Below are 68,808 nucleotides of genomic sequence, written 5' to 3'. Positions count from 1 at the left end.
ATGTAATATGAATTCAGATCAGTGACTGTTTTGACAGAGCTTTAACCTCTGACTGCAGGGGTTTACAATTTAAAAGACATCTGGTAACGGACAATTTTGCCAGGTAGACAATTTAAAAGACATCTGGTAACTGATGATTTTTTCAAAGCCAGAAGTCCATTACATAAATTCAAATGAGTTTGAAAAAAAGCACAGCTGGTGTGATGAGCAAGAGCTCGGAAAAATCCCCATTGTCAGTGTCAGTGCTGCTGGTTTGGGCAGCAGTGAAAAGCAGCAGAGCCCTGACCCAGGGGCTGCAGGGCCAGGATGGGCAGGTGCCCTCCTGGGCTGGATTTCTGATACTGCAGGTCTGTGCCTTGCTCCTCATCCTTCCTCTTAGAGCCAGCTCAGCAGTCTTGGCCACCTTTCCTCATCCTGAATGTCACCTTTCTTCTCCCACCCACAGAATTATTTACATCTTTCCTGTAGAAGGAAAATGGTCAAATTCAGCCCCGAGCCAAAAGATCCTCGTTTGGCCCTGGATGTGTTGAAAGCATGGGTCACACACCAGAGCTGGAGCACAGAAAACCTGGCTGTGTAAGTAGCAGGGAATTCTGCCAAAAAGACCAGGGATTTTGTCTGTAGTCAGCCTTTGGAGAATGCTTTCTTTGACCAAAAAAAAAAAAAAGAAAACTATATAGAAAAACTCCATCTCTTGCAGGCTTATGAAAGCATGGCCATGTGCCACAGAGGCTAATGGGCTCCCCAGCAATGTCCCCCACTATAATTCAAATGGCAGGAGCAGACTTTAAGAAGTTCCTCACTCTCTCTTCTCTCTCTTTTTTTGTTTTGTTGGTTTTAAATAAAACCATTAGACCCTTGAAGAAGCAGCCATTACAAAGTGTGGAAAGAGTTTTCCAAACAGCAGCTGAGGGTGCTGAGCAGCCCCCCACAGAACCAGAGGAGGGTTTTCCACAGAGAAGTTTTCCATGTTCTCCCCTGCACTCAAAAAAACACTGAGAGGGGAAAACTCTGCCTTTGGAAAGGGAAATAGTTCTGTTCCAGTCTCAACTGAGCAGGTGTGAGCTCCATCTTCCTCCCCAAAGGGGATAAACTGAAGATGCCACTTCCCTCAAACTTGACCAGAAGTTTTGCACAGCCCACCTGCCCAGAGATGCCCCCAGGGCCAGCTCAGCTGCTCTGAGCTCTCTGCACTACAAAAGTAACCTCAGTCTTTCCCCCTTCACAGGGACAAACCTTTCAGGCTGAAAATCCCCTTTCCTCTCCCAGTCCATTCCATCAGCTGGCCAAAACCTTCACCAGCATCAAGGCACTGGGACTTGTCTTTGCAGGCTTCACCAGGAGAATGACCTCAAGTCCCATTCTCCAGGGTCTGCTTTTCTTCTCTTGCATTTCATGGGAATTCTCTGTCTCCAGCAAGGGGAGGCTCAGCCCTGAGTTTCCCAACTGTCACTGTTCTCCAGGGTTCATCCTAGCTGGAGATTTTCCTGCAGCCAGCCTGGCTTAATTCCAACAAGTGGGAACGAGCTTCCATCGCCCCTCTTATCACTCCCTGCCTTAAACAAGTTTGACCTTTTGATTGATTTGAACTTTGGGCAGCACTAAAACACTTGTTCTGGCAGATGAGGTCAGTCCCTCAGCTTTCTGCTGCGTGTAATGGGGCACTTAATGGCACACTGGTTTTAAATCATGGCATATTCCCAGCTGTGAGGACAGGGAAGGAAAACAAACTCACAGAGGTTGTCCCCTGACAGCAGGCTGGGCCAGGCTTGTGAGCAGCTCCAGCAGATCCAGCTCATGGTTACTTCTGGCTGCACACTTTGCAAAGAAAAAGAAACCTTTGAAATAGTATAGAAAAAATTCCTGTCTCTATGTTCCTCTCCTCTCCATCACCCCCTCCTGAAGCTATCCATGCAAAATCCCTGAAAATGCCTCCTGCAAAGGATTGTTGTGTCACTGCTGACCTTGGGCAGAGGTTTTTAATAACCAACAATGACAAACAAAACCTTGGGAGTAAAACATTTCCATGGCATTTAAAATGGACTTGGAAGGGAAGATATTTTGTCCAAACATATAAATATTCCTCAAGCTGTCACAGGTCAGAATTTGTAACATCATGTTATATGTCAGATTGGAAAGGGGGGAAAAATCCCAACTGGAAATGATTCCAAAGAGCAAGTTGAAAGAAATGCAAAAAGCAACCACATGGGGAAAACCACACTGGAGCAAACCCAAATCTTTTCATCACTGCAGAAGCATTTTATGTTAACGTGAAGAGGAATTTATTCTTTTATTAATGCAGGATTTTTTTTCCTCTGCCATCTCTGCAGGGCTCAACACAGACAAATAAAAGCCCTGTCAGTGACTTCATTGCTCTCAGTTTCATATAAAGGGGTTGGACACACACTAATGGGCACTTCTTTGCAGCAAACAGGAGTTAATAATGGGCATTTTTTTCCCTGCTTGCAGAAGAATGCTGGTGAATTTAACACATTTTATAATGTTTGCTTATTTACAGTTATGGTTGTAAAAATTACAAGAGGAAATCTTGGTTGTAAGAGGGAAATTTATAGAAAACCCTAAGCAATGAGAAAGTTTTTTTTTTCAGAGGGTTGTCTCACAATAATCTGATTTCTCAGATTATTAGGACACACCCTAATATGTACATCATCACTTCTGAGGATGGCGTGGCCACCTCAAGTAGATGGGTTGCTGCATCCCCAGTCTATAGATTGATTTTTAGGTGCAATAAATTCCAGTCAAAATGCATGGAAACCTGGAATATGCTCATATTACAGCATTCCACTTCAGAAGTACAGCCCTGGGGCTAATTTCCTAATTACTCATTTCCTGCATTGCCCCAAAGCTCTGCAACTGCCATACTCCTTTACTTCCTGCCAGCTCTAGTGAGGAATCTGGAGTTACTTACCCAAAACATCATTTCTGCAGGGAAATAAGGCTGAACCTCAGGTCTGAGGGGTCTGATGGTCAGGGTGCACCATGGGGTCACAGCAGTCTCTGCTCAGGGTATCCCAAAGCACTTCCAGGAAGGACACAGCCCTGCCACGCTGACTGCATGGAATACAAAGGGAGGAGAGCAAGAACATCACTTTTCAGAGCCCATCATTCAACACTCACACTCAGAAAATCCCCTGGAGCCCTGCAGGGGCCTGAACATCCGCCAGCAGGGAGAGGAGAAAACAAACAATGCTTTTTAAATTTAATTTTTAAAACAAGCGCACAAATATGAGCGCCCATAAATTGTACATAGCAACATTCTGTCCTTCCCAACCCACTCACGTTTGAAAAGTTAAATAAAGTGAGTTATATTGTAAAATATTAATCAAAGTGAGCATTATATTGGGTCCCATGAATCACTTTGTGTTCAATATTTGCAGTGTCACCATGGTGAGGAGCTGTACCTATCAAGTGCTTTAGTTATAAAGAGCTCAGCCATTGCTACTGGTTTCCCAAACTATAAACCTGTCAGCTGCACTAGGACAGCTCAGAGAACATAAAATGAGACTTCAAAATCAGCATCACTGTTTGAAGTGAATCCATGGCTCATGCCAGCTGTAAAAGTTGAGGTTACAAACACTGGAATGTCTGCAACAGGAAAGCATTGACTGCTCAACACTGAGATAAAATCCAAGTGAAGATGGGGCCTTTCACTGAAACCTGAGCCAATGAATTAATGGGATAGAATATGAAGTGTGAGAGCTTTAATGATCACAAGAACAAGAAAATAAAGTCATTTGAAAGCTCGCTACTGTGCTGTCTCCAGAGATTTTGTACAGCCCAGTTTCAGGGCTCTAGGTCACTGGGGAAAGCCTCCCAGATTACATTTCCTGGGAGGGGCTCTGCAGAATGTGCTCCTACATCCCCACAGACCCAGGGGCTGGTACAAGTATTCAGTGTCCTATGAAAAGCTGTGCCTCATGCCTAGCAGAACTGTAATAATAGTTGTAATTTTAGCAAATTTAGATCCACACACAAGGTAGGTGTAGGTTACCAAACGTGAGTGAAGATGGGGAGATGAGCCGCTCACACTCTCTGCCGCCTGGCAGCCAAAGCATTGTGCACAAAGTGCCTCACGTGGCCGCTCAGACACTGGGTATTTCTAGATTAAATCAGTCACAAAAAGAACAATTTGGAATTGTTGAGCACGACATCTGGATCAGGCACTGCCAAGGCTGTTGTTTTAAAGGCTGGCTCTCCACTGGGGGAGTGTTTTTGGTCCCTCCCCTGCTCTGTGACAAGACTGAGCCCTTCCCTGGCACTCTGTGTCTGCCCAGACCAACCACAGGGCACAGCAAAGCCCATCCCTGCTCCTCCCCTGCTCCAGCCCCCGATTATCTCAGCTCATCAGTGCTTTGGGTGAGCGAATAAACAGGATTATGCTCTCCCAGTGCCTGTTAAGTCACAGCTGTGTGGAGATCCTGTCAGAGGATGGCAGGGCTGTGGGTATAGCCAGGCAGGAGATCAGCCTTTGCTGGCTCTGTGGGGCTGAAAACAGCACCGGGAAATTTTTAATCTCCGTGAAGGGGACACTAGAGCTCACAGAAAGAAAATCAAATTCATCTTTATTATCCTTCTCAATCAGCTGCCTTGCTAAAAAAAAAAAAAAAAAAAAATCCAGATTGACAAAATCACAACCTCCTTTCAGTGATAGGGCAGCAGATTTGGGATGCCAGTGAAAAACATCTTACATGCACTGCCTTTTTCATCCCAACTGATCCCAGGATGCTTTACTAGTGCTGCATGCAAATGGCACGTGGGATCAGCAGCCCTCTGCAGGGCTCTGCCTCTGTTCCCACTGAGCTAGAGGCAATAGAAGTGGGACTTGCTGCTGAGTAAAATGTGAACCAGGCTGGAAACCAGCCAGGACACTGAGATCAAGACTTGCATTCATTTGGAAGCTGCTGCCACAATGGCCCTATTGATCAGGACTTTGGGTTTAGGTCTTGTCCAAAACAATGCAGCAACCTACAGTGGGGCATGAAATGATGCTATTTTAAACCTGTTGGTAATTCATCATTATTTATTTTTCAAACACTCAAAGATAAAAATATTGAAAGAGCAGGCATCAGGCGAAATACCCATATCTAAATTAAAATCTTCTTACATAAACCATCCAGATTTTAACACAGCAGCATGCAAGCAAAGCCAGCCAGCTCCTAACCCTCTCATATACACGCACACAGAAAAATAAATTCCTTCAAAAGAAACTTTGAAGATCATAATTAAGCATGAAAGCTATCATATATTAAATTATACATCTAGTAAAAAAGAGACATTAGCCCAACAAATGGGCTGTTAATGATTTCAGGTTTGCCTAAGGCCACGAGCTAATAAACCAGTGATTAACCAGCATTTCTGGGCTGCTGCTGAAGGCTGCAGCCTGGTGTCTCAGCACTCGCCCTGGGCTTGGGAACTGCAGAAAAACCAAAACCAAAGAAAAAACCAAAACCGAAGGAAAAACCACACTGGATCTGGGCCACAGGAACTGCCAAGAGTTCCAGGGCCTGCTCTGAGGCACCGGGAGCTCCATCTCTCATCCACATTCCTCACTTCCACCCACTGGGATGGCAAAACCTGGGACTTCCCCCATCCAGGTGGGACCAGGGGGGGAAGCCATGGGTGCCCCTTCCATGGGACATTCTCCAGGATGTGTCCCAGCACAGACCATGCCCAGGAGAGGCTCTCTGCCACTGAAACCTCCCTGCTGCTCCTCACCTTCTCCATCTCTAAGGCCACACGTGGCTGACCCTGGCAGTCATTTATATGGAAAGCAGCCCCACCAGAGTGTGCTTGGCAGCTTCCTGCAGACATTTCTTAGCAACTGGCAATAAAAATTAAAAAAAACCCCAACCACCTCTCCCCAAAGCACCTGTACTTACCTTCCTCCCCACAGTTTGAAGAGCTGAGGGTGTGGGAACCAAAACCTGCACAAAATTGTCCTTTGCAAGGCTGGGAGCAGCAGGAGCAGGGAGGATGGTGCCCACTCACTGCTGTCAGGGTGGCACCAGAGCTCACAGAGGTGTTCCTTGCACAGGGCAATGGCTTTGAAATGAAGAGCTTCATGGAAGCAAAGGGACATTTGTCAACAAAATTCCAGACAAATAAAACACTTTTCCACCGACACAGAGCGCACCAGGTAACATTATAAGTCCAAAGAGGTAAATAAATGGAACACTTTTCAGAGGATGGAATTGCTCAGCAGTTTGAAGCAGAGAAAGGAAGCGCTAGCCATAAATAGAAGTTGTTCATCCCTTATCCACCACCCTCAGCAGGCTCCAAGCCCCTCTGTTTGCAGTTACTGGGGGTAAGGGACCACCTGCATGAGCTCCCAAACCTTGCAAGAGGAAATGCCCATCCATGTACCTAATCCAACCACAGAACAATCCAAACCTGGAGATTTGGATCTCCAGGGCCTGAGCCAGCCTGGGCTGCTGGTGCAGAATTCCCACAAAGCTTGGGGAGGTCAGGGACGCTCCCAGAGCCCAGCACAGCATCCCTGTCCAAGAACCACCCTGGCAGGCTCAGCTGCTCCTCTCAGTGCCAGGGCACCTCCTCTCTCCTCTCTTTTTAATGTTTTTAATGAACTAGCCATTTGATTACTTTTTTTTTTTTAATAAACAGAGAAAATGTTTTCCTCAAGTGTTCTTGCAATTAAGGTCCAAGATTTACACCTCCACAGAAGAAATAAAGAAATAAATTGGATCCTGTTTCAATAGAGACCGTGGCAAAAACTCCCACTGGCTGCAGCTACCAACAGCACAACACCCATGCACAAACTTTGGATATAAGTTTTTCTGAAACTAATTACCAAATACTGCAAAGAGTTCACAAATATCTTCTCATTTTCTATTTTCCTTTCAGTGACATCTACAGCACAACCTCAGACATGTTGTTGAACTGGTTTTTTGAAATCTACATGGCTATGTCATGTCAGTCACGTGCATTTCACCTGATTTTTCATATACATGCTGTATTTTTTTCCTTATTATTCCTACTAAAGGAATATAGATGAATTTCAGCAGCAGTTGCAGTGACTTCAGATTAAATATAGCAGTTATTGACTTTCCCTGAAATTCAGACACTTCTGAAAATAAGCTTTTTGGCACCCACTAAGGAACACACTGAACATCTCCTTTAGCTACAAGCCCTCAAAATAAAAAAATACTTATGAAGTTCTTACATTTATCCCTAAGAATTTGATCTGAGATGTTCTTTAACTCTCCTTGTAAATATTCAGGGCTGGCCCAGCTCTTGCTGACGTCAGAAGATTTTCAGTGCCATGTGCATGAGCATCACAGCACACAACTGGACAAGGTAGTAATTAAACTGAAGAAATTAATTATTCCTTTTAACAGCCTCACCTTTCCTTGCAGGGTTGTACAACTGAGGTCATTTACAGAGCACCTCCACAAGATGTGAGCTCTAAACCTCCCCAGCACACACAGCCCTGCCCTTCAGCCACAGCCCTCAGTATTTCAAAGGACCTTTCCAATTTTGTTTTGTTTCTAATATATTAAAAAGTCTTTCCCACTGAAGTGGGTAGATTTTCCAGTGAACTCCAGCACTTAACCCTGCAGCATTTTGCTATTTCAAGATTAGAGCACGGGTTTCAAAATTTGTCCTGCACAACAAATATCTGCATGAAGCTCTGGTGACGTTGGACTGAGACTCAGAGCCATCCTGGAATAGAAAACAATCCAGGCAACAATATTTGGCTCTGGATAGAAATTTTCCCAGAAGTTCAGCAGAAATTGCCTCCTTTCTCTTAAAGTTCCAAGTAATTCTGTCTGGGCTCCTGTGCATGGCTCCTGAGGCCAACATGCTGTATAATGTGTCACAATTAAATAATCCATCATGAATCATTAATATTATACCTTCCCAAAGTATTTTAGTTCTAAAGATGAAGGGGGATAGTCCTGAAGCAGTTTTACCTTCTGTACAAACAGACTTTGTGAGGTCTCCAGCATTTCCCTTCACAAGGAACTACAACAGATTTGCATTATTTCTGATTGAAACCAGTTTGGTTTGCTATGAAAAAAAGTCCAGCTGGAGTGTTTTACTACCACAGCTGACCACAAGATGGAAATCCTTTTCCACAAGATGTCTCCTGATTAGGAAAAGTACTAATGAGAAAAAAAAATAAAATACAGCCTCTTTCCAGGAAAATGTTTTAGAGGAAGCAAAGGAGGATTCTCATCCCACCAGCAACTTCTTTTGGAGGCTTCATCGATTTTAATTTGATCAAACCCAGGTTTTCCTGGGAAGTTTTCCCTTTCCTAGGAGGGCAGCTCCACTCAGAAATCATTCTGATGAAACCCCTCTCTGATCTGGGCACAGCAGGCACAGAAAGGCACCGTGGAAGTGTTCACTGTCACATTTGGAAATGTGCAGGATAAAGTAAACTCTTCCCTCATTCCACTGCAGGTTATTTTTAGAGTTAAAAAGCCCTCTGAGGAGCAGCTCCAGCAGCCCAAAGCCTGGCATGGCAGAGCTCAGGGAGCTCAGTGGGGTTTTACCCAACCTGCTGCCCTGCTCCCTGCACAGCCAAAACCACTGGCCACAATCTGAGCGCTAAATGTCATTTATTTTTGTGATTGCTTATTTCCAGGAGTGTGCAGAGGCTTGCACTGGGATGGCACAGGGCATAAACAGAACCAAAAGGCCATTCCTGTCCCCAGGGGCAGGGCTAGGGGAGGGGGCAGAGGGGGAGATGTGTCCCTTTCCCACCTCTGTGGGATCTTCTGCAGCTCAGGAGGGCAGAGATGCTGCAGGGACCCTCACAGCCCCAGCCAGGCTCGCTCCAGCTGCTTTCGAGCAAACTATTGCAGCCAAGAGATGAAAGAGGAGCTCCCATGATTTTCATTATCTGATGGTGCTTTCCACTCCAAATCTAATTGAGCAGCAAGCAGGGAGCTGCACTTGGAGACAGACAAGACATTTGCATCTGCTCTGCTGATTACAGGAGCTGCACATTTTGCTTTAAACATCAATGGGTTGCAACTGCTATCCAAATGATATGGAAATTGCTACTTTATACTGAAATGTCCCTTAAGCAACAAAGCAAAAGATTAGCACAGGGCTTTGGTTTTTATCTTTTCTCTTCTTTTCATTTTAATAAAACACTGTGGTGGCAGTGGAAAACTCTTTGATGGCTCAGGAACAACACCTGTATCTTTGAACATTTTATTTGTACCAAGCTGCAGAATACTTGAATCCTTTTGTGCAACTATTACGACAACAATTTCCAACTAAAATGTCATTCTTTATCTGAGACACTGAATTAACTTAATTTTCACAAGACTTCTTCCCCAGAAAAATAAACACACCCAGGCTATATGGATAATAGTTCAAGGCAATGAAGGTCCCACCACCAATTTATGATTATTTTCAGATTCAGATGAAGCTTATCAGCTGGATGCCTGTCCTGTTCCCACACACCCAAGAAATATTTCTCACATGGTCAAACTCACTCAAGATTGAATCCTATCTGTTTCTAGCAATATTTAGTAGAGTCATTGCATATAAGAACCAGACCACAGTGGGAATTTTTCCCACTGAAGCTCTCATAAGTAAAATCAGTTACATTCCAACAGTTTTCAGGACTGATCTTTTTATCCCTGCCCAGCTCTGCACCTTTTTATGCAATCCTAAAAGAGCAGCCTTTCAACAAATTTTAATAGTAAATTTCACTCTGGGCAGAGGGGGTAAGTGATGTATAAAGAGACAGCATTAGACTCCCCAGCCTTTTTATGCAATCCTAAAAGAGCAGCTTTTCAGTGAATTTTAACGGTAAACCTGGGCAGAAGAGGTAAGGGATGTATAAAGACACAGCATTAGACTCCCCAAAATCAACAGATTTTGAAAGTTAGTGCAAGTTATTGATATGGCAGAGAAACATGAGCAAAGAGGTATCCCTGGCCTCTGATTACCTCGAGGGGATCTACCAACAAAGGGCTCCAATGGGATCATCATCCTTGTCCCCTCTCACCTCCCTCTCTGGGCCATCCTGGATCTGAAGAAAAAAGTAAAAGCACATCACAAAAAAAAAATTATTAAAAAAAAAAAAAAACAATGCAGACACATTGACAGAATTAATTTGTAAAGCACTCTGTCTAAAGAGACTGACTCACATTTGTATTCTGATGTCAAAGATTTGGGACTTCAGGTTGCTGAAAGGTGGGAAATTATCCACTCTTGACCAAATCAGATACATTGCTATTCTTGACATTAATTATTTTAGAAAGCAAAACACTGAACTCAGCCTGTGGGATTTGTGTTCTATAAGCATCTAGCACAGGTCTGGAGAGAAACTTTCAATTCTTCATGAGCAGGTTCAGAACAGAGATGCAAACAGAGTGAGCAAACGGCAACTCCTTTCTGTCAGGAACAAGTTTCAGTGCATCACCCACAAGAGACAGCACTGCCCAATTCCAAACTGCCTACATCATCCAGAGCCACAAATCTGCTCTTACCCACGTGTCCTGCCATCCCACTACCTTTAGTGGGGTTCTTTCCTCACAACTGTAAAAATAACAGCATCATTCCAAAACATTCACATGCATTCATCACTCTGAACCCATCACAGCACATCCACACAGGAGCTCTGATAACCACACTCACACTTTTGGTTTTTTAGAGCCATTATGAATAGTTATGAATATTTATGCCCATTTCCAGGCTGTGCCCCCTGGTTTGCAGAGGGCACAGGTTGTTTCAGCAGCTGAAGCATTTCATTAGCATCTGACAGCTGCTGAAAGAGCTCCTTGGGAACAAATAGGTGGTGCCAGGCATTGTGGAGCTGGCAGGTGATCACAGCATCATTACCAGGGACAAGGAGGGCTCTTGTGCACTGCCCAGACCTGCCTGGTGCAGGGGAGATTTAATTATCACCACCAAATGGGCAGGTGGGGAAGGTGAAGAAGACCTGACAGGAGCAGGGAGTGGGCAAGCACAGGGCACAGCTGGCAGTAACCACCCTCCAAATCCATGCTCATCCTCACACAGAGCAAATGTTCAGGTGGAATCCAAAACAAAGCAGCAGAACATTGTCCACAGAGGATGCTTGGGATGGGGTGAGCTCAGGGAGGAAACTGGGATTTCACAGGGAAAATCTGGGAGCAGAGAGAAGATACCCAGCACACAGAGCATGGACAGATACTGAGAGGGGCCTGAAGGAAAATATTCCTTGGCCTTCAACCCACCAACATCCTCTGCTCCAGGACCTGCCTCGTGGATTTGATTCTCAGGGAGGGAGAGTGGGGTGGGCCAATGAATTGTGATTGTGCTCAGAGGGAGAGGGAGATGAACCTCGTGCCCTGGGTGGGCAAGGCCCATGATTTTCCACCCCGAGTGGGCACCCATGGGAATGTGAACAAAGTCCCACTCACCCCAAAGTCCTTACCCCCCAAGGTAGAACAAGTTGCACACACAGCATGAAAAAGATGCTGCTGGATTTTTGTTCAAGTCATGGCACATTGCTTTGTCAAAAACAAAAGAAATGCAAGTGTTGGGATGGTGAAATGCACAGGATAGAGGTACAGCCCTTCTGAGATGCTGGAAATGCTTGTCTTCATATCCCACTAATGAACACAGTGATTCCACTCAAGGCAATTACATAAGTAATTTAAAAAATAATTACGTAAAAGCAGGAAATGTCAACATGCACATTACTTCCTTTCAAACCATTTTCTTGGCAACCAACCCATCTGTTCTACCTCAATCTTCCTTCCAAAAGAGAATTAATGTTCATCTTCATCAGCTTAACATTTGAGGAAGTTCTGAAATGACTTTACCTGCACAGCATCACTTGCCTTCTTTTTCTGCTTCTCTGTGTGAACAATTACCATTGTAAACACACTTATATACCAGTTTTCGAAAGAAAAAAAGGCCATACTCAGTAGCAACATAAATTTGGGCTGTAAATTGCCACACAGCACAGTCACATTGTAAACAAGGCTGTCCATGTACAGCTCCACTGCCTTTGATGCCCAGCCAGAATTGGATCTTTTCAACATTTTCTTATTAAGGATAAATTACAAAACAAACCAAGCGTGCTCGAGTGAGAGGCCTTGATGGGAGCAGTGTCCAGGTGCCAGGGTTTCTGTGTTAGATGTTGACAGAGCCTTTCAAACACTGCAGCCTGTTCTCTGGAGACTCAGAATCCGCAGTTTTAGCAAAAAACACAATTCCAGGATATTGTCCACCTGAGGAGAGAATCCCACCTTTTGATTTTGCCTGGGCTCAGAAGAAGGGCTGGCAGAAAAGGTGTCTGTGTGTGCACTGTGTGTTGGGAGCTGCTTCTCAGTGCCACATCAGCAGCTGGAAGGCAGAAGATGCCCCTGGGGACAATGCCCTGGGTGGATGCTGTGCCCGGCCCAGGGAGCAGCTGCCAGCCCTGCCTTGGGAGGAACATTTCCAGGAAAAAGCAAAGCATCCCTGGGCCAGGAGCTGTGGGAAGGCAGCTGCACTCTGTGGGAGCAGCAGGACCCTGCTCCAGCTCCCCCTCAGCCTCTCCTGAGCTCAGAGGGAATCTGCCCTTGCTCTCCCAGCAGAGCTTTTCCCATGTTCTCTGTACACACTTGCTATTAGAAGCACAATCACAGAAAATGTTTGTGCAAATCACCCGCTCTGAATCTTGGCACTTTATACATCTTTGCTACTATTCTCGATTTCACTTGTATTTTTGGAAATGCACCCCACTTTCCTGGAAGCAGATGCTCAATTCACAAACCTGGGAGCCAATAAGAGCAGCAAATTTCAGACACTTATGTCTAAAACCATCAAAGCGAAGAGCTGACCCCCGTTACCCAGTCCCAGGGCTCACAAAGCGCTCACTGCTGCCTGTTTGTGCAATGTATTTTTAAAGCAGGCACTGTTTAAAATATGCACAATTAATATTAACAAAGAGCTGTCGTTCCCAGTGCGAGGGGCTGGAACAAGTGCTGCCTTCTGTCTGCTGTGCACTGACCTTTGGGTGTATTTTTAGGCACTGTGCTATAAGTAATGTGTCTTGCACAAATCACTTCTGCCCAGATATAAAGCAACATCACCCAGGCGAGGGAGGGGCAACACGGGGGGGAATTTGTGTTTACTAAAATTGGGAAAAATAGAAAAGTACCAGGTTTTATAAGAGGATTTTTAAATTGAATTTTACAGGATCATGGGCCACGGATAAAGGCATTCACAATGGACTGAAGTGTGTGATTCTCCTATTTTTGAGTAAAGAATGCAGCAATCATTCCTGCATTTTCCTTGCAAGAAAAACAGAATTAATAGAATCAATTATACATTTAATTAGAAGTGCTTGTGTCTCCCAGGGAGGACAAAGATTAATTTAGGTAACTACTCAAAATTTTCAATCTTTGTAACTTTAAGCTAAAAACTAAATAGAAATCTGTGTGGAAAAATACTGTTGGAAGTGATTGCTCTCCTAGCCACAGGAAAAATCAAAGTGCACTCTGTTCTGTGGTATATAAGTGGCTCACACAGCTATGTAGCAATATATATCAACAATGGAGAGGTCTAGGAAGTTACATGAAAGATTAGGACAATATTAGGTTGAAGAAAACAAGATAAACTGCCAACTAAAAAAAATGGGCTTGTCTGTGTGGTTACCCCACAGACAAAACAACGAATGTAACTGTTCCTCCCCACTCATAATTAGAAAAATCAATGTTAAAGATTAATCCTCAGCATCTGAAGGATGAAACTTGATCTAAGTTGGCTTTTTTCTTTTTAGCCGAGATTTCTGAAAGAGAAAAAAAAAGGGGGAAATAATACTCAATATGAAACTGCCTCTGATGCAGAGAAATGAACCAGGGCGTGATTGCATAAAGGATCACTTACTTTAGGTGACACTGTCAGACAATTTTCTTCCCTGGTACATCACCATTAGACTCCTTATGAAGCTCATTTCTTTAAAACTCACCCACAAAGACCCCATGGCAACAAAATGACTGGTTTAACTGACACCAAACTGTGAAGAAATAAAAAAAAAAAGCCATTAAATCAGATTGAGAGGAGTAGTCCATAGCAGTTTTTCATTTAAGACTTGGATAATAAATTCCTCTGGTGTAATGGTGCCACCAGCAGATAATAGTTAGAACTGGGTTTAGCTGTAAAACTACATGGATACAAATTTCTCTGTGGAGATTATTTAAGCTTCCGAGAACACATCCTTTAATTTTCAAAAAAACCAATATTTTGATAAGAACATAGAGCTAAAAATTGGTTCGAAATGTGATCTATCAGTAGATAAAACTTTGGATTCATAATCCTCAGCGTAAGATTCCCTGTGGTTTATAAAGATGGGGAAGTGCTTGGGACAGTGAGGGGGGGGGGTTTCCCCACAGCAAAAATGGTGGGATTTTCATGCCCAAACAACTGACAAACATTGGAGCAGTAACAGCAACAATAAACTGAGAGAAATGAATGACTGGAACTCCTTTTGTCTGTAGGAACCCGATAAACACTGAATATCTGAGTGGAGCAACTCCTTTTGCCACAGAGATCCAGGATCCATCACTTGTGTTGCAGAGGGGGAATTGAGAGGATTTGTTCCTCCAGCCACTGCAGAGCTGACATTCCAGCATTGCTGTCACCTGTTTATCTGCAGCACCTCAGATTTAAAATTATCACTTCTCATTCATATTTACTTAGAGAGTTTAGGAATTTGGAATATAATCACAATGGGAGGAAATCCCTGCCATGCAGGTGTGGATTTCCTTTCAGCCCAGGAAATGGGAGTTAGAGCATGGTGCAGCAATGCCACCAAACTAAACTCAACTGCTCCAAGAGTTACTCCAGACTGAAATATAAATAGGACAATATGAGAAGCAGATCAGTTCTCAGCAAGATCATTTTACAGATTTGGAGTACAAGGATACGTGTAGGAAACACACCAATTCTGCAATCCTTTCCAGCCACAGCCTCTCCCTGTGCTGCTCTCAGGTTTACTGGAGCTGATCTGGAGCACTCCTGGCTGCCCTGCAGGGCCCCCAGAGCTCAAACCCACAGCTGAAAGTCACTGTCCCCCGTTGTGCACTCCCACCATTGCACCTGCATATTTTATTTCTCACACAAAAGGTCAGAAGCTTGCCAGCAGGCTGCCTGCCTCCTCAGCACACAATGCCTGCAGAAAAACAACTCCAAGGAGCTGCTTGCTGTAATTTCCTGCAATTTAAGACTATTTATTTTTAAAACTTTTGCTGCCAACCTCCCCATCTGACTGTCACCCTCTTGCTGAATTTCACCATCAGAACATAGTAATTTATTAGAGATCAAATCCAACCGGTTATTTGACTGTCTTGGTTTTAAATACTACTCAGGCTTTTTAGGCTTTTTAGCTCTGAATCCTTCTGGCTCTCTATAATTAATGTTCCTTCAGCAGAGGCAGTGAGGGCTGGCTGTGCTCAGCCCCTGTTAACCCTTTGCTGAGACCACCACAGCCCCCAGTGATCCAGTCCATCATTTCCACTTCTGGCATTTGGGAATGAATGTTCCCTGGCAGTGGGATGAGTACAGCCACCCTCCACCCACGTGCCCAGGAGCTGCTCTGCACTTGCAAATGTTCATTAACAGATTGTGGGGTCACAGCCACACATATGGGGTTTGGGGAGGGGCTGCAGCTTCCACAAAGCTTTGGTGGCAGCTTTGCATTGAGATGAGAGAAGGGGGATGGCTGTGTGCAGTGCCACGTGTGTGCACGGTGGTGCAGCACCAAAGGTGCATGTGAGACCAGGGGTAAGGCAGAAATGGAGCCATTTCCTGTGGAAAGAGGGCCAAAAATCTCAGTATGAGTGAGGGAGCTGCAGTGGCAGAGAGCAAACAGGATGCTGGGCTGCTCCAGCAAGGGCATCACCAGCAGAGGTAAAATCATCACCCACCCAATGCAGCACTTGTCAGGCCTCACCTGGAATACTGGGGTCAGTTTTGGTCCCTGCTATGCATAAAAAAGATGTGGAAAGGCTGGAGATAGTCCAGGGAAGGACCACAAAGAACTGGGAAGATGCCCCACAAGGAAAGGTTGAGAGAACTGGGGTTATTCAGCCTTGAGAAAAAAAGGCTTAGGGAAGATTTCCTCACCATGTTCCAGGCTACAAAGATGGAAATTCCCTTTTTACAGGGACTATCTTTTAAAGAAAAATCTCCCCAGTGCTGGACACTTTTAAGATTCAGCTGGGCCATCCTATCAAGGCTGTGATTTTGCCTGGAAGGTTCAGTCATATGATCCCTGAGGTCCTTTCCAACCTGGTATTCTATGGCTCTATGAAAAATATTTATGAGTAAATATTGAATTTATTCCTACATTGAAAGATAATCTCCTGTGCTCTTTAGGTCAATATTAGCATAGCCCAGAGAGGTCTAATAGCAGATATTTGGCAAGAAGTAAAAACCACTGCACAGTAAAAGGAGGTTGACAGTGAACACATTTTCCTTTAAATTTTAGCATCTTGTTACCATACTTTTTTTCCTCCAGCTCTGTGACCTATAGCCATGAATGGCAAAAAAATAAAGCCAAGAATAGGAAAACAACAATATTAATCAAGGTCTCCTCTCAGATATAGATTTTTCCTAGTGAGTATTTCATAGTTAGGAGGACTGAATGTGATCTCGAAACATTCCAATAATCCCTCCTAAAACAAATTCACAGAAAAATTACTATATTTGATATTTACTTATCAGAAATTGCAACTGCCATTGGAATTCTGAAGGGGCTGCCCTATGAAAGCCTTTCTGGGTGAACTATTTAAGGCAGTATCCTTGACTGAACTTCCAGCATTTTAGCTAATTTGACCATGTTTGTCTTCTACCCAAAGCACTCCCAGCAAAAATAGCTGAGAGAGCTCCTGTGCAGCACTTGACTCAAGAACTCTGCTTTTTGCAGTTCTCTTTTGCTGTATTTTAAGAAGATTTTTTTCCCAAGTCTCTTATCAAATAGCTTTTAGTAGTGACAGATATGTTTGGTGTAAGCCTGTTGGTTTCCCACGAGCAAGAGCTTCAGGGGAAATTCAAGAGTATATTTCAATTATAGACACTGAATGAATCATAGATAAATACCAAGATCTCTGGAAGGCACAAAATATTGTTTTTTCTGTTTTGATGAATAAGTGGCAAAAGGCATAAACCAAATGACCATAGTATCAGATTATAGCTGTTATTGAACTAATGTAAAACATGTAAAATTCTATTCTGAGCCACACTTTTGTTATTTCAAACAAACTTCCACCAAAGAAAGCAGTTTTTCAGACTGCATTCATATTCTACTGGGCTAAGTGGAGTCTGAAACCTATAAACAATTTGTACTAATCTAATTACAAATGTACTAATTTGTGCTGGCACAAGGCCATGCTACTACCTACTTATTTCATAATAGTAAAGACAAGTTTAAATTAATACTTGCAGGAGAGGTATATGATGTAAAACCATTATGTCTCTGACAGCCCAGCTTTCATCAGTGTGGAAAACCCCAGCAATTTCACTGAATGAAAAAGAACTCTGACTGGATAAATTGTAAGAGGAGAGCAAAGCTCTGTTGCTATCCCCACACTGGGGTGCAGTTTAGAGACAGCTCTTCCCCATCACACTCCCTTGGAGTCAATACAGAAAAACCCAGGAAGGAGGAAATAGCAGCAGATTAAAAACCACCAAAGCAGCTTCCAGAAAATGTTCTCCTGGCCCTGCCTTTGTGTCAGTGTGGGTCCAAAGGAACACGCCTGAACCTGCCCCAGAGAGCGCCAGAGAGGAACCAGCCTTTGTTCAGAGCAGCGCTGGGCTGCCCTGCACTTCTTCATTCCGTCAGCTCCTGGAACCACAGAGAGTGAGACAGGGCACACAGAGCCTGAGGGGGGAGTGAAAATGCTGCTCAGAAACAGGCTGGGTGCTCACTCACCTTCCCCACCAGTGGCTGGGTAATCCTGATCCTTTGTGGAGCTTTGCCAGAAAACAAACTCTGCAGCTTCTTGCAAAAACAAACATTTTGCTTCCCATCCCTTGGGCCTCTCTGGTAAATGAAAAATTCCCCTATGGGCAAAGAAGCAGTCTGTTAAAATAGGAAGTGTTGTGTGTTATACGCAACATTCAAACAGTGTGAGGTAAAAAACACAATCTGATTGTTGTGTTCAAGGTAGTTCCTGCCTTTTCAATTCCTTCTTACTGAGCACAACCTCTATTGAATATTTCTTATTCTTCATATAATAAAGTCCTAAGGGCTGACTGATTGATAATGGTGTTATTTCCCTAGTACCATTCAGCAATGCAACCACAAAGCTTTTGGATTTCTGGGCCTTGTGAAGGGGTAGGAAAAAAGCTAATTTTGTGTCAGGACTGTAGCTTGTGTCCTGTTACTGTTCACTCTCCAACAGAAAAGCTTTTTGTATTAAATTGTGATGAAGTCACTGGACAAACTCTAGAAAAACGAATCAATCACTGTAAGAAAAAGATGCACTTTCAAGTTAAATATTATGAATTATGTATACTCATTCATGCTGCTTATTGATATTTGTTGTGAAGTAACAACAGCTTGTGTATTCATCAAAGGGTTTAACACTAAATGGTAATTTAATGTTTAAATCACAATTACTTCCCTGTTTCACAATGCAACAATTTCCTAATCACCTGCCAACAGGAGAAAAAAAAATCAAAATAGCTTTCTCCATTTCTATCTGATGAAGGAACTTTTTTGATTTAAGGCACAGGATGAAGTTCACTGCCAAGTATAGATTCACCAGCAGCCACTGCCTGATGCTCAGTGAGAGGAGCTTCATCCTCAGGGTGCAATTACAGCAATTATCTGGATGGATCTTCTCATCAGCGACCTTTGACTCATCCCCTACGAACTGTCAGGCTCCATCACAGATGGGCAAAGGAGTTTTATTGTTCCCACCATCAGCTGCTGCTGAGAGGGAGGGACCCCTGAGACTCAGCCCTGCTGCCCAGGGTGCCCTCCTGCACCCCTGGCAGGACCTGCAGCTCCCTCCTGCATCCCTGGCATGACCACAGTGCCCTTCTGCATCCCTGGCAGGACCTGCAGCTCCCTCCTGCATCCCTGGCAGGACCTGCAGCTCCCTCCTGGCAGGGTGAACCCCAGCACCCTGCACACTCCTGCAGCCCTCAGAGGCCTTGGGATGAAACAGAAAATTATCCCTTTGTGTCCAAAGTACAGGTGCACTGCTTAATGTTAAAAGGTGGGGTTGGTTGGTTGTGCATCACTTCCTGGAAGTTTGGCCCAAAAGAAGACACAGCTGTCTCACTTTGCATCCAACTAGAATGAATTTACTATCTATCTGTATTTACTATAAACTTATACCTCTGCAAAAAAGGAGCCCAGTCTTACCCTAACACTATTATGACATTTATTATCCCACAAATTTTACTGGAGCAAAACTGCAAAAGTTTTGTCAGAGGACATGGCCTGGAGGGTACAGCTCATGTAAAATTAAACAATTTCAATTCACAGTCAGTAAAGCTAAATGGTGAAAGGATAAACAACTCCCTTCAAGCAGTAGGACATTTAAAATGGGATTGGCAAAACCCAACTATAAACAGCTTCACAACTTTCACTTTGCAGTGAAACAGCTGATCCTATAACAGAAAAAAAATCACCTTTGCCATAGAGGGACTTGAGCTTAGTTCTCTCAGCTTACAGCTCTTCCAGAAAAAGGATGTCAGTTCCAGGCTTAATTATAATCACCATTAGCTGCTACCTACCATTTAATTTGTTGGTAATAAAAGCAAGTCTCTTTCTTATCAAAGCAATCAGCAGTGTCACTCCTTTGCATTCCTCCCATTAGCTGCAAATGTTATGTGGCAGAGCAGGGATAGAAGCAATAATAGTTCAATTTGGGGAAAACAAAAAACCAACCCCAAAAGTTAAAAATAAAATAATTTAGAGAAGCAACTCAAACAGTCAGCTACCAAAGGAGATAGAAACTAAATTCTTCATTGTCAAGTGCCAATTCAAAGTAAAAACAGATTGAACCAAAACTGTCCAAAAATGCTTTCCCATTTTGTAATGCTCACACCCCTAACGCCAGACAGAGCCCAGCTGCTTCTGCCACTGACTTCAAACAATAGCTGGGCTGTTTAAAAGTTTAAAAGCTGTTTAAAACAGGGAATGATGTTTGCCTGAAGACATACTTTATTAATGCAAATTGCTTTCAAATGCACATCCAGTTTCTTAAGCAAAACAAGCCCGAGATTTTAAACAGAGTGGAAGTTACTGCTAGAGCCGTACCCAGCCTGTCAGCCACAATTCAGTCACCCATTGGGAGTCAGCTTGCATTCTGCAAAAGGGGCCTCCGAGGTTTGTATCAAAGGAAAATGTTTTTCATTTCACTCTTCCTACTTTAAAAAGGCCTTGAGATTTCAGAGTCTGTGTCTCCTTTTTGGTCCTTCCAATTACCACCAGATTGCTCGTCCAGGATGCTGCACTCCACTCGTGCCCATGGCTGTTAGTCATGCTGCCACAGTGCCTTCCTATCAGCTTAAGCACTGACCTTTAAGAAGTTATAAATGTTATTTCAGCTTTAATATTCTGATTTTAAAGTCTCTGGAAGTGATTAACAGCACTAGCTTTATGTCTTTAGGTCCTTGCCTATTTGCTCACCACCTTCTGCTAATGTAACTTAATCAGCACATGCTGCAGCACCCCAGGTTTCTATTTCTGGTTCAGTGAGATTGAAGTAGTAATGAGCAGAGCACACTGTGGGTTTCATTGCTCCTGAAAGCAAGAGGATTAAATCAGAGATTCATTTTGTCCTGTGTGTCATCTTTCTCATCTGTACAATGGAGACAACACAGCTATGGCTGAGAGACAGAGAGGCTTCCTCACAACAACAATTAAACTCCCATCTGTTAATTTTTTTGGCAGTTATCTTTGCAGTATAGTTGTGAGATTGTTAAACAACCAAATTCATGTAACTAACAAAAAAGTAATCATGGCAAGGATCTCCAGGAATGTGCCGACAGACAGCAGACAAGTTTCCCTGATCCAGACTCAGCAGTCAGCAAAAAGATTTGAAAGACAGGAAAGAGACTAGTTTGGATACAAAGGAGAGGATGGCAGGAACGTTAAGATGACAATTCAAGAAAATTTCTTGGAACAGCTACAAAAATGGAAATCAGCTGGAAATCCATAATTTCCTTGTATAGTGTACAAGAATAATGCTTAGACATTGAGTAAGAGCATCTCATGGTAAAATGTTACATCACAGCAAGAGAAGTCCCAGTCCTTGTGGTGATGCTGACTGCGCACCACTTCCACATTGTTGTGTTAACACTTACCTTGGAGAACGTTTAAAAGAAATCTACCGGATTTGATAAGCTCCTCCTTTATCAAAGGGCCAGGTCACTCCTCATGGCCTGTGCCTACTTCACCTCACTTTAAAGGACTTTTTTAAAATTCACCTAACAAACGTGTTGCTCGTTAAAAGCCCTAACATCTCTTTAAGTAAAGATTTCTTAGATAAGCTGCTTAAATTATCAACAAACAGTAACTTTCTTGGTACGTTAAAAAGATTTATCAGGAACAGAAAACATATTGACATGCCCTAGTGCAGGCTCCCTGCACCTGCCTTGCACTGGTGCCGCTGACCTGACCCTCCATGGAGCCAGCTCAGCCAAAGGGAAACACAAACACAGCGAAGGCACGAGCAGGGCTGAAGAGCTGTCATAGCCCCCGAACAGCAGGGACCAGCTGAGCCTCTGCCAGTCCCACCGGGAGAAAATTCCCGTTCCAGGCACAACAAGGCAGCCCCAGCCTCGTTCAGCAGAACACAAGGCAGCACACTGCCCATTCTCTCTCCTGGACGGGGTGACAACACTTGGTAGCGACATTAAGACTTAGGAACCTGCTAAAGGAAAGAAAAAGCTCTTTTTCTATCGCCTGGACACGGCCTAAGCGATGGAGGGACGGGCCGAGGGAAACTGAGGCAGCAATTCCAGAACCTCGGAGCGGCGTCCCTGGAGCTCCCGCGGCCCCGTGCTGCCACCTGCGGGCAGCGCCGGGAATGAGCACGGCCGGGAACGACCATGGCCGGGAATGACCGATCCCAGATCCAACACCGGGAATGAGCACGGCCGGGAATGACCGATCCCAGATCCAACACCGGGAATGAGCACGGCTGGGAACGACCATGGCCGGGAATGACCGATCCCAGATCCAACACCGGGAATGAGCACGGCCGGGAATGACCACTGTCAGACCCCCCCCACCGGGAATGACCGATACTGGACCCGGGAATGAGCACGGCCAGGAATGACCCATCCCAGACCAGCAATGCCCCTGAACTCCGGCAGGAGCTCCTGCAGGAACACGAGAGCCAAATTCCAGTCTCAGCTCCTCCTTCTTTTGTCCAGGATTCTTTTGAGGTCAATTCTTCCAAATTTCAGGATGCAGCTCATTCTAATGGACACATCACTTCCACAAGGTCACGTCACATTTTAGCATCATTGAAGCTACTCCTGTGTCAAGTCTGTGTTATTACAGAGCTAAAAGACTAAAAACTGTATCCAAAGGTCTGGTTTTACTCTTTCTCTGCATTTTATCTGCTGGATCTGTGCAAAACTGTATTTGCTCACACATTAACTATTTAAAGCATAGACAATTTCAGCTGGCAGAGGAAACTCAGAATGCAAGTTTCCTGTTCTTTCCCAAACCAGCAAATTATCTCAGAACACTGTTACATAATGCTACAGAACACTCCAGTATTATCTGTTTCAGACATGAATAATTCCTGTGTATTTAACAACTCCTCCACAATTAGTAAATTAAAATATTTTAAATTTGGCATCTGTTCAAAATATGCACTGCTTTAAAAGATATTAATACATATCTACTGGTCCAAAATATGTGAGTAATATAATGAAATCAAATTATCTTTGTAAAATATAAATCAGAATAGTGATGCAAATATTTGCATTTGCATAGTTATGCAAACTCTTAATCATGAAGAACAATCACTGCTGTAGAAAAGCACAAGGCCACTAGGAATGGCTCCTGAGGAGGTCAAAGCATTCTTTCTTGATTTCCAAAATGACATATTCATAGCTTCTAACTACTGAAATAATAATTTGAAAGTTCAGAGATAAAAATATCTTTTATTACTACATTCACATTCCACTCTATGTAGTCTGAATTTTAGATGTCAGCACAGAATGAGTCAGCTTTGTTATTAACAATTCAAATGAACAATATATATTCAGCAAATTGATCAAGGAATTTAAACAACTTCTAAAATTAATTTCAACCAAGCAATCTGCTGCTTAGAATTTATAACACAAATGGAAACAGCTCAACAAGAATAAAGTTAACAATATTATTTAGGCAGTTATAATGAACAAAAGTATTCTTAAGTCCTGCCACTTGTAAGAACAAATGAACTTCCTGAAATTTTACCAGGATGAAAACAGACACAGAGCAATCAATATGAAACTTTATGAACACTGAAGTAACAGATCTGTAATGGAGGGACAGAATCAATAATGAATCTAAATGAATTCAAGCCCTCTGACTTTTCAGGGTTTGCTACAAAACTGAAGGAGGTTTCTGTCACCAAAGTGGTAGTTCCTGTTCATGTGTTTGACTGAGATGACTGATGAAGGTCTTGGTGAGGCCTTTGGTGTGGTCTCTGTAAATGGGATTATTTATTTAAGACTGCAATTATCTCCTGCTAATCCCAACATCCTCCCTTATCTGCTCACTGAGCACAGAGATACTGGGGACACTGCCTGGCACAAAGCTCCTGGCACTGCTCTGGGTCACAGAACAGCTGCTGAATTAAACAAGTTACCCTAGAACAGCCATGTAGACATGTAACCTAGTACAGGACAAAGGTGCTATGTTAATAAACTAACTGGCAAAAACTTAAAGTTTCATTGTTTCATTTTTCAAAGTAAAAAAAGTTAAAGGTTGCAGTTGCTGTGAGCCTGCAGCTCACCTGGGGTGCACAGCACAGGAATCCTCTGTCCCTGACCACATCAGCAGAACCTGCAACCACAGCCTGCCCAACCTGCAAACCCAAACCATTTCATACTGGTCAAATTCCACACCATAATTAAGTTAAACACAGAGGTTAATCTTGAAATTGGGATGAGGGTTTGGCATTCCAATTAAATTCAGTTGTTACATGACCTACTATTACTAATATTTGTTAGTTATGCTGGCACTTATTTATAATAAAATGTAACATAATATCAGCATTAAAGATGAATATTTAAAAAGTAATTAAGATTTTATGAGGCTTCCAAGTATTAATTATAAATGACAAAAAAAAATGTGTGAACAGTGCATAAATGGCAACTGTGATCATTGTAGTGAATCATAAAAATTAATAGTACTTACTGTAATGACTCTAGTAATTATTAAGAGTTAAACCCAGTAGTTCTTATAACCTAAGGAAAGTTAGAGAATTGTATTTGACAGTTAAAATATTTTCTGATTTTTAAGTGTACTATAAACATGAACTTTCCTAAATAACACAGTTGTGCTTTATTGAAGATCTAATTAATTTGGTGTGGTGTTGATCTGGTGCTAAATGGAGGACCACAAACTTACATGGGAACACTGGCAAGGCTGGTTAAAGAAAACAGATCCCACCTGCATTCAAAAAAGAGTCAGCTTAAGGTCTCACAGAAGGTTTCACACTCCCAGAATATGGGGTCTTCCACATTTCTCTACCACCCTGCTCCTCCTTCATTTTTGCCATGCAGTTCTGCTTCCCCAACTAAGTGAGCTGAGAAAAACTCAGACAAAAGATTAGTTTCTAATTACCAGCAGTATGAGGCATAAAAAAGGTGCTTTTCCACAAAATTGTGTCATGCATTCTATTGCATCATGAATTCGATTAGAAAGTAAAGTGTTTGCAGAAAGGAGATTTAGTAAATGCACCTTGTACTAAAAAATCATTGCCTTTCATGTGCTTACCTCAGCAAAGTATAATCACTGAAATTCAGGCAGCTCTCAGTGATACTGAGGGATAAACTTGCCTCAGATCAGCCTGCAATTCTATGAGTAAAGCTGCAAAAAAACAAATGTGAGGGGAAACAACCAATCTAGTCTTTAATGAATAACTCTGAAATTAGCTGATTTTTGCCATTCTGTTATTACCTGTACGTAACAAACCAGGTGAAAGTTGCCTCTAACTTTCACACTTTGCAATGGTATTTAGGTCACACAGTAGAAACTGCAGCAAGATGAAACATGAGCACAGAAGGCCTTTGACAGCTTCCAACCAGCATCTTTTCCACCTCTCTAACTGGAGGCAATTCCACACTTTGAGCTGCTCAGTTACAACTACTGAGAACAAGAAAGATCAGTCTGTTTGTGCATTATTTGTCCATCATGCTGAGGATCCAATTAATGAGTTGCTTCTGTTCTGTGTTCCCTTGGAGTTGCTGTTTCTGCCCCATCTGAAACAGGAACAATCTCACTGGCACAATGTTCATTTTTCACAGTAGAGTCATCTGGGAATAATTTCAGGGCAACTTTGAAAAAAAAATTAAATATTGGGATGATTAACCAGAAAGACAAGTAAATATTTCAATAAATTTAACAAGTATGCAATTTAATTTAGTGGAGAAAATGCTGCCAATATGTAACTAAAGCACATCTTTTATCTTGCACTTTACTTGGGGAATGAATTTATCTTCTGTTGAATATTACATTACAAGCCATGTTACTGAGTTTGGTATTCTCATCAGAGGAAAACTAAGCATTTTTTAACTGGAAAATTAATTATCATTGGCATGCTTTTTCTTTTTTAAGTATTAACAACAGCAAATCACTGACAGCCCCAGTCTCACAAGCCATCATCTGCAAAGCCACACTGAGGATCCCACAGGCCCCTTCAAGTTGCGCAAGTGGACAGTGATACATTTAAATACTTGCAAATGTCAGTTTTGGGGAAAAACCTTCTGGAACAGCACAGAAATTCCTAGGTTTTGTGTGAGTCAATTAATGAACTGAATATTTGCATGAACAACATCTGAAGATACATTATCACAGCCCTAGAAAATCAAGCTTTCAGATGAAGGTATTTACAAGATATCAAAAAGAAATTGTTTGCATGTAGGAAAACATTAATAAGCAGCAAAATCTAATTACTGCAAAAACATAAACACTGCAGCTGTAACACTTCTCTCTAACCATACCATTACAGCCTCACCAGTGAAAACAGAAGTGTCAATGCTAATGTAAACTCAGCTGCTGATATATATTCATTAGATTCAGAAAAGCTCCAACATTTTTTCTTACCATGTCTAATTTTCTCTTCTCAGTGCAGAAACAATCTGATACAAAGGGTGAAGTTTAGGGACACCTAGGCCTAAGGTGTATCTCCATTCTTGTCTCTTACTCCACAAAGATCATCTGAAAGCATTGCTAAAAAGGGAGTTTAGGAGCAGGGAACAGCCCAGGTTGGTACCTGTGCAGAGACCCAACTCACACAAGAGTTTCTGACACACAATAAAGCCTATTCTCAAGTATTCTTCCATTATTAGCTCCACTGTGAAACAGCAATTAAGCAGCAGGGAAGATTCAATGCCTTAGCCTTTTAGTCTTGATTCTAATTTACATGATTAAATCCTAACTTAGTCACTGATTACCTTCTGGCTTAGCACGCTTCGGGTTCTCATGGATTTTATTTTTGCCTTTCCTTCCTTTTCTGGCTGTAGCAGTTTTTGCACTCACCAATCCACGATTTTCAGCATGCTTACACATATTACTCTGTTAGCATAATGAAGAACAAATATATCAATCAAATCTTAATCTATGTAAGCAATTTAACAGACACAAAGCAAATATAGTTCTGACAGACATATTCTGGAACATTAAGTGGAAGACTGACTTAGTTAACAACTTCCATAAAACTCCTGAAGATTTTCCAGAATATATATTAAAATTCTGCTTTAAAAGAACATTGCCATTTGGTGGGTATAAAATAAAATTTATCATTTTCTGCTTCCTGGAGAAGCAATAAAGTTTCACATGTAAAATCTGTATGTGGAAAAAGGGTCACATTTACTTTAAAGTGTGCAGTTAAGCCAAAATGAGAATATGTTCTCATTGCATATGGTCTTGAAGTGAATAATAATTTCTTACTTTCCTTGCTGAACGGGTTCTAGCTATCCTGAAAGTAATCTTTAAAATAAACTTTTCAGTTCTGACTGAATTTATTCTGCATCACCACCAAAAATCACATTTCAGGCTCAAATGCTACATTTTGTTCTTTATCACAACATCTCTGAAAGTGACTGCTCTTACTTTATACTTCTAAGCAGTCCACATACAAAAGATTTATCATAAGATAGACTCATCCTTCCAGCATATCAATTTCAATTTGTGAAAGACTGAAAGAACCTTCCATGCCCTCTGCAGTGGGGTAAAATAGACAAATTAGTTTAAGATTTAAACAAAAGCTGCAGCAAGATGTTGTAGCTTCCCAAAGAAATCAAGCAGTTACAAGCCTGAATCTTACTGATTTCAGTGGAAATTGTTTAACAAATCAAATACTTCCAAAAAATCCAGTTTTAACACAGAATTTTCATGTACTTCTGGAAACTTAAAATTATATATAGGTTTTTTTCTTACTAGTCAGGTCTATTGCCACCAACATTTCTTCTGAAAAAACAGAGGGTCACAGTGCCACAGGTATCAAGCAAATAATAAAACAGAAAAAGCTAAATATTTGCTACTTCGCATTTTAAACAAATTAAAACATCAACCACAAGATGTCACCACATCTCCTTGCAGGAGGAATTTACCTGTAAAACTACAAATACATTTTATTTTAAATATTCTGTGATAATATGAAGTCAGCTATAAGATATTTGGTGAAATTTTGTGAAAATTAGAGATTTCACCTCTACATATCTCTATATTATGTTGTCAGTGTTTTCCTTTAGACTCACCCAAATCACTTTTCCGAGAAAGGAAAGCACTACAATGTGGACATTGGTGTTTTGGCACATTTTGTCCATGTTTCTGTAACACATGGATTTTCATGGTACCACTCTGAGTGAATCTGGCCTGGCAAACGTAACATTCATAGCGTTTTTCACCTATTAAAAAGAAGTTAAAATAACACATGCTTAGAAACTCTACTTATTTAATATAAATTCAAATTCCCACAGAATTCAACATCCATGTTCTAACAGCAACAGTCTCCAGATCAACCAAAAGTTAATATTACTTGACAGTGCACAAAAGGCCAAAACAAGTCTCCAGAAGTTTATGCAACTGATTGCAACACAAAATCTTGGCTTTCTGAGTCCACAAGTCAAACTGCTGAAGCATAAAGCATTTCATAGAATTTCAAACTAGGAATTAGGAACTATTTTAAATTGTCATCTATTCTTCCTTGAATACTTCATGTACAAAAATGCAGAATTATCTTCAAATATGAAAGGAGAGAAAGTCAACAGCAGTAAAACATCATGATAAGAGTGACACACCATCAGTCATTGATTATGGTGGGAAGGGAAATTAGGAAATTATTTTCTTGCCTTTCCTCCCCAAAAAGCCACATCAGGTGTGAGTACCATTAAAAATTACATCAACACTGGCAACTGGCACAGCTTTGAACCAACTCCAGACTGGTTCTGTGGAATTAGTCCCTGCCAGGAGTGGGTAGAACTCTTGAACTCTTCCAGTTGGACTCTTGTGGTTGACTCTCATAAAAAAATAATTCCGTTTAATTGCACCAAACTGTCTCAAGATATGAACCAATGCGTGACAAGTGGGGATATTTGGAAAATTTTATTCAAACCACGCTGTCACACTCTGATTCAACCTAAAACATTAATCAGAGCACAAATTACATATCATAATTGAGCCAAGTTAAACCCTGAAGAACAGGATTGATACCCACTGCCCTTGAGATGACTTGCATGTTACAGAGCTATGACAAGAACACACTGCTTTCAATATTAAAGCAATTTAATTCTTTGTTGACCAAATTAGTTGCTGGCAATCTGGGGTCACAACAATATCCATGTTCTGAACAGAGAGTTAAAAATCTCTCATAGATACCTCTCCATGTAAAATCAACTAATCGAGAAATAAAAGAGACAACTTGACCTACAGAAAATGAAATATTTCTCTAATATAAAAAAGTTTAGGAGGAACAGCAAGACTAACTACTGGGCTTCCAACTGCCAAATCTAGAACACTGAAAGAGAACACGTTTTTACTCCAAATCACAAATTTAAAAAGGGCTAATTTTGAGGCTGAAATAAGATTGTTTTATGAATATTAAGGAGCTGAGGCCCTGGGCTTGATCACTAGCCCAGAATCCCACCTGTGTGAGTTAACATGTGCCTTTTCAGTTTGTGGGCATCTTTGCTGGCATAGCTGCACAGGTGGCAGGGGTAGAGCCACTCTCCCATGTGCGAGTGAACGTGGTGTCTCATCTTGCTGGCCTCAGATAAAAACGAGAGATTTTCTAAAGTAACATCTACATTAGAGATACATTTAATTAAAATATCTGCAATTTTACATACTGCACCTACTGCAATTTTAAACTTTGTATTAATCCCAGAATTAGCACTCTCACATCCGTGCTTCTCCCTGCTCAATCAGCCTGTTGTGTCTTTAGGACACTTCTGCACTCTTTCACCACATTGCCTTAGTTTCATATTTAGTGTCCACATTAGCAAAATGGGAAATTTTATAATAAAAACAGAAAAGATAAAATTTTAAAAAGAAGATACCTACTATGGTCAGGCTACTTGGATATACCAAACATAAAATTCTTTGAAAACACTCAGGAAAATAAATGAAAGACCAAACTCATTATCCAGAGTCTATTCACCTTCAAGTCCCAATGAAGCACCTTAGTTACAAAGTTTAGTTCAATTCTACTTTTTTATGCTGTTTTTCTGATATGTTCTACATAAATATTGTAGGTATGTGATTAGGAGTTATCCAGTGTTCCATTCCTCCATTTATGAACAAAATTAATGAATTCACTGCTAGATTCCTCCAAATCTACACTACTATTCGCTTAAATAAAATTAAACATAAGTGCCAACCTTTGATACACAAAAGTCAAATAATCTGCATGGCAGTGCTGGAGAGCTCTTTCAGCTTTCTTCATTCAGGTAAAGCTTACAAGAATGTGAGTTCTGTAACTGCAGTGAATGCTGAATAGCTCCTTACTGAAACAAGGGAAAGAACAGGGTAATTTAGTATCAGCTGTCAGGCTTTTTAAAGATGCAAGCTATCAAAAATCTAATTATTAAGATAAGGTGCATGGAATAAAGTTCAGGATTGCTTACAGCTTTAGATCTGGACACGGCACAAATTCAGATATTGAACATCCACTAAACTGTGACAGTGGTTCAATCACAGGTGCATTTCTAAAAGCCTGTGCACCCAATTCAATTGCAATTTCCAAGTGCAGCCTCAAGCAGACTCTAAGGTATTTTATTCCTGATGAAGAAAATTCTAGAACTGGAAAAAACCCATACATCATCAAATATATAAACACAATACATGAACTTCCTTTTAGACATTAGCTAGTATTGTCCTACAGTACATGGAACGTAGTGGAAATGAGGACCAAAAATGCTTTTGTAGGACCAAAATCACACAAACACATTGTCTAGCAGCAATTTTAGCATAAAAAAAAGAGAAAAAGCTCTTATAATGCAACTAGTTCTTAAACTAAATAATTGTATGAATATTAATTTGGAGCAACACATTTGCAAATACTACATGGACAAATAAGGGTTCCTGGAACTCAGGTTACTTGTTCCTTTTTTGCAGGATGATGGGGATGAAAAGATGTGCACACAAAAGCAATGTAATGAAATGAAATGTAATGAAATAAATGCATGGCACCACAAAGTTGTAGCCATCAGCCACCTTGCAGTAACACTGCAGCACCATTACAGATAAACACAATCCATCAGTGTGTCCAAGGCCATCAGCAGAGCCTGGACTTCTCATGGTTAAAAAATCTGGGCAAAAACTGTATGTACATTAAAATCCTGGCACGTGAAAAACTTCACACCCTCCCAAAAGATTCAGTAAGGCTGTACTTACTTCTACACTGGAGTATTCACATATTGTGCACTTGAAAGGCTTCTCCAAAGTGTGCTTGTACCTCCTGTGTCGTGCAAGTTCCTCTCGGGTCACAAAGGCTGTGTCACACTCACTGCATTTATGGGGTTTGTTCCCTGCAACAATACAAGTGAGACTTTTATTCAGCACCACAGCAATGTGATTTGTCTGCCTTATATCAACATGCAGAATTTTTAATAGAATCTTTCCTGATATTCTGATTTTTTTACATACAATAAATCATGGAATAATTTGGGTTGGAAGGGACCTTAAAGCTCATTTTGTTCTACCCCCTGCCATGGGCAGGGACACCTTCCACTGTCCCAGGCTGCTCCAAGCCCTGGTCAACCTGGCCCTGGACACTTCCAGGGATGGGGCAGCCACAGCTTCTCTGGGCACCCTGTGCCAGTGCCTCCCCACACTCCCAGTAAAGAATTTCTTCCATATATATGTACACAGTAAGTTTATTATAAACACAATTTATCACTTTGTTTCATATGTTTATATAGCTAAATGAAAACATCACAGAAAATTCTATTCTGCATGGAGGGATGAAGCACAGCTGAAATCACTGTTCAGCTGACAAGAATTGTTACAATGGTATTAACAAAATAAACAAATACACACACACAGAGTTCCTAACTACAGACCACGTCTTTTCAGTGCGGAATGCCATAGAAAATCAGAGGAATTTCTGAGCATAAAATGATCACAGAACACAGCTCTAAGGCAGAACTACTTGCCTGCTCATTGAGTTTTGAAGGCAGTATGCAGCACAGGATTTTCAAGCCTTAGGTACCTGTATGTGTGCTGGCATAGCTATGCAGCAGAGCTGCTGTACGGAAGGCCTTGGGGCAGAGGTGACACGCGTGACGTTTCTCATCCGAATGCGTTTTCAAATGACGCCTAAGACTCCATAACCTGACTGAGGTGAATGTGCAGAAAAAACAGTTGAAACTTTTTGTTTCTCCTGTTGGAATAAAGACACATTTACACTGTACATGCCACAAAATAATGCCTTTGCTTTTTCAAAAAATGGTACCAATTTCTAAAGAGTCCCTCTAGTCTGGGTAAAACTACTTCAAAATTTTACATCAAAGGATTCATTAAGACTTAAGTGATTTGCCCCCAAAATTGTGTTAATTGTTGGTGATACAGTTTAGAATCTAATCCCAGGAAACCTAACTCCTACCCTTGCCCTCACCACCAAGACAGGATGAGATTACCTCTCTAAGTACCATCTTTAAGACTTACAACCTGTGCAACAAACTTCTTGATAACAACTGTGTAATTAGCACTAATAAATTTTTGTAAATATTTGGAAATGGCAGGTTAAGCTATTCCCAGCTTTCTGGTACTCCTGAATCTGTAAAGTGCATATAAAAAAATCATGATGTGAAAGTCTCTTTAAAATTACTGGTTGAATTTGAGGGGAAAAAGTCAGTTCTGTGGAGAAGTCATAGATTAAAGTTCAGGGCACAAGAGTAATGAATTTCTTTTGAGAGTAACAAGTTAAGATTAAATGTGCAACACTTTTTGTTATTAAGGAGATCTGAAACTGTGAAATGGCAAATACGTCATATTTGAAGAGTCTTTCCAGAACAGTTGTCTCAGCTCCCAAGTGTGCTCTCTGTAATGATTTTCATGCTGAGACCAAAATGCATTTCATACATTGCTTTATACCACACAGAGATGTGCAGATAACACTTCACTTCAGTAAAAGCAAACAAAACCACTTTATTGTCATTTGTTCATTGTGGATTCATGCCCACACAAAGGAACATTGTTAGCTTTGTTAAAACTGCTCAAACGTGTTTCCTATAAAGGCTGTAACTGAAACAGGGGACATTAACAATTTGTACAGTATCCACAGAGAACCCCAGCCAAGATACCTTAACTTCCAGATACAACACACACATTTACAGACTCAACATCACTGATGTCATCCAATTTTTACAGTACACACACAGTTTCTAGGGAAACAGATGCTTATCTGTTCTTTTCTGAGTCAGTCCTTAACTTCTGTAACATACTTTTATGTTTCTAACATCTTAAATCAGCCATTTTCTGTTACTCTTATTTAGGCTTTGGGAAAGGCTTTGCTGACAGGTATTGACTGATGAGTGCCCACCACCCTCTGCTGACAATGTGCAACCACTCTAAGCTCAACCATAAACCCTCAAACAAGCACATTTTGAAGCTGAATGAGTGGATCAAGACACTAAATAAATTACTAGGTCTATTCAAAGGCACTTATACAATATTAACTTTGAAATCTCCCTGGAGGTTTCAAATACCACACACTCTTCAAAAGACCATTAATTTCTAAATGCCATCCAAAATGTCTCTCCTGAACACAAGGCAGATGACATCAGCTTGAACAAGATCTTTGAGTACTTAGGGCTGAAGGTATTATTTCTTTGTCCAAATTTCCTCAGAATGTTACTTAACCTAATCTAAACAATTTCCACTGTGAATATTTAATGCAAAACTTCAACCTCAGTTCAAAACCTTACATAAAATGCCTTATCTAAAAATTAACTACAAAGATTATTAACTTTTTACCTTTTTCCTGTTGTGGAGCACAAGCCTCAAATTTTAGATTCTTGAGATTTCTTACAACTGTTTGTTCTGATGCAGTTGGATATTCCTGCTCTTTGCTTTCATTGAAAGAATCTGACAAATCATCACCCCCTTTGCAGCTCTGACTCTTTGTTTCCCCAACAGTGGAAAAAACTTCCTTTCCTTCCCCCTCTTCAGATGGGCTCAGTTGCTGGATGTTATTTTCAAATGCAATGGCATCATTATCTCTGTCAATCTATTTTAAAAAAGAATATGTTTTACAACATTTTTAATTAAAGGCAAATCAACTGAGCAGTCAACAAAATGCAAGCCACCAATTCATTCTGATTTTCAATCTCACATGTGATGGACAAAATTTGCATTTGGCATACAGCAGCCTAACTGGTAAGTTACAATTAAGTAAGAATAATTACTAAAATTATGTCCTCTCTCTTCAAAATTTTATATAAAATTTCAGAGCATCATTTTAAGACTGCAGCACTGAGAACACAGAAACATGTATCTTTATTTTTTAAAGAAAATATTTAAAATTTCATTCAGTACTTTTAAACGGAAATGAGAAGTATGCTCTGTTTTTTAAACAAATTTAGGACTTTCGCAGGCTAATTGTAATGCCTTCTCTGTCATATACCAATGGACCAGGCTGTGATACTTCTTGCATCAGCTAGACCCAAAACAGGAGTGTTGGCATATCCTTTTTAATAAAATTCATTTCAAATAGGACTGTATTACATAACCAGCTTTAACAATGACTGCAGGATTGAACTAAATTCAATTAAGGAGAAAAAGAGAAATTCTGTAATGCCGCTTAAGAGATGGAGGCTGTCAAACAAATAGTAGCAAACTGATGAACTAAATTAAAAACATGTCTGAATTTCAACAGTTAAATATCATCTTGATATCTTCTTGATAATCTGGGTCTCTTCCAACTCAGAATATTCTCTGAATCTAGAAATTCTAAGCTTCTACTTTGTCCTTTTAAAAATGAGATGAAATTATAAAAATATGTACAGGAGACTGAATACTTAAGCCCAATAAATAACATTAATGCTTAATTCCGAACCAAATCGGTGTGATAGTAGAAGCTAACAGGGAACAACGCATCTCTAATTCCACCTTATGCAGAACTTGTCCCTCCATCGGGAGCGTGTCTAGCGGTTTATCTGCCGCCTTGCTTCGTGCACTCTTTTCTTGCAATGTACGGATCTGCCGCAGCTCCGAGCCATGGAGCACGGAGATGCCGCCCCGCAGGGTCAGGGCCATGCCCGGGGGGCACGGAGAGCACCGAGCCCGGGCAGCGCCCCCGGCCCGGGCAGAGCCCCGCGGGCTCCCTCCACACACACCGGCCGTAGGCTCGGCGTTCTTCTCCCCCAGGGACACAGATCAGGGCCCTGCGGGCCCCCCGGTGTCCGTCACCTCCTGAGACACAGGACTCTCCGGGACGCGTGTCCCGCCCGCACTGCGCTCCCCGCTCGGGCCGGCCTGGCCTCACCGCCCTTTCCGCTGCAGCCCAAGGGCCCCGCAGGCTGCGGAGCGGTTCTATTCGAAGTTAAACACGAGGCCAAAGCTCAGGCGTTCAGGACGAGCCCCAGCCCTGCTCCTCGCCCGGGGCTCCCCGGCCCAAGGCCCCTCTCGGCCACTGCGGCCTTCCTCTGCCATCCTCTGCCTCCCTGTGCCGCTCCTTCAGCAGTGGCTGGTGTAGGAGCCCACTCGTGGGTAGCAGCTTTGGGGAACAGCTGCTTCTCACCTCTCCCTTCCCTCCAAAACACAAAGCCCCGAACCTGCGGAGGTTTCCCTCCGAATGCTCCAGGTGCCCAGTGCTCTTTGGTCCCCACACATGGCAAGGCCTGTCAGGGCAGCTGCCGTTTTCTCACTCTCTGAGCTAGCAAAAATGAAGATCTCTGAGCCTTAATTGTAGGTCCTTAACCTTCTGCTCCCACTTGGCTGGAGACCGCGGGGCTGAGCTCAATTGGTTTCTCCGCTTGGGAAATATCTGAAGCACTTGCCGTGTTTCTGTGACGGAAAGCCTCCAGCCGGGAGCCCAGCGCTGGAGTGCTGCTGAAGGGCCGCCTGATGCTGCCGCCGCAGAAGTGTTGTACAAAATTGGCTCAAGTGGCTTTGCAGAGGCAGTGGAGCGATGTATAAGCATCGTTACACTCTACCTTAGGCCAGGATTGGTTATTCAGTGAGAACAAGTTGAAATACTTCTTTCTCCAAAGGCATCGTGAAAAATGTCTTAGAGGTAAACTTGCACAGTTTGAGTGACTTAACATTTAATCTTGTGTACCCTTCTAGACTAGTAATTTCCAGCCATCAAACATTCTATAAAACCCACTTACTTTGAATACTCTGTTATATGTCAGTGCGGACGACAGATTTGGAGCTTTACCTCTAAATATTAGCTCTCTGCATTGCAGGGTACAGTACATTGCACAGGGACTACAGCCCAGTGTGGTCCGGATCCTGTCAAACACGAATCAAAGCCCCAAACCAAGTGGTGGCTTTTCTCATCTGTGGAAGTAACTCAGTACGACTGGCATTTGTGAAATACCTGTAGCACGTACAGAAGCCCACACCACTACCCTCAGATGAGGTGGGGTTATTAGACCTCATCCTCAGAGACATCAAGTGAAAATCCCATAAACACCCTTGACAACAGCCACTCCTATCCACAGTTCTGTAAAATCTTAAATGGAGAAATAATACATGTTTACATTTAACAACTGCAGGTTAGTCATAACTATTCTACTGCTTGGAATCAACACAAATCCAAAGAAATTATTTAAGGCTGAATATCTATTCCAGCAATTTTGTGCTGATATTTTGGTTAGACACCACATTATTCATCATCCACAAATCCACAGGCTCTCAAAACTAAAGAACTGGATGCAGAGTGTACAATATATTCACATAATTAGGCTGCCAGTAACTGTGGCCAGAGATTTTACTTCTTACACATTTCTAAATCTTTTCAAGTTGCTCTGTATACTGTGCAATTATGATAGTTGAAGGGCACTGTAGGAAAAAAGTTGTTATAATAGTACACCATCCTTTAGGTTGTTTTAATGAGGTTTTCTGCACTTCAGCAGTCATCAACTTCTAAGAGCTGTCCTGCCTTGCACTTCTGCATTATTAATACCAGCACCATCCATGCAGCTACAGTAAAGGTCTGTCATTATTTCCATTATTAACCGATATTTCCAAGGATTTATAGCTCAAATGCAGAATAGCCCTTCAGTTCATTTTTTGCTGAATTTAAAGGAACACTTGGATCAGCAATCTACAAATTCAGCCAGTTTCTGAGTAGGTTTTGACACACTAGAGGTTAACAGCTCCATAATGGCCATCATGATGTGTTCTGTGAACAGTCTCCAGTTACTGCTGCTGCTGCTGCTGCATTGTCTATCTCTAGCTGCAATCAAGCTTCTACCCACTCCTCTGGGAGTCTGGTTCCTTCTAACACATCAACAGCCTGCATGAAAAGTCTATCACGAAAGAATAGAGATGTATTTTGCATTTTAAGTCATAATTATACTTTGGGGGTTAAACGTTCAAAATGAATTATTGTTTGTTAGGAGTATTTCATAAGGAGCAAAAGAAATTTAATGTAGGCACATTTTCTTGTGCTAAAATAATGTTACATAAAGAAACAAAATTCAGCCACAAAATTGCAGATAAATTACTGATAAGAATCTACCAGTGCATGAAAGTGAATATATGGACACGTAAAATCCTCAATCAGCAGAGTAAATTTCCTTGGCTGCACTAAGGAAACACAGCAAACTTTGTTCTGATCTGCGGTTTTCCACCCAAGTATAAACAGTGCAGCTGATTTTTTAAAGAAAAATACTGGGTTATCTGTTCAGATTGTCAGTCTTAAATCTGAATAATATCTTTTATAATATTTAGGGTGTTTAATGTGTGTTAGGTGGAGCTGATTTTTTTAAAAGCTCCATTACCATATACATAAAGCATATTTGACCTTGAATGTAGTTCAAGGTTTGCTTCCCTTGCTGTGTTTCAGAAACTCACTTTGGATGACTGCAGAGGCTGTTTATCCATCCTCCCTGGTGATGCTTTGCACCTCCATCACAGGTTCTAAACTGCAGTCCTCCGATGCCAATGGAAGGATTGCCATCAATTTAACAGGGCTTGGAATTAGGCCCAGAATAGATAACTATGTGAAGCAATGACAGTGGGATTTATTTACACATTTTTGACCTGTCCACAAACTGTAGAGTAAATCAGGAATGCTGCAGTGCACTTGAAAGAGAAAAATGAAAAACAAAGAGACAAAAGCATAAAACCCCAAAACAAATAGGTTCAAATTTAACCTCCAGTGCTCATCATTGTTTCATTTATGACACTCTGCCTTGTAGCTGAAACCTCCATTCTTCTCCAGAACATGACTCCTGTTAGTCTAGGAGAAAACCCAGTCTTTGTTGTGACTTATTTTGACAGCTTTAATATCATTTTCCACCTGGCATCTGGAAAGTTTTCCATTTTCACTTTCCACCAATGTCTCACTTTTGTTTCCCAGCATGTGTCGCGTTCGCGCCGCACCTGTCAGCGGTGTGTGTGCCTTAGCGCCGCGCTGCGAACACGCACGCCTCCCCTCTTCTCCCACCCCAGGGACAATCACTACCTTCAGCACCTCTTTTGCAGTGAGATATTGCCCCTCTTGATAATGACAGTACCAGATAAGCTCCTTCACGCCATCACCTGCTTCGGAGAAAGCGGAGATAGTTTTACAATCTTCTAATTCATCTGGCTCCTTGAAATGTTCCTCAGGTCTTGAAGCTGTCACTAAATGGTTGAAGTCTTTTTGCTGTATTTTTTGGTCCTCCTTGTTCCTTTGGTGTCCCACTTTCACAAATATCAAGCATTTCTTCAGAGACCACCAGAAACCTTAATTAAAAAAAAAAACTAAAAGAAAGCACATCAGCTAATGAGTGAGATAAAAAGTTATGTTCTTTTTGATGCTGTTCTAAGCAACTGAATCTTGCAGATTCAGAATTAAGTCAGTGCTTCAGTGCTGGCCTGGAATATTCTCAGGAGAAAATATACAGTTTGATCACTTGGAAAGAAGAATATTATTAATTTTTTATTTTTTCCCCCAGACCTCTGGTTCAGAGATGGAAGCTACAGTTCATTTTAGCTGACATCACTTAGGATTTAGATCTGACTTGGATTTCTTGCCTGCCCCAGAGAACACAATTCTCTGCTCCCTATTGCTGCAGTCATATAAAAAACTAGTCAGACCTCAGACCCAGGAACATCAGAACATACAGTCCTACTTGTTTCCTTGCTGAATCCCCAAAGCAGAGAGAAGATGGGAGAGCAGCAAAGCAAAGCCAGATGGAAATCATGCTGGAGGGTATTGATTGCCTAGTGTCTAGGCAGGCTATAAATTACCACTTCTCATGCAAAGAGGAGGGTGAGCAGAGCTGCAGAGCTGTCTCAGGGCACAGTGCTTGGACTGTGCTGTTCATGCAGTATCAGCTAAATTCGGGTTGTGCCTAAGGCACGGGGAAAGCCAGGCTTTGCTCTCTCTCCAGTGCTCTTCTTGACTTGGAGGAGACAAATCATTTCTGTAAATATGAGTGATTCTTGCAGCAGAACAAAAGCAACTCCTATCAAGTTAAAAGACTTAATGCTTTCAAGTAGTGTCTATGCTCTTAAAATCCTGCTTCATATTGTAAAGTATTATAATTATATATCATGACAAAAAAACAAGACCTAATGGATATGGGATATATAAAAGGGGAAGTATTTAGCATAAGCTTATTGGAGCTGAAAGTACCAGGAATGATTGATTGCTTAGACATAAGTCAGGGAAGTGGTCTAAAAATTATTAACCATAATTGCAATTTGTCTATTAACTGTTTTATCTAACATTATGATATATTTAGAATCAATCCTGCCATCTACTAATACACAATTTGCTCCTTGTGGCAAACAGCAGAGCTGCGTGCCTGGATCTGTTTGGAAGAAGGATGTTTATTGGGAAGCATATCACTTATTCCATTTCAAAAGACATTAGTGTGGTTATACAGTTAACTACACCTCAGTGACTTCCACTGTTTTTACAGAATACTCTTTAATCCAACAGATAGCAAAGAAAGTTTTTAATGCAACTTGCCTTAGTTAGTTATTACAGGTTTCTGTTGCTGTTTGTGCAAGAGTGGAAGAGTTAAAGGTTTAAAAGGCAGAAAGTTTTCCTCTTGTTTTGACTAAACTAGGGGAAACGTGCTGGACCTGTGCAGAATTTGATTGCCAAACAGATAGAAGATACACAGTGAGAAAAGATAGTAAAGGTTTAACCCAGCTGATGTAAGAAACAAACTCCAAGGATGCCCATGTTTCCTTCTTTTATCAAAGCACTGTTAATCTTTAATTAGGAAAACAGTTCTGAGAACAGCTCTTTGTGCACAGCTGAACAGACACCAAAACTTGGAAGTTAATAGGATCACTGAAGAATGAGACTATTAAATGATTGTCCTAATAAATCTGTGAGTGAGATGTACAAACCCAGAGGAGTTCAAATTCTGCTTCCACGTGGATGTGCAGAAAGTCCAGGTTAAACCTTGCAAAATCAGCAGTAAGGAGGCTGTTGGTGGGTTCAGAAGAGCATTGGGTTCCTGTGCACTTTCTTCCAGCTCAGATAACAAATCCTCTCAGGCATTAAACTTTCTGAGGAGTCAAAATCGGCTTCTTAATTCAAAAATCTAAAGAAATCAAGAAAATTTAAGGGAGTATTTAACAACTTGTACATTAATGTCATTTCACTGAACAACAGGTGATGTAGTCCATGATATTTATCAGCAGAAATACCTTAAAACTTCGTTTTCTGCACTGCTACAATGTTGAACCATCACTTAAAGTCCACAACCAGCTAGTCCCAGGCCTCTCCATCAGGAACTGGTAATAAAAATATGGTATAGCAGGCTTAGTTGTGCATCTTTTCTGCTCCTGTAAGAAACAAAGTCAATTTTATAGTCCTTGTAACTTAACCATCAAGATGAGGCAGTGTCTAGAAAGCAGATGAGAATAGCTGGGTGACACGTTTTGTGAATCACAGTTATTGCTCCATTCAGAGCTGCCTCCACAAACTGAAAGTCTCTTGATCTCTCATTCATATCCATCTTTTGTTTAAGATCTTATGGGCAGAGAACATCTATGCTTCACCGAAAATAAAAAGGTGCTTAGTGCTATTTAGAGCAAATACCTGAACCTTAAAAGGTTAGCAAGTGCATGGGGTTTTTAATTTTATTTGCAGAATGCAAGTTGATTGCTGTTCATTTGTACATAGTGGTTTAAGCACCCATGTAAGAAGCTTCTCTTTACATGAACAGTATTGATATGCACATATATCATCCTGAATCAGTAAATTTGGAGAGAGTTACAGATGGTCAGTCAAAGATGCACACATAGCAGTCAGAATTATGTCCTCCTAAAAGCATGAGAAAAAAACCCCCATGATTTCCAGGGTCCAGTTGAACTCCTGATCTCTCTACTGAGTGTTGTTTATAGAAATAATCATAATTGTGGCATTTGTCTGGTAAGAACCTTTACACTGACCGAACAAAAGTGTCTTTACATTGAAAAAATCCTATTGTTGTCCACTGATGTTGCCTTATGCCTCTTAGAATGGTGCTAAGCAGAAATGTACAGTATGTAGGATTTCACCTGACCTGTTAACACTTACATAAGAGTTTTCCAGTAAACAGAGGATTCGTTACAGGGATTATTGGTTTTTGTGCAATGTTGATTTTCCTCCAGCTGCCAGGTTCAAGAACCAAAAGGTATGTAGTGCTTGACATAGGCACTTTTGGCTTCTGACCTTTAGATGTAGCTTGTCTTTCATTTCTGCATAATCAGCTTTTCTATCCTGTTTGTCTTTTAGTGTTATGATATGCTTGAAATATTAATCAAAGCTGTTTTTCTGGGGAAAAAGTATAGAACAAATCTCACTTGAAACAGAGGACATGGTTCAGCCCAAGTTGCTGCTTCTGTGTTGCTATTGAAGGAGAAAACTGTTTCTAGTAAATGCTTTTCATTTCAAGTAAGAACTTACTATTTGCATTACAGTAACCTAGAGAGAACCCAGCAGGGACTGTCTGTGGCACAGACAAAAATTAGAAGAGATAATGATCATGTTTAATTAGGTTTTAAGCTTCTCTAGCTGGGAACTATCAACCAAGCTAGGAGAATTCATAAGAAGAGGAAGAAATTGGCATTGGCACCTCCCAGCCACCTTCCTAGGAGATGATAAAGGCCTGTGGATGTAGTTACATGTCCAAAGTCAAAATGGGAAATCCATAGCAGAGGAAGAAACAGAACCTAAACCTTCAGAATCTGCTCCCACTCTTACTTGTTAAAGCCATCCTTCTTCAAAGGAGTCAACTCAAGAAGGACGTACAGAACTGTGCCCAGTGGGTCAGACTGCAAGTAAAAAGTGACTGAAATGTTGAGGGAGAACAAAGGTATGTGGGAGGATTTAAAGAAAAGAGAAAAAGCCTGTGGCACAGGTAGAGCTGGGTAAGCCTGAAAGGACAACTGCCAGCACAGTGCTGCTAGCAGGCAAAGCATCCCAGAGAAATAATGAACAGTGTGCAAGAGGAAGGAGCCAGGGGAGCCACAGTTGTCCCGTCCTAGAATAAACAGACAAATTTAGAATATAAAAAGGTGCTTCCCTGTTATTTCTTTATGCCTGAGGAGGTGAGGTCTCTGCAAAAGGGCACAGCTAGCAGAACACCACAGGAAGCTGAAATTCTTGAACAAGAGGTGCTTGAACTCATGTGCAAGGATTTGTCTGTTCCCTGCTCAAGTAGGAAGCAGGAAGTCCTTGACAGCTGCAAGCACACACCTCTGTGGTAAAGAGATTTCACTCCAGCAAGGGTAACCATTTTTAGTTGCAAACTGGATTTGGAGCCATCTGGGCTTTGTGGGACTGAGTAGAGTAGATACTGAAAGATAAAGGGAACACAAACCTTTTGCTGACTGTTTTCCACTCTGGTTATTATGGTTTGTCCCCTTCTCTTCTGGCTGTGGTTCTGCTGTTCATCCAGCAAAGAAACCCTGCAGTAACCATGCAAAAATCATAATTCTGTTGTGGCTAGGGTAAAGTCGGTCAAAGTCTTGGTGGGCCCAAACTCTCCACATGACTGAGACCTTCTGCAGTAGATGAGAAGAGCTCCCAAGCTAACAGAATTACACATACCTGGCCACTGGTCAGGTGCCAGTGGCTACAGAGCCCATTACTCACATACTCACACTGATCCTTGATAGGGTGCTTTTAAAAAAAATAACAGCATTCCTCTAGGTAAGAGTCCCCAGATTAGAGTCACAGCTCAAGGAATGGCTCCAGAGGAGCGACTGCTTATCAAAGTTAAAATTACATGTCTCAATCCCATCTCCAGAGCTGAGCCTGTAAAAGTGAGCTTAAAAATTAACTAATAATAATAACAACAATAATAACTATTTTATCTGCCAAAGCAGAACAACAAGCAAGAAACCAGTGTGCCCATGGTGTAATGTCAGCCTTGGCATGTACTGTGGCACAACCATGACTTTCCCTAAAATATAGCTCAGGATTGAGCACTTGAGCTGATACTAAACAAAGCATCAAAGCTTGGGGGCTTTGTTTAGAGACTTTAAACGTGCACCAGTGCATCTTCCTGGCTGCTGAAATTTGTTTTGAGAAATGTCTGTTGCCAAGCTGAAAATGCTGGACAGGTTAATGGAAGTATAGTCTAATCATGATAAATCTGGGTATTTTTTTTCTACTCCTCCACCATCAGAACAAGCCACTTCATTTTGAACACGGCCCAAAAATATTACATTGCCTTTTGTAGGGATCCATAAACAGCATATTTTACAATCTGCCCAATCCTGTATGGATTCGGGTTGGAAAGGAGGTGAGCAGGAGGTAAAGCGCAGTGCCCTCAGCTTGCTGCTACCTGTTGTGGCCGGTGGCAGAGGCTCAGTCTCAGGGTTCACACGTGGAGGGGAGCGTGGCACACGTGGCAGGGCCCCCAGCCCTCCTGCAGACGGGTCAGTGCCAAGGAGCTGCTGCAAGAGAGGGGCTGTGAGGTGGAAACGTGCCCGGCGCTGTGCAGGGTCTGGAACGAGCCCTTGGCTCACTCACAGGCTCTTTTGCAACCTCAGGCAATTTGCACGGTTCACGTTTTCTTTTGGAAATTGAGAGAACGATCCCTGCCCTGCTCTCTCTGAGCCTGCAAGGGCTGCCCTTGGGTCTGGACTCTGTGGCATCCAGTCCAGCAGCTGTCAATGTGCTTAGTGTCAGCTGAGCAAAACACCACAGAAATACCAGTCCAGAGGCAGTGCTCTTCCATTGGTAGAACAGCTCAGAGAAATCTTTAAAAAACCTACAATTTTATAGCAAAATACCCAAGTGACAAACTCCTTGGAGGTGACAATATGTAGGAGAACTAGCAATGGGAGGGAAGTAGAATTTCTGAGTATTATTATATGCCATTAACAACTTTCAGATCTCACTGTGAGTGCTTTGTTGCACCTTGGTTTGTAGTGATGAGTTAAGCTTCCTATTGACACTTTTTTTGAGCATCTAAAAACCTTTACATTTATTGAGTTCTAGTAAGTCTGTAAAACCTGAAGTGCTCAAAAACTTCTGTTTTGAGCAACCTGAATGGTGTCCATCAAAGCAAACATCCTAAAACCCCTCCTTTCAAGGCACTTGTTGAACACTGTCATCTTGAAATGTCAGATTCACACACATTTAAAGGATTTGACAGCTTGCAAGAAGGCACCTGATAAGCATCACATTCAAGTGTCAAGAAGCACAGAGAAAAAGTGCCAAAAAAAGTTCAATCAGAAGAAATCGTATCAGCTATTAGATGAGCATTATAATGCAGTTACTACTAAAAAAGGCTTCTCATTTAAATGGAAAATAAACTTTGCATTCAAGACAACTATTTTTTAAAAGGCCTTACATTTCCCCATACCACCTCCTATGTTTGCCATTCGTGAAATTTTCCAGAAACTGAATCCTGAGAGCAGCACCCACTGGTACTGGGTGACACCTCAAGACCACTGTAACTGAGCCATTGGAAGTGCTACATCTGGATTTTTGTGTGGGAGACAGTGGGTGTTATGAGAATTCACTATCTTCACATAGAACCTTTAATGCCTTCTGTTGGCTTTCTAAAAGCTGAATCTCTAAATGAGAAGAGTCTTGAAAAAAACCCTGGCCTTGATTTGCATATGCTCCAGTTATTTCACTGCACCAAATACTATGTGTGTTTTATATAGGGGCTTGAGGCTTACTGTGTGTTTGTGATATGCTTTGAGATCCTCTGATGGGAGGTGTTACCTAAATACAAGTAATTTGATGCTGAAGTGTCTAGAATTCCCAGTGGACATCTGTACTCGAGCCCTGCTGCCATCACAAATGAAAAACATTTGGAATCCTTAATGTGATTTTTAATGGACATATGTTCATAACACAGTGCCACCAATTTGGCATATTTAGTGTCTTCTCAAGAGAAGCCCACAGTTTGTATAGCAAGATTGTGGGAGGTTAGGATTGCAGTGCTAGAAAATTTGCACAACACCTGCCTGACTGTAATTTAATTGGCAGAAATTAATGCTCTGGGTTTGGGAATTTTTTTATTCCTCTCAAAACCTAGAGACATGAGGACTGATTCTGCTGTATTACACTGTTGTATGTAAGATTTTATTCTGATTTTACTTGTGCTAAAATATGATAATTTCCTGGTCTACTGCCTTCCTGACAACTGAGCATTGCTGGCTTACTCTCAGTTATTTCTATGTACACTGACTTACCTGGCCAACAAAAAGCATTCAGTATTTTTATACTTCTCTGAAAAAGGGCTCTGCTTAGTATTACTAAAGATTATGCTCCATTTTATTTTTAATGAAGGTACTTTATGACATGTTTTAAAAGGAAAATATTTCTCATCAGCTCCACTAGCAACACAATATGTGGACTCTCAAGACAAACACCAGCTTTGCCATTATTAAATTGCCTTTGGATTTTATCTTTGCTTACATCACAGCCCTATCTGGAGCAGTCTTTAGCACCTCTTATCCCACCAGATTTTTGTTTTCCTTTTCAGGAATGTTTGGCCTTGCCATGCATCAAGGACAATCCCTCTTACTTCACTGTTTTCTTCCCATATTTACAAAACACAATAAAAGGCTTTGCAGGGGAGATAGCGGGTACAGTCCCAGAGGGTGTTTCTGCAGAGAGAGAGTCAGCTCTGCAGTATTTTAGACTTGCAGGTGGGAAGGTGAGCTACAATCCTGATCCTTGCTGCTCTGCCAGCCTGGCTTTTTGTGGGGGTTGCAAGTCACTGCTGGCTACCCCAGCAAGAGCCTTGCTGGGAACATCCAACTGCCTCACAAACCTGAGCAACAGCTGGGTTGTGAACACCCTTTATACAAGATAAGTCAATTTTGTTGCTTTTCAGAACTCCCTGAAACCTAGCTGGGAATCCCAGATTTCCTGTTCTGCAAACTACCAATGACAACCATGATAAAAGCCCCATCAATACAGAAAAGTCTCAAGTTGGCACAAATGCATCACCTTATCCAGGCTTCAGATGCTTTGCTAAGACTGCGTATAAACAGAGGGAGAGGAAATGGCAGCAGGGCTGTTTCTACAGATCTATTTGTCTGAAATACTTCAGTCTTCACACACCCAGACTGCATGGACAAATAGACATGAAGACCATCTTTCTTTATGGTCACAGTTGTCTAAAATGGAGTAGGGGAAGCTAAAGACAGGCCTGCAGAAACAGAGACAAGAGCTCAAAGTGTCTGAGATGACACTCAAGTGTCTGATATCACACTGACATAACCCTCAGAATTATAAGAGTAGTAGTGGCTGTTGATACCAGATAGTGCCACATCTGACACAGATACAGACTCAGGTCTGTGTATGTGCACATGCACACAGTGCGCTTCACCCACAGAACAACAGCTCCAGTCCCAAGCAGTTCTGTGCTTTTGCTGAGTACAAATTTAGGGATGGGTTAATATTTTATAACACCTCACCCCCACAGAACTCCCAGTAAAATAAAACATAATATTTGAAAGAGGAGGTTAGTTATTGAGACAGTTGCTGCTCTGCCTCTTCTGAGGTTGTAGCAATAGGAAATAACTCTTTCGTTTGCAGGAGCCTAAAACAAGCCATAAACAAAAACCTCCTTGCCTACACTGAAGGAGCCCCAACACTTAGATTTATACTGCTAGGGATTTTTTTAGAACTGCATAGACAAAAATAAGAGCTGTGGGCCTTATGTAGTGGTTATTCAGGCCTGTCAGTGCTCACTGTTGAACTTTATACCCAGATCAGGCAATGTTCCCAAGGTGAGTAAACACTCCTTGGACAAGCCTCCACTTCACAGCCAGCTAGTGACCATCTGCCTACAAAATGTGCCAACTGCCCTTTGCCTCCGTGCATGACCTCTGTGTTCCTGGTTCCAGAAACTCTTTGTACTCAACGTTTCCCACACGCCAAGAAGTTATGACGTTTTTGATTTCAAAGCCAAAATGGATCAAAGTTTGGTTAAACTGCTAAATTTTGTAACTGCTTCAAAACAGCAAACCCAAGGGCTAAGAACCTCCGCTTTCAGCATTCATTAATCAAGCCTGTTAAATGATTACCTGGCCAGGGCTGCTTTGTTGACAACTCTGCATGATGACAATGTCAGTGGCACTGTCCCAAGACACATCCAGTGGTGACGTTAAAGGCCAAGCCTCCTTCACCTCAACTGGTGGGATGGACACTACCATGGAGAATATTTAAGGAAGGAGGTGCAGCCTTGGAAAGCAGCAATTGCAAGAGAGCTCCAAAGCAAGTGAAACGGGCTCAACTGAAAGATACAGCAAAATCCTCTCTGACATCCAGCTCCAGCTTCCATAGACAGTAAGTAGAATGGCCTCTATTTTTTCCATCTTAAATTAGTAGAATGGCCTCTATTTTTTCCACCTTGATCCAAATTCCCTACCTTGATTTTAAATCAGTACATAATCAAGTCCATTGCAAATTCTTTGTGCTATATGTTGTTAGGCATTGTGACACTGGTTAGAACGTAACTAAGCTAACACACCTAATCTATTTGATTTTAAATTGTGATCAGTATTTTACAGCCATCAACGAGATCCACAGCAGCTTCAATAATGCCACCACAGCTGAAAGCCGACATGAACATCATGCCCAAGGTTGTGCAGGGGGATTGGAAGAGTCTGTCTCCTGAAGCGAGGGATTTCATCGAGACCAATGCCAAGCTGTGCCAGCCTGAGTGCATCCACATCTGCGATGGCTCGGAAGAAGAGAACAAGAAACTTTTGGACATCATGGTAGAACAAGGCATGATCAAGAAGCTGAACAAGTATGAGAACTGGTGAGTAGCCTAAATGAAGTCAAGTATCATCTCAGAATTGGAAAATTCATTTTCTATCCTGTTTACTTTAAAAACTTCTTATAACTCTCCAATATTTGCTTTCCATGAACATTTTGGAACTTAAGCTTACATAGGTGAAATACTTAGGAAAAACAAACTTTTTCCTCTAAAAATTAGATAAAACATATTATTCAGTTGGACTATCAACTCTACATTTTCTCTGTTGATTAGTTACATCAGGGAACTGAAATAATGTCATGAGACTTAGGCAACTTATCATTAGCAACGGCTAAATATTATTGAGCAAATCTTCTTTTGAAGAATTCTACTATTTTAGCCAATTAGTTTATTCATCACATACTTTTTTGTGGCATTCAAATAGGTCTGTGGGTGTTCAAATATTATTCAGTACAGGCATTATTCATATCGTGCCGATGAGCTTTGACTCTAATGTATTCTGCAAATACTTTTTTCAAATATTTCATAATTTCTCCCAACTAACTGAACGTGAAAGGAGAATATTAACAACAAGTGCATACTCGAGAATTACGTGCCAACCACGAGATCTTTATGGGAGAAATCTGCAAAGACTTTTGAATAACTAAGTGCAGGAATTTGGCAATCTGTTTGCAGACTATTTGGGAGAGAAAAGGGCAAGATTCACCAGATAAATTATTCATTGTTAATTATATGCTTAGCTGTAGTGATGATGGTTATGACAGCCCAACTAGAACATTTTTATACTCGTGGAAAATTTCGATGCACAGAGGTGAAAATGTAAAACAATCCCCTCTATCGTAAATAGATGGCAAAAATTCCTTAGAGGGGAAAAAGAATCCCCTTTAATGAACTCCTTCACTTTTAATGATCGTGCTTATACTCAGTATTTCCTTTGTGATGCCTCTAATTTAAGGGACTATGCCAATCCACTAAGCTGGGTTCTGATCCCTCTGGCATTTATACCAACACTTAAACTACTTTCCTTGGCATCCACTTAGCTTGAGGCATCATTTTGTGGTCCCCATACAAAACAACTTCACACTGATGAGAATGAGAATTAAACAAGATTAACTTTTCCCTGAAAGTTAACAACAGAGAATAAGGCTGAGATAAGAGGCAAAGGAATATTAAAATGTAACAAGAATTTCCTAGGCCATACGATTTTTTATTATTACTAGAAAGTCTTATGTTTTCTCATAAAATTGCTTTATCTGACTGATTTTTGAGGTTATCTGTTATACTGCTTTGTCACTAATTTTTGCCTTACAAAGCTTTGTTTTAGCAGCCTTTTGTGCTAAAGTGGACCCACAGAAGGGTAAAAATGCTATATTGATAATTAAAGTCTAATTTGTTGATTTTTGCTGAAATGCAGCTGGTTGGCTCTCACTGATCCAAGAGATGTGGCAAGAATTGAGAGCAAAACTGTCATCATCACTCAAGAGCAGAGAGATACCACTCCAATACCTAAAACTGGAACAAGCCAGCTGGGGCGCTGGATGTCTGAGGAAGATTTTGAGAAAGCCTTCAACACCAGGTTCCCAGGCTGCATGCAAGGTAGGCAAGAAAAAGATAATTGACACTGAACTTTCAGCAGTGCTGAGACACTTAGTACTGTTGCAAGTTACTGAAAATCTTTAAAGAACAGTTTCAGCTGAAGATTTAGCTTTATCCCCCTTTAGTCACTTCACTGGTTTCATGCAGATCTTTACCACAGACCCAAATACCTGGGCAAGGACAGTCCTCAGTCTCTTTCCAGCACTCTTGTTTTCCTAAAGAGTGGCAAAGTACAAAGATTCATGTAACTTGGTTCAGGAAGTCACACAGCAACTGAGGAGCAGATAGGAAGTGAGATGAGAATGAAGGTCCTCTCATCCACAGCAAGAACTTCAGATTCAGGGATTTGCACTAACAGAGAACTTGGCCTTCACCTCCCCTTCCTCCTGGCTAGATAATCCTTCTGAACTGCTGCTTTCAGCATTTAAGATAAAACTTCTTGCTACACAATTAGACAAACAGAAAGCTGCAGCTCTTTAAACATCATCAGAAGCTGTCACAAGACAAACAGCTTTTAAAGGACTGAGAAACAACCTCCATGTTTATAAAGGTTACTTCAAATGTTCCTTATTTGGCTCTTGGCCACATCTTGCTACTCCCTGTTTTCCAGGACGTACGATGTATGTCATCCCCTTCAGCATGGGGCCTATTGGGTCACCTTTGTCCAAGATTGGGATCGAGCTGACGGATTCACCCTATGTAGTGGCCAGCATGAGGATCATGACACGGATAGGAGCAGATGTTTTGAAAGCCCTGGGCAATGGGGAGTTTGTGAAATGCCTTCACTCAGTTGGATGCCCTCTGCCGCTGAAAGGTAAGAGCCATTAAAAACCCAGGAGCCATTAAAAACCCCAGAGCATTAAAAACCCCTGGAAATGCCCAAGGCTGTGTTTTGGAGCTGAGTCCGTGTCCTCAGCATGTGGGACACTCTCACCAGAGAAGTTCAGGGTGGTTCTATAACAGCACCAGGTTCAAAAGTTAAAGGAATCAAAGCTCAGTGAGAGTTTGATAGAAAGGAGATCATTATCCCTGGTACTTACCAGGGATTTCCTTGAAGCATATGCTCTGGGTTGCTGTCAGAGGCTCGATGCTGATGAAACAACAGCGTGACCAAGCATGGAAATTGCTGCATTCATGACTACAACATTCTGTTCTGCAGAGCCATTAATCAACAACTGGCCGTGCAACCCGGAGCTGACGCTGATTGCTCATCTCCCAGATCGCAGGGAGATCATTTCCTTTGGCAGCGGCTACGGAGGGAACTCCTTGCTGGGGAAGAAATGCTTTGCTCTCCGGATTGCCAGCAGACTGGCCAAAGAGGAGGGCTGGCTGGCAGAGCACATGCTGGTAAAAATCTATGCTGTTAAATCTTGTGTGTTTGAACAGCCGTTAAACCCCAAATTAGAGCCACATAAATCCATCACCCGCCTGGCCATCAATGGAATTAGTCTCATATGGATAGTCCTGTAACTTTAGATAGGAATCTGTTATGTGCCAGGCTCATGGGGAATAGAAAACTGCTTGCAAGGCCAAGTACTAAACATTTAAAATAAGACCTGTCATGGTATAAAACAAGCAAGGTTTGGAACGTCTGAGAGTGACTTCTTGTACTCAAAAACCTGCAAATATCAGATTTTCTAAGGGAGTTGTGCTGTGTAACCTTCCTGGCTTTAATTTCTCCTGTCCTTTAAACATTCTACCACCATAAAATACCACTGAAAAAAATAATTTCAAAGTGCATAAGAGAGCAGCCTTAGAAAATAATATCTGTGGTCTTTGAGAAGAGCAGAAGAATCCATGCACAAAGTGCTTTCCTTTCACTCCACTTGTGCAGCCAAAAGAATATTGCCTGGTTTTCTTCTGTCTTGACAGAGAAACATAGATGTATATGGTCTTTAATCAGCAAAATAAAAAGAAATGTTTATTATATACAGACCTAACATTTAAAAAAAATAAGAATTTCTTACAGATATTCTAATGGCAAGAAGAGTTGACTCTCTGATTTAAAAAAGACAGCTTGAGTTATTTGTCAACAATATTATGTTGTGCTTCTTCTGTAGGAACAAATGTGCATAATTAAATATTTTATCATTTCCACTTGCTGGGAGAAAATCTCCAAAATGAAAAGTGCAAGAAAAAAAGGCTGTGTTTAACAGTTGCATTAATTTTTCAATAGATCCTGGGAATTACCAATCCAGAAGGTAAAAAGAAGTACTTTGCTGCAGCATTCCCTAGTGCATGTGGAAAAACTAACTTGGCCATGATGAACCCAAGCCTGCCAGGATGGAAAATTGAGTGTGTGGGTGATGATATTGCCTGGATGAAATTTGATGAACAAGGTATGGAAATAAAATTGGAATGTTTTGCAGGTTGCTGTAGGTGCAGTAAGACATGCTACAAACTTCTGGATAGAATTAAATCAGTATGGTTCACTTATATTTTATCATTTAACTTCCAGGCAACTTAAGGGCAATCAATCCTGAAAATGGCTTTTTTGGTGTTGCCCCTGGAACCTCAGTCAAAACAAACCCCAATGCTATTAAAACCATATTCAAGAACACCATCTTCACCAACGTGGCAGAAACCAGTGATGGAGGTGTTTACTGGGAAGGCATTGATGAGCCCCTGCCAGCTGGAGTGACAGTGACCTCGTGGAAGAAGAAGGATTGGACCCCAGACAACGGTACCTGGCCCACCCCATGGCCCTCTCTTTGGCTTTCTTTGGAATCAATTAATAAATTCAAGTTAATTCTGTTTTGCTGTGTTGTTCTGTGCAGGAGAACCTTGTGCTCACCCCAACTCCAGGTTCTGCTCCCCAGCCAGGCAGTGCCCCATCATGGATCCAGCCTGGGAGTCGCCCGAAGGCGTTCCCATCGAAGGGATCATCTTTGGAGGCCGCAGACCAGCTGGTAAGAGATGCAGCAGCCACCTTTCCAGGCTGGCCACAGAAGGGTTGACACACAGCTGGGCATAGCCACAGGTTTTGCTTTCATAGCTGCAAAAGCAAGGAAATAACCACATTAGTCCAATTCCTCTGTGTTGGCCTTTGGCACACAAGCCACTGGTGTTTCAGTGGGTCTGAGTTGTTTGATGTTAACACAAAACAGGTAATAATAATAAAGAGCTGGAGGGAGATCAGGACCCACTAACATGGGTAGCAGACACATAGGAAATTGCTACATTGGTCTCAATTTGCCTGTAGTTTACGTAGTTCAGTTAGCAAATGGTTAGAGAAATGAATCAGTTTTAGATAGTTTAAAGAAAAGGAAGTAAAATAAATTTTTCTGCTAAAGGTCACCTAAAGTTGGAAAAGAAATAGAAGTAATGCTAGGTTTGAATCTAAAATGACCACAAGACCAGACTCTATTTCCACTAAAATCTGCTGGAGATTCTGGTGTCTCAGATATCTCCCACTGGATGTGTTCAGTAATCAGTAGCCAGTTTGGAAAACATTCATTTAAACTTCTTTGCTGTATGAGAGCAGGAAATGAACTGATTTTAAAAACCCAGGAAAAATTAGAATACATTATCCAGTAACATGCATTCAGCCCTATGTCAGATGGCAAAACCTGTCATAAAAATGTTTCTGGACCTCTAATTACTGAAGTGATTTTGTTCTTTATAGGTGTCCCTCTTGTATATGAGGCCTTTAACTGGAAGCATGGAGTATTTGTAGGAGCAGCCATGAGATCTGAAGCAACAGCAGCTGCTGAGCACAAAGGTAAATCAAAATTTAATCTGCCTACCTGTATTAAAAGCAGGCCCCTCTGGACTGCCTGCCCTCTCCTTCCCCCTGCTCTTTCACATTTCAGTCTTGGCAGCTAATTTTGCAACCTGTGCATTTTCACAATAGAAAATATTTGCACTGGAATTAACAGCCAAATTCTCTGTAAAAGTCAAATTAAGCAAAATAATCCCTTAGGTGGCAAGCATACAGAACAGGATGCAGGCACAGAGTTGCCAGAAGCCTTGACAGAGAGTTCTTGTTACAGTCTGGGATAAACAAATTTAAATTTTCTCTTCTGCTAGAGCTCAACATAAATGCATGAATGATAGCAATCTCTCGAGAATGTTCATTTAAGCTGCTTGACCTGAGATTTAGGAAATTTAATAACAAAAATTAATTTCATTTGTACCTTTTGTACATCAAGGATAATGCTTGTGTTGTTTCTTAAAGCTCACAAGGGTCGTGAAGGGATCATAGGTAAACCCCGGGAGGATCTGAATCTTTGTGCTTCAGAATAAATGTGCTATTTATTCCCTTACCTTCTCCATCTGTGTTTCAAACAGGCAAGGTCATTATGCACGATCCATTTGCCATGAGGCCTTTCTTTGGCTACAACTTTGGCAAGTACTTGGCCCACTGGCTGAGCATGGCCCATCGTCCAGCTGCAAAACTGCCCAGGATCTTCCACGTGAATTGGTTCCGCAAAGACAGCCAAGGGAAATTCCTGTGGCCTGGCTTCGGGGAGAATTCCCGCGTGCTGGAGTGGATGTTCAACAGGATTGAAGGGAAAGCCTCTGCCAAACCAACTGCCATAGGTTACATCCCCACTGCTGCTGCTTTGAACTTGAAGGGTTTAGAAGATGTCAACCTGACCGAACTGTTTGATATCTCAAAGGAGTTCTGGGAAAAGGAGGTAGAAGAAATCAAGCAGTACTTTGAAGTGCAAGTTAATGCTGACCTTCCCTATGAAATAGAAAGGGAATTGCTTGCCTTAGAGATGAGGATAAAACAGCTCTAAGCTGGTCAAACCCACAATTATTTATCAATTCGCACGCACTAAGGCAAGGCAAACACATTTTACCAAATCACCACTGGAAGCATAACAGCACACTGATGGGCAGGGGGTTATAATGAAAGTAGGTCATAGCGTAGTTAGGATATAGATACAGAGACATTCTAGAAATAACTCCAGACCTAATGATTTATAACTACATCGGTTGTTGTGAATAGGTGAGCAGCAGTGGGAGTGCACGTGCACAGGGTCTGAAACCCCTGTTCTGTCACTTACATGCACACAGAGCCATGATGGGTGTAAATTATTTGCCTAGTTCTGCATATACAATCCAAACCAATCCAGCCTTCAAGTTGTAGCACATTGTTTCCATCACAGAAACCTCTGGAGTCTCAGACTCCACTGCAAAGAGGAGAGAAAATTAGATGCTGTATATATGTATTACCTAAACATATTTCATGTCTTAAATACTTTTTAGAAAAATGAAGTTGTAACTATCAGAGTGAAAGATGACTTTATATTACTAATGCATATTTAAGATATTGCTGTTATATATTACTCATGTTCCTGTGATTTCCAGATGTTTTGAATGGCTTGTTCTTAAACTATAAAATAAATGTTTATACAAAATATTACCTCATTTCCAGTATTCTTGCTGTTTATAAACTGCATGCACATAAATCGAGGCTCCTGTCAATACCACAGCACAGGCAGAGATGCACATGTGGAAGTTAGACGTTGACTGGAGTTGATCTGCAGCTCCTGAGCCAGCTAGTTTAAGCCACATACTGTCTTTGCAACTTCGATTCAAGCCAAAGGAATAATCCAAAAATTATGATACCAGCTGTGAGCAGTCATCCAGATGATGACACACTCTCCATAACTGGGCATTGTTAGTTACTGCAGGCATTTATAAAATAAACTACCCTCTAGGAAAGTCCCATATTAGGACCTTGCTCATTTGTTAAAGTCATAGGATTTGTCCCTGTTCCACAGCACCTTGGCTTTTGCAAGAGTAATGAGTGAAGCTGTTGAAGTAAAGACAATTTGGGAAAAAGTTTTCCAGATTTTTTGGGATGCCTAAAGCCTTAGAGCTCAATGAAAATCAGGGCAGGAACCTGTGCTGGCTTCCTTGTAGAGCCAAGACATGAAAACCAGCCCATGTTCTCCCAATTAGAGGTGTCATTTATGTGCTTCCCACATCCCTGGCAGGTATCCTGTTTTTTTCATTTTGAATGCTTGATCTCCCAAAACATATTGCAAATATTTGCTTAGCAAAAGGAAATCACTTACATTGTGTAATAAACCTTTTTACAGACTTGCTTCCTTGCAGAGCAAACAGTGCCAGGGCTGGTCAACAACTGCCCTTCAAAGTTTGCTAGGAGAGGTCACATAATCTGAAAAGGCTCTAAACTACCCCCTGACCCCATGTTTAAGACTTAACACAAACATCATCAGTTCTGAAGTGAATAATAGAGCCCAAGTCAATGCATAGGTCACACAAAGAACAGGCAATGGAAAGCTGTGAGGGAAGTGGAAGAGAGTAGTGCAGTCCCTGTGGAAGTGATCAAAATCACATCTGCATCTCCTATAGGATCACCTCTATGTGTCCTCTTGAGTGGGCTCCAGATTAACAGAAAAATCAAGGTGGAAGTCAGTAAATAAGTCAGAGGAAGTGAGCCAAGGAAGACTGGAATATACACTCCTCAGATTCAAGCATTACTATCAAGTGGATAAAATAAAGTTGTTAATAAAGTAATTCTATAAATAGCTGATGAACAGGCTGGGCCATCCACAACTGGTGTGACAGTACTGGGCTGGTATTTGGATAGGTCTGAGGAGAGCAAGGAGAGTTGAGAAAATCTGTAACAGGGATCTCAGAGTTATGGCCAGTTACAGCCTCAGGGTTTCTTATGGGCCTCAGGAGAGGATCCCAGCCCTGAGCACTGCAAATGTGTTCCAGGCACAGCTTGAAATGCTGCCCAGGAGATGTACAGAAGCTTGGGGCTTTCCAGAGCTCCTGCTCTGCCTTCCCAAACACAACCAGGCTCAAATGAGTGTTCCAAAGAAATGGCTCCTTCTTCCTGCCAGGGAATCTGTGCCAGGGCCCAAGCCCAGCAGGCATATGGGCATGGGAAAACCAAGTGACACTTCTCCCATAAAATGCTGCTCCATGAGGAGATGCAGATACCATCACTGGGGTCCTACAGCACACACCCAGCTCTAGCAACACCGGTGTTATAAAGTGCTAACTGCCTTGAGAACATCTTCTCCAGCCCAAAACACTGGTTCTCATATTCTGACTAAACCCCTGCTTGCTCTTCCTCATCCCAAGAAATCAGGGAATTTTCCTTCCTTTGACCACCACTGCCCTCAGGTTCTGCTCTGGGTGTTTTTTTTCCATGTAACACAACACAACCCATGGACAGTGCCTATCACGAGCTCCTCTGGAAAAAAAATATTTAAACCATTTGTGGTTCTCCCACTGCACACATTTTAACCACATGCACCTCTTCAAACACTGCCCAGAGACACAGATCATTCTGGAAACCAGAAATGGGGGAAAAAACCTGCTGTACCGTTAAGAATGAGAACAAGAAAATGAGTTTTTGCGTGAGTCATTCAAGAGCTCCTTTGTATGTAAATATATCCTCAACCCATCAGCATCTATGGGGAGCACAATTTACATTTTGAATGATCAAAATGTTTAGTATTGGCAGAGAAAATGTTTAAAAAAGGAGAAGGCAGTGGTTTAAAATTTAGAAACTTAGTCAACTGTGCCAGATTATGATCTCAACTCTTCTCCCTCCAACAAATACTATGCTCCATAAAAACAAAATGCTTTTAAATTGAAATTTGGAAGTTCCCCTGATTTTCAAAAGAAAGAGGGGAAGGCAACAAATGCAATAAATTTCAACAAATTAGTAGAGAAATATAAAACTTGGCCTATTAAATGCAATTCAGAGAAGGGAAGCACAGGCAAGACTAACACATGAAGTGTACAGAGCCATAACATTTGCAACAGCTGTGTTATGAAATGCACTTGGTATTCTGGGAAGTGAGAAACAAAATACTTTGTTAAAACACTTGTGGATGTACCGGTGGCTTAGAAGAAGAGAGACAAAATTAAAATCACAGTTTAACCATTAATGGTTTTGAGGATACGATCTCTGGTACCTTGTTTGTGCCGTGATTCACTGGACAAGAACATTGTGATGGATGCACCACATCCAGGGAAGGCTGTGCCCAACTACCTTAAATTTAGCACAGTCCCTTGGGTAAAAGTCTGGCCTCAGTGCCAAGTGCTCCTGTCAGCACAGATAAATCCAGAGCTCAGACCTAGACCTTGGCCCAATCCTTGCACAGGTTGAGAAGCCTCCAAGCCCGATGCCATCCTTTGGACTCATTTCTCATGTTTCAAGGTCAAGTTTTGACTGTGTTTTGTCTTGTTCCTTCAAATCCCCTTCTCAGATGTCAGTCTCAGCAGTAATTAGCTTGAGTATATAAGATATCCATGCACCTGGATTCTGTCAACATCATGAAGGTTAAACCAAATAAATAAATAAACCTGAAAAGCAGTGTCCAGCTTGCTGCAGAACTCATGTTGGATAACAGTGAAACCCAACTTCAAACCTCTCACAATTCTGGGATGATATTTTCAGGAAAAGAAGCAAAATTCAGAGAAATGGCATTTGTGCTTTGGGAAATGCTGTTTTCCAAAAACCTTGGCTACCATAGTAACATGATTTATTCCATACTTGCGGCAGTATAGTCAGTCAGCTCCCCAACTGAAAGACAATTATTGTAACTAGAGATGTACCTGGCTGGAAGACTGTGGGAATGCTGCTATGGATGGCAGAGCAGAGCACTCTAAACTCCAAATTAGTAATTGTTAGTGTTGATCATGGAGGACATTTCTGGCAGAGGTTTAACCTCGGCAGTACAAAAGGGCACATTGGTCAAATGAGTGCTGGCAAATCCCCCTCACGGAGATTCCAAACCACGTCCTGCCCCATCTGTGCATCCTTATGCAAAACAGCTAGGTGGGGAGAATGGGAAAGAAAAAAACCCTAATTGCTATTGTATTCCTTTCCTGCATTCGGCTGCCACCATGGATACGTTGGCTGCAAAACTTTACCAGAGAAGGATTTTGTGAGCAAATTGCAGAAATCCACATATATTAATGTGCAAAATTCAGGCTGTGTCTGATCCTTGCAAACAAAAACATGGTTATGGTGCCTTTGCTGTAAGAGGCCGTACAAAAGACCTCTGAGTTGTCTCTACCCAGTGGAGGGCTTTGTTCTGCCTTTGATGCCATCAGCGAGAATCACCTTGAAATTTGTTTTGCTCCTCCTCACACTGGTGCTTCTTTCCATGCCTTTTCTTGAGTGTAAATGTGACCAGACATAATTCTGAGATGATTCTGCCTTCAGCTTTCCTTCAAGCTGATAAGCTGCAAGCAGAACTTCTTCTAATACACATCCCAGAAATGTTCTTTGTGTCTTCTTTGGAAATGTCAGATGCTGGCCATTGGAAAAGGGAAAACATCTGGTTTAATCCTCCCGAAGGAACATATCAAAGTTTTTGTGCTGTTTTTTTATCCAGCCTCAATGCTTTTTATTCATCTAAAAAATCCCTTTGTAAACTGCTGCATTTCATTTTTGTTGGTTTTGTTCTTTTTTTGAACCAAGAATGTAGTTTCTGTTCCTTTTCTTGTAAAGCATCACAAGGCCATTTCCCAGGTTGAGATGGCCAAGAAACAGTCCCTCCCAGAAACTTGATCCTGATAAACAGCTGTTCTCCAGCACAAACTAAGCTCATCCTCCACAGAAAATAGCTCCTAGGCTCACAATAAATAGATCTTACCCCTGCTGTGTATAGATTTGTGGGCTTTAAACTGAACTGATAGTCTGAACTTGTCATCCTTCCCATCTCACCAGAAATCCTAGAAAGGGCCTGTCACCATGGTGGAGGCTGGCACAGCAACAGCACAAATGCCAGCTCTGAACGTGAATAGAACAACAAAACCTCGTTTTACCCACTGGAAACCATCACTATATTTATCTGTGTCTTCCTGAACAGATGAGAAACTTCCCATGGTGTTCTGGAGCTCCAGATCCTGAGAGCAGCTATGAATAGCGGCTTTAAATTTATCCAAGGTTGGAAAGAGACTGAAACCTAAAGCTTTAAGATGATGGCAGTTCAGCTGGCTGGGAAACCAGCAGAGCCTTGCAAGGGGCATGGACATAAATTCCCACCCACAGGGTGAACAACATCACCATCCGTGTCCAGTAATGCTGTGGAAGTGGGGTGACTTTGAATGACGTAGGATCATGAGAGGTGCAGCTCTCCCAGGAGTCATTCCTGCTGGCAGGAGCCAGGAAGGTGGTGAGACACATGGGGAGCTTCTGCCTTGACCCTCACTGAGCACCCTGACTCTCCTGTTCCTTTTCCTGTAGCTCACTCAGGTCTGCCCAGGCTAAGTCAGTGTGCCTGGACTTTTGTTCTTTTGTTCCACCTCAGTCCCTGGATTGCCTTAAATAACAATTTAATGGAGAGCCACGTGGCCAGGATAGTGGAGCTGGACAGCAGAGCTTGGGTGGTGTCCAAAAGAATCTGCACAAAAACAAACCCCAGCAAAACCCCCACATTCAGCCTGGTTTTGCCTATCAAAGTGATACTACCAACTTTATGTCAAGCTCCAGAGGCAACCAATAGGGGGGAAAAAAAGCTATAAATTAGCCATAAATTTAAACTAGGACAAGAGTTGGGAAAGGGAGGGGGAGGCTGTTTGAGAGCTGTGGGTTGAGTGGTGGTCTTAGAGTACAAAAACAATAGCCTTCTGACACTAATAAGTAGAAGCAAACCTCGGATTCTGCAGCATTTTCTTGGTCTTTATTCTATAAAGACAGAAATCTGGCTCTATTTCATCATAGTTATCTACACTCAGGCACCCCTCCACCCTTGAAGGAGATTAGTAGTGATAATGCATCTGGTACCTGCCCCAGCAATAACAGATCTATGTGGAGAAGATTACAAGAAATTGTTTGGACTTCTGCCCAGTCCTAGAAGTCCCACCAAGCATTTCCAAAAGTCCCATCAGTTTTTACGGCTTGTCTCTCAAGAAGGCTGCAGAAACCTACATGAGGGAGAGACTTTAAAAAGATTTCTGCAGACATTTATTTCTGGCCAAATTATGATTGCTTGGAGGAAAAAGAAGCCACCATGCAGGAAGGAAAGACAGACCAGCCAGCCAAATGCAACTCTTAATTCCAACCCGTGACAGACCCCTGGGGCAGCTCCAAAACCACTTAGCACAAGTGTGGAGCTGGGCCAGGACGAGTCGCTGGCACCAGGAGAGCAGCTCTGGCAAGTCCCCGCTGCAGTTTGGTGATTTGCTGAGGGGGACAGACTCAGACAGGCTCAGTACCCTCAGGACCACTCCCCACCCCCAAAACGCCCCTGGCTGACAGCTCCAGGGACGCTGTGATCCCTGAGCTCCCTGCACGTGTGGGACAGCAGAGGAGCAGCACATCTGTCAGCAGCACAAGCACCCGGCAGCGCTCGCTGCGGCTTGGCAGGAGCCCGGAGCAGCCGTCTGCAGCCCAAGGTCTAAAGGGCAATCTGCCTTCCAAAAGGCAATCTGCCTTCCAAGGCTCCTGCAGCTCCAAGGACCTGAGTCCTGGGGCAAATATCTGTGACTGGGCAGCCCAAAGGGCCCTGCACATGCCCTGCAAGCACCGTGCCCACTTTGTGCTACACGGGAGGTGAATTTCCAGGGAACCCAGGGGATGAAACAACACAGAGAGTATCCCGAGAGGCTAAAGGTGAATCTCTGTGCCCCTCACACCCTCCAGTGGACCTCACCACATGGGCTGCTCTGCCAGCTGAGGTGGAGCACATGGCACACCAGCACAACATTGCCAAGCACTGGGAATATTCTCTACTGCAAGGACTGGAAGGTGCTTTCTTTTCAGGGACACAGTGCAGAGAGCTGCCAGGAAGGTGACTGGGCTGATTATTCTTGTGCAGGGCTGTGGGGCTGCTGGCAACTGCCTGGCCTGGGGGTCCCCAGGCTGCACTGCTCAGTAGGAGGAAGGTAAAGGAGAGGGACCAGATGGTTTCTAGCAATGACAGCTACAAACCTCCCTGCAGGCTGTGTCACATCGCTGCTCCATCTCCAAACAAGCAGCTCTCACATGCAGCTACACGCTTAGACAGTGGGAGCTGGGAGCTTCTTCTGTTCCAGTTGCTGGGGAGCATCTATCTCCCAGTCTCCTGGCCCAGGTGAGGGTGTTTGCTGGATGCTGTCCCTGCTGCAGGCACAGCAGGAGGGCCCTGCTCCCAAGGCATTTATGATGGTGCCAGGTTTTTTTAACTATGAGTTTGAACAGAAATCATGTTGCACCCTAAATGTCACTGCCAGGCAGAAAGGAAGTAATGAATCTCCAGCAATGTTCTCAACATCATGATTTTAAAGCATAAAATGGATGTACACTGCAAGAATCCCTACAGCTGTGGCTGCCTTGGTGAAGCCATTAACAAATGCAGTTTAACACGTCCAAGTGCAGCCAGCCCTCACTGGGGGCTGCTGGGTCTTTCTCCCATCCTTCTCCTCCCATTGCTCTGCTTATTGTTTGCTTCATCGTTAATCCCACCTAATTTAAAAATAGGAAATTGATTTCTTATGTATCCATTACAAACCAAATCATTTCTTTATTACAGCGAGGATCATATTTCATAAGCAAGTCATGGAAAATTAAAACCATGCCTGTTGCTTTGATGAAATAATGGAGAAAAGTGCTGAAGGGGAAGGCACAGACAGCTGGGGGCTGTCATGCAACCAGTGGTGCAAGTTAACTCTTTGCTGTCACCCAGGGCTCCCAATGCTGCCTGTTCTCCTCCCTCAAGCTCCTGGTGTAGTGCTAAGTACTCCCTTACCCCCGAACCTCCAAAGCACCTCAGAGAAGGAGTGCAACCCCTCTGAGCAAAGTGGGTCAGTGATTGTGGAGCTTTTGTTGTTAACAGAAGGTTTGCAGCCTGCCTGTGTGCAGAACCAGAGTCCTCCCAGTGCTGACACTCCTGAAATTCAGGAAATCGTTGCTGTTGCACAGCGTGCAAAACAAACAGGGACAAACACCAGCCATACTCAGCCCAGGAGTGCTTGTAGCATAAATATTTCCAGTCCTCGGGCATGTCAGACTTTGTGCTGTGCTGCTGGGAAGGGGCTCAGGCTGAAGGGGAGCCACAATTGCCTGGAGAGGTCCCAGTGTCCATTTACACACAGGTTATGTCAGTGCAGCAGGCACCACAGCAACAGCAAGTTAGCAGTGTCCTGTGGGGTGGATTATAAATCAAAACAAAATCCTTTGTGTGCATTGCAGAGGATTTATGGACTGTTCTGTGAACCTCCCTGTGGAGCAGACAGGACAGGGGTCCTCTGAAGAGCAATCCAGATAAGTGCTACAGCCCGAGGACATTGCAACATCCAACCCAAAGTTCATTGGCTGCTTCATTAACGTGTTGATCTCCAGGAATTACAGCCAAAAACACCCTCTGCAATGTCCCCATCAGGAGCAGAAAGAACACTGAGCTATCACTGCAGAATTCTTTTCATAATGTATCATCTGTAGGTGTGTCCATATAAAATTGCCATTTTTGAGGACCAAGAATAAGCAAAACTGTCACAACAGACCACAGTCAGGCTCCATGAGAGTGAAGGGCAGCAGAAGAGATTGCTTTAGAGCAGTAATTCATGTCTAGCCTGTTCAACTCTGAGCATACCTTTTTGACTAAGTAACTATTAGTTTAATTTCTTTGGGGTAAAAGTCTCCCATTTAGAAAAAAGCCCCCATTTTACAGTAACTTGTAAGTCTGTGTTGCTCTCAAAGCCTGCCGTAGAATCATTCAGGCTGGAAAAGATCTTTAAGATCACTGAATCCCCATTCCTGAAGTCAGGACCAGAGATTACCATCCTGAAGCGCTTCTCACACCAGGTGAGAGGCCTGGAAACCCTCACCTGCTCCTGCTGCAGCCCTGGGGGGAGCCCAGCCAGCCACCAGCAGGTATTTGCCAGTTCACCACAAAGAGCTTCCTTCCAAGTGAGCCAAGGGAAGTCCTTTAAAACTCTTTATGGTCCCTCTGTGCTGATGATTCCCAGAATAGAAAAACAAGTTTTGTAACTCAGTGGAAGTGAAGGAAACGAGCTCTTTCCAGGAACATCCTGCAGTGGCCCTGCAGCCCCCAGCTCCCTCCAAAGGGCTTCTTGGAAGCTCTGAGACTGGGACATACCATGTCCCTTTCTACCAGTTCTGTACTGGCTGCTACCATGTTCAGCGAACTTATTTATGCAATAAGCAGCTCAAGAAATATCTGTATAAAATACTGTAAGTTATGTCCAAGATCAACTTAAAGGGCCAAAAGTCTCAGCCTCTGTTCTCCTAAATGAGAGGCATTTCAGTTTCCTCTTACGGGGTATTGAGTTTTAATAATTATCAGATACATGATAGAATTATTTTCAAGAAGTTTCTTCTTTGGTCCTACCACGCATCACCCAAACAAAATACTCAATAGAACTCTTGGAGGATAATTTCAAAATGATGCCATAAGTCACCAGAAACATTCAGAAATTCAGAAACATCCATTTGCACTTGCACAGCAGAGCCAACTCACCAGGCTGATATTTTAATGGAAGCACTGGATGTTTTCATTAGCTGCATTTGCCACAATGACAGCAACAATAACTCCCAGACAGAAGTCGAGACAAGACGCAGTAATTAGGTCAAACCTTGGGGATAGAGCTGTCATCACAGACATCAATGTAAGTTACTCTCTCACTGCCCAAGCTCTGCAAGATGTGCTGCTCTCTGGGTTGTCTGAACATGATAAAGAAGGGGAAGAAATGAGGGTCATCCTGCCTTTTGCTGTTCTTCACAATTACCCCGTGTTTAATTGATCTTGATTAATTATTTAAGGTAAACGGAGCTTTCCTGACCTAACGGCAACATGTAAACTGATTAACTTGACAAAGCCAGCAAAATGATCTGCACGGTGAGATCAGCTCTTGCAATCCATTATTGAGGCCAGGTTATCCCGTGTCAGGGCCAGGGATGTGCTGCCAGACAAGGCAAGGTGGTGGAGGTGGGATGGGGGTTCCTTTGGGAGGGGGGTCAGACCCCCCCAGCCCCTTGGCACCGGGGGGAGGGAGGAGGAAGAGGAGGAAGAGGAAGAACTGCCCTGAGCTCTGGTTGCTCATGGTGACTCTGGGGGCTGCACCCATGTGGGCTTGGGGCAAGGAGAAGAGAAGACAACCCCTTTCCAAGTGGGCTGGGGGCTGGAGGGAGGTGGCAGGGCAGTGTCAGGGGATGAGGCAGTGGGAGGCAGGTCTGAGCAGCCCAGCAGCCCCAGCTGCTCACAGAGCCAGCTCTGCAGCCTGCACAGCCCAGCCCCAGGGGCAAATGCAAACTGGCCCTCTGCCTGGCCTTATTTTGGCTGCCCTGGCTGTAGCATCACCATGGGTTACAGGGCAAAACCCATTTATTTGGTGCAGATAATGCCTATCTGAGCTGAAAATCAATCCCAGATAAAAGCTTTCCAGGAGATCCTGCTTAGATTTGCGTGGGGAGCAGCAGTGCCCTATCCAGGCTGATAAGCAATCTGGTGGCATTGATTCCTTGTGTGACCTAGTAAATTATGCATATTGGAAGAAAGTGATTTGTTTGGAGATCTACAGTATCCTCCATCCCTTCTGGCCAATCACTAAGGCAGGTACACAGATAAATGAGAAGAAAACAGTCGTCACCACTTTGGCTTCAGGGCAGAAGCAGATAAGGCTGATAAGGCAGCAAGTGAAATTCCCCTGCAGGCTCCCAAACAAACAAATACCTACTTGGGTAGAGGCTGCTCAGCTGCAGCAAAAATTCTGCTCTGGCTGTTTGAAATAGCAGCACCCCCAGGCACAGATAGAGCCGTAACCTCCCTCCTCCATCAAAAGCTCCTTGTCCAGAGAACTTATGCTCAAAAGAGGTGAGAGAGAACAGCTGGGAAGAAAATGAGGCACCCAGAGTCCTGCTTGGAGGCTGGGGACAGGTGGGAGACCCCATCCAGCACCCCAGGGAAGCTCTGTGTAAGGGTGAAGATGCTCTTAGATCACAAAACACAGAGGCAAGAGAGACGTGGGCACCACAAGCCAGTCCCACCACTGAGGTGCCCATCACTGCAAGGTGAAGGTGACAGCTCCCATCAAAGCTGTCCCTGCTGCTGCTGCCACCAGCCAGGAGGAAAAGCACAGGAGTCAGGAGCATCCCCAGCCTGCAGGATGGACTAATCCCTGTCAGCTGTGCACAGAAACCCCCAAATCCTTCAGTCAGTGAGAGCTTCCTTCATGATCTGCCACCAAAGGCTTTGACACCACCTCCCTCCTTTTCAAACAGAGATTCATGAAGTCTCATAAGTCATATTAAAAAAAAAAAAAGAGACTTTCTGCCAAATTGCTGATACTTCACTTTTTGGGGTTTTTTTCCCTCCCACCCCAGTTGCTTTTACATCTCATCTGTTCCTTCCCTGTATTCATTTCTATTTGGTTTTCTACCTCTGGGAGCAGAGCAAGCCATCAAACCTGGATTAAACATGCCACAAAAGAATTCAAGCCTTGACATGGCCAAAATATTGGTTTCCAATGAAACAAAACAAAAGACCAGGGTGAACTAACTATTTCAGCAGCTTGTGCAGCCATGTAAATAGATGTTGCCCAGGGAGACTGAAGAGAGATAAAGATCCACCACCCCTCCAGAGCTCACAGAGGAATTGTTCAGATCCAAACTCCATTTCCCAGCAGCATTCACCAGTCCAGCTCCAGCCAAAATGGTGGATGAGCCACATTTTAAACAATAAATGTTTCAAAAAAGGACAGAAGAGTTCAGGCTTCCCAGCTGGGCACCAGGAAGGCATTTCCTCTCGGGGCAGGTTTCATTTCTGAGCTGTGGGACATCTGCAGCCTCCTACCTGTGAGGAAGGGGCTGGGCAGACCTCAGGGCTGACCCAAGACAGCAGTGCTTGTTTTTTATGAAAATATGGTTTTTATGTTTTTATGTTTATGTTTTTTATATGTTTTATATGCTTTTTATGTTTTTTTCCATTTGTTTTTCATGGAAATATGTATTTCTTTGGAAAAACATGTCTCACTGCAAACCCCAGACCTACCAGGCTGCCTCAGTGCAGCTGCTGAGGTGGGAGCAGGCAGGGGGGGCTGGCAGGGCTGGGAGAGCAGAGCCCAAGCCCTGGCTGCCAGGGATGGGCCAGGGATGGGCCAGGGATGGGCCAGGGATGGGCCAGGGGGAACAGCAGGAAAGTTTCCCCTGGAGGGCTGGGGCAATGCAGTGAGGCTGCCTGAGAGGCTGAGGAGGCTCTGTCCTTGGACATGCCCAGGACAAGGCACAGCTGACCCAAACCAGCCCTGGCAGCAGCTCAGAGACCAGACCAGAGCCCTCCCAAGGTCCCTCTCACCCAACACTTCCATGAGGATGGCAAACCAGTGCAGAAAGAGGTGAATATGAGACTGACCACAGAAATTCAACCAGCAGCTCCAGAAAAGAGGCAGCTCTAGCACAAGTGACTTTATCCCTGTGGGTTAATTAACGCTGAAGCTGATAAAGCCTAACGACACTATTGTTTTAATGAAGAGAAGGCCCCCTTGGCAGCCACCCCTCCATCCCACACCAGGCACAAACACTGAGGAATGCAGCTCCTGCTGTGACGTGTTTGTTGTCCCAGCGCTGGGCTCGGGCTGCACTTTGCTCCAGGAACATTCCACCTGTGTGCACAGGGCAGCCCTGCAGCAGCAGGGCAAACACCGCTCCCAGAGGGCAGCACACCCATTTGCTCAGCAAACCCACGGACACGTCGACTCTGTTTGTGCTCAGCCTTTCCTGCCAGGGCAGGCCGTGCCAGCTGGGCAGCAGCAGAGGGGCTGTGCTGTGTGAGCAGGGGCTGCAGAACCATCCTGGAGAGGATGGAGGGGCAAAACACCCAGCAGCACCCCGGGCTCATGAGCTCCCACTGCCCCAAGAGCAGAACCAGCTGGTTTGAGTGGAGGTCTGGGTTTGGAGGAGGGAAGGGGCAGGGCTGGCTCAGGCTGTGGTGAGCAGGGACAGGGAGCCAGCTGAAAGCTTCTTGGGAAGAAAGAAATGCAAGCACTTGTTAGCCCATGCACTGAAGACACATTGGGAAATGCTTCCTAACACGTCAGATCCTTCCCAGGATTGCTGCCTGTGTGCTGAGGGGGAGCATAGAACTGGGGGAGTGCAGCCCCAAAGGAGACTGACCCAGACACTGCCCCAGGTGAGTTTGGTGGTGCCCAGGACTGTGCAGGGTTTCAAAAGGCTGCCAGAAGCCCTGTGCCTCCAGCAGAGAGCAGAACACCCTCCAGGCCAGGCCAGAGCTGCACAAAGTCCCTCCACAGGAGCTGTGCCCAGCCAGGACAGACCCTGCACTGGCTGGTTTGGGTCCCTTGCTCTCAGCTCTGCATGACAGCAAGCAGGGTGTGGGGGCTCTGGCTGCTCTGTTTGTTTTACAGGTACATTTTCAGAGAGTGCTTCAGGTAACCACTGAAGACAGGTTCAGCGTGGTGCCCTGTGAGCACCTGAGCCTGCAGCTGCTCAGCAGGGACCACACTGCTGGGATTTCAGTGTCCCAGGCACAAACCTGCTCTTGCCATGGTCTGCACGAGCCTGAAGCTCCCTCACAGGAGGCTGAGCAGCCCCAGCACAGCAGCAGAGCTGTTTCTGTGGCTCAGCTGCCACGTGCCCTAAGCTGCAATGCCTTGGAGCCATTCTGGGATCGATGTCTAACCCAGGAACCTCACGGGACACAGCACAGAGGTGCCTCACCTCTGGATTCCTGCCCAAGAGTTTGATGCAAGCCTGAAAAGACTTCATCTCCGAGGTGAACTTGGCACCATCTGCACTCATTCCAGCCAGGGATCTCCTCCCACCCAGGCACCCTCCCAAGGTAAAGCTGTCCCAGTTAGCACCAACAGCTCCAATTCAGCACAAATTGTCTGATTGTTTACATAATATGGAGGTTATCTCTCACTGCACAAACAGAGAAAGCAGGGCAAAATAAGACGTCTCTCTACTCCCCTCCTATCTTAAAAGGACAGACCAACCAGAAATTCTGGAAAAAAAAAATTAAAAAAGATATTCTGGACTGACAGGAATTGTGAAAACAGGTCTGCAGGTCAGGGTGCCCTGGGAGGGGCACTGGCTTTGTGTGTTGGGGCACTCATCCCCTCCACAAAGTGGCTCTTAAGCCACCCTCATTTGTCTCAGCAGAGCAGCAAAGTAACTGCAGTGCTGCTGCAGGTGAGGGGGCTCTGCTGCCCCAGGCTTGGCTCTGGAGGGCACAGAGCAGCCAGGGACTGCTGAATGGCAGGTGGGAC

At 42.8% G+C, this 68,808-nt stretch overlaps 2 protein-coding genes across 2 annotated transcripts; one reads left to right on the top strand and one right to left on the bottom strand.

Moving 5' to 3' along the window:
- Nucleotides 1–26,622: 26,622 nt before the first annotated feature.
- On the bottom strand, nucleotides 26,623–34,927 carry CTCFL (CCCTC-binding factor like). Its single transcript, XM_031059087.1, has 7 exons — nucleotides 34,781–34,927; nucleotides 33,647–33,899; nucleotides 31,881–32,006; nucleotides 31,064–31,197; nucleotides 29,316–29,436; nucleotides 27,928–28,077; nucleotides 26,623–26,743 (listed from the first exon to the last, which is right to left on the bottom strand). The coding sequence occupies exons 1-7, from the start codon at nucleotides 34,925–34,927 to the stop codon at nucleotides 26,739–26,741; spliced, it is 936 nt and encodes a 311-aa protein (XP_030914947.1). The 3' UTR covers nucleotides 26,623–26,738.
- Nucleotides 34,928–47,581: 12,654 nt separating this feature from the next.
- On the top strand, nucleotides 47,582–54,697 carry PCK1 (phosphoenolpyruvate carboxykinase 1). The gene is made up of 10 exons (XM_005423629.3): nucleotides 47,582–47,600; nucleotides 47,815–48,078; nucleotides 49,451–49,632; nucleotides 50,243–50,446; nucleotides 50,792–50,979; nucleotides 51,809–51,971; nucleotides 52,091–52,315; nucleotides 52,410–52,541; nucleotides 53,258–53,353; nucleotides 53,923–54,697. Exons 2-10 carry the CDS (start codon nucleotides 47,855–47,857, stop codon nucleotides 54,375–54,377), a joined length of 1,869 nt encoding a protein of 622 aa, XP_005423686.1. The 5' UTR covers nucleotides 47,582–47,600; nucleotides 47,815–47,854; the 3' UTR covers nucleotides 54,378–54,697.
- Nucleotides 54,698–68,808: the final 14,111 nt, after the last annotated feature.

Source organism: Geospiza fortis, unplaced genomic scaffold, assembly GCF_000277835.1.
Source record: "Geospiza fortis unplaced genomic scaffold, GeoFor_1.0 scaffold361, whole genome shotgun sequence".
Taxonomy (NCBI): domain Eukaryota; kingdom Metazoa; phylum Chordata; class Aves; order Passeriformes; family Thraupidae; genus Geospiza; species Geospiza fortis.
This window is presented reverse-complemented; position numbering and strand designations above follow the sequence as displayed.

Coding starts and splice junctions, on each gene's coding strand:
- PCK1 (XM_005423629.3), top strand. CDS start 47,855: ATGCCACCACAGCTGAAAGCCGACATGAACATCATGCCCAAGGTTGTG. Junction 48,079..49,450: donor CTGAACAAGTATGAGAACTG/GTGAGTAGCCTA, acceptor GCTGAAATGCAG/CTGGTTGGCTCTCACTGATC. Junction 53,354..53,922: donor AGCAGCTGCTGAGCACAAAG/GTAAATCAAAAT, acceptor TGTTTCAAACAG/GCAAGGTCATTATGCACGAT.
- CTCFL (XM_031059087.1), bottom strand. CDS start 34,927: ATGGCCCTGACCCTGCGGGGCGGCATCTCCGTGCTCCATGGCTCGGAG. Junction 29,437..31,063: donor GTGAATACTCCAGTGTAGAA/GTAAGTACAGCC, acceptor TTTTTATCTGAG/GCCAGCAAGATGAGACACCA. Junction 28,078..29,315: donor GCACATGTTAACTCACACAG/GTGGGATTCTGG, acceptor TCTTTTTAATAG/GTGAAAAACGCTATGAATGT.